Genomic DNA, 65995 nt, shown 5'->3' with positions numbered 1-65995 from the left:
TTCGCACTATAGCACCCCCTACAAATGTACATTTACAAAAATTACATCACTTCGGACATACAAACACCGATTTGGCTCAAATTTGACTCAGACATCTGTCTCCCAGGCCTACACCTATTTGTCAAAAGAAACTGAAATTTCATACTACAGCGCCCCCTTCAAGTTTTTTTTTTAATTTTTTTATTAAAATTGCTTCAGTTCAGACAGACGAACACCAATTTGGCTCAAATTTGACTCAGACGTCTATCTTTCAGGCCTACACCAATTTTTCAGAAAAATTTGAAATTTGGAGCTATAGTGCCCCCTACAATTTGACCTTCACGAAAATTACTTCACTTCAGACATACGAACACCAATTTGGCTCAAATTGTAATCATTTGTTAATCTCCCAGGCCTACACCCATTTATCAAAAGAAATTTCTATTTTGCTCATTAGCGCCCCCTACAAATCTACCTTCACAAAAATTGCATTACTTCGGACATACGACCACCGATTTGGCTCAAATTTGACTCAGTGGTACATCTTGCAGGCCTACACCCATTCGATTGAAGAAATTTAATTTTAGCTGCATAGCGCCCCCTACAGATTTACTTATACAAAAATTTCCTTACTTCAGACATACGAGCAATGATTTCCCTCAAATTTGAATCAGTTGTCAATCTCCCAGGCCTACACCCATTCATAGGAAGACACTGAAATTTAGTGCTAGAGCGCCACCTGCTGAACGATGGGCATACTTCCACTGGACGTGCCCTTGGCAAGGGCCTTTAGATGCCGCTTGCGGCTTTAATTTATTATTATTTTTATTTATTTTTCTTCTCCTGCTCTTTGAGCTCAAATTTGACCCCCTGAACATTTACGAAAAATCATCAAATTTTGCCCAAAATTCAGAAGTGCAAGAAATTTAATTTACATATAGGTTTCGTAGATGTCGGTAAAGAAATGTTGCCGCAGCGCCCCCTTGAAAAGTGGAAATGCATTACGCCAATAGGACCACGTCCGACGTAAAGTTTTTTGTAGAGCCACGAAAATTGGTAGTATCTAGAGAAGCAGGGCATCAAAAGTTAGCCGAGTTTTTTTGATAGGTGTCACCGCTTTTGTGTGACGACGTCGCAAACTTTGCAAAGTTTCTTCGTGAATTTACCATTACAGAAATTGCTTCAGCTCAGACATACGAACACCGATTTGGCTGAAATTTGACTCAGATGTCTATCTCCAAGGCCTACACCCATTTATTGAAAGAAATTGAAATTTCGCGCTATAGCGCCCCCTACAAATGTACATTTACAAAAATGAAATCAGTTCGGACATACGAGCACCAATTTGGCTCAAATTTGACTCAGACATCTGTCTCCCCGGCCTACACCTATTTGTCAAAAGAAACTGAAATTTTGCATTACACCGCCCCCTACAAAAATTTTTAATATTTTTTTATTAAAATTTCTTCAGTTCGGACATACGAACACTGATTTGGCTCAAATTTGACTCAGACGTCTATCTCCCAGGCTTACACCCATTTATCAGAAAAATTTGAAATTTGGTGCTATAGCGCCCCCTACAAATTTACCTTTACGAAAATTACTTCACTTCAGATATACGAACACCAATTTGGCTCAAATTTGAATCAGTTGTTAATCTCCCAGGCCTACATCCATTTATCAGAAGAAATTGCTATGTCGCTCAGTAGCGCCCCCTACAAATTTACATTCACGAAAATTGCATTAATTCGGACATACGAACACTGATTTAGCTCAAATTTGACTCAGTGGTACATCTCGCAAACCTACACCCATTCAATGGTAGAAATTTATTTTTAGCTGCATAGCGCCCCCTACAGATTTACTTATACAAAACTTTCTTTAGTTCGGACATATAAACAAAGATTTGCCTCAAATTTGAATCAGTTGTCGATCTCCCAGGCCTACACCCATTCATCAGAAGACATTGAAATTTGGTGCTAGAGTGCCACCTGCTGAACGATGGACATACTTCTACTGGACGTGCCCGTGGCGAGGGCCTTTAGATGCCGCTTGCGGCTTTAATTTGTCTTATTTTTCTTTCTCCTGTGCTTTGAGCTCAATTTTGACCCCCTGAACATTTACGAAAACTCACCAAATTTTGCACAAAATTCAGAAGTGCGAGAAATTGAATTTACATATAGGTTTCGTAGATGTCGGTAAAGAAATGTTGCGGCAGCGCCCCCTTGAAAAGTGGAAATGCATTACACCAATGGGAGCACATCCAACATAAAGTTGGTCGTAGAGCCACGAAAATCGGTACACAGATTCATCATGAGGAGACAAACAAAAAATATTATTATGGCCACGCCCCTAAAGCAACCCTTAGTCGGCCATATTGGATTGAAATTTCCAAAATGCTGAGTCAGCGTTTTCGCTGATGTCGTATTTTAACTATCTCCTACTAAGCCGTTTGGCCGAATGAGCTCAAAATCGGTGTACAGTATCTAGAGAAGTGGGACATCAAAAGTTGGCCGAATTTTTTGAATCGGTGTCACCGTTTTTGTGCGACGAGGTTGCAAACTTTGCAAAGTTTTTTCAAAAATTTACCATTAAAAATTGCTTCAGCTCAGACATACAAACACCGATTTGGCTGAAATTTGACTCAGACATCCATCTCCCAGGCCAACACCCATTTACTAAAAGAAATTGAAATTTCGCACTATAGCACCCCCTACAAATGTACATTTACAAAAATTACATCACTTCGGACATACAAACACCGATTTGGCTCAAATTTGACTCAGACATCTGTCTCCCAGGCCTACACCTATTTGTCAAAAGAAACTGAAATTTCATACTACAGCGCCCCCTTCAAGTTTTTTTTTAATTTTTTTATTAAAATTGCTTCAGTTCAGACAGACGAACACCAATTTGGCTCAAATTTGACTCAGACGTCTATCTTTCAGGCCTACACCAATTTTTCAGAAAAATTTGAAATTTGGAGCTATAGTGCCCCCTACAATTTGACCTTCACGAAAATTACTTCACTTCAGACATACGAACACCAATTTGGCTCAAATTGTAATCATTTGTTAATCTCCCAGGCCTACACCCATTTATCAAAAGAAATTTCTATTTTGCTCATTAGCGCCCCCTACAAATCTACCTTCACAAAAATTGCATTACTTCGGACATACGACCACCGATTTGGCTCAAATTTGACTCAGTGGTACATCTTGCAGGCCTACACCCATTCGATTGAAGAAATTTAATTTTAGCTGCATAGCGCCCCCTACAGATTTTCTTATACAAAAATTTCCTTACTTCGGACATACGAGCAATGATTTCCCTCAAATTTGAATCAGTTGTCAATCTCCCAGGCCTACACCCATTCATAGGAAGACACTGAAATTTAGTGCTAGAGCGCCACCTGCTGAACGATGGGCATACTTCCACTGGACGTGCCCTTGGCAAGGGCCTTTAGATGCCGCTTGCGGCTTTAATTTATTATTATTTTTATTTATTTTTCTTCTCCTGCTCTTTGAGCTCAAATTTGACCCCCTGAACATTTACGAAAAATCATCAAATTTTGCCCAAAATTCAGAAGTGCAAGAAATTTAATTTACATATAGGTTTCGTAGATGTCGGTAAAGAAATGTTGCCGCAGCACCCCCTTGAAAAGTGGAAATGCATTACGCCAATAGGACCACGTCCGACGTAAAGTTTTTTGTAGAGCCACGAAAATTGGTAGTATCTAGAGAAGCAGGGCATCAAAAGTTAGCCGAGTTTTTTTGATAGGTGTCACCGCTTTTGTGTGACGACGTCGCAAACTTTGCAAAGTTTCTTCGTGAATTTACCATTACAGAAATTGCTTCAGCTCAGACATACGAACACCGATTTGGCTGAAATTTGACTCAGATGTCTATCTCCAAGGCCTACACCCATTTATTGAAAGAAATTGAAATTTCACGCTATAGCGCCCCCTACAAATGTACATTTACAAAAATGAAATCAGTTCGGACATACGAGCACCAATTTGGCTCAAATTTGACTCAGACATCTGTCTCCCCGGCCTACACCTATTTGTCAAAAGAAACTGAAATTTTGCATTACACCGCCCCCTACAAAAATTTTTAATATTTTTTTATTAAAATTTCTTCAGTTCGGACATACGAACACTGATTTGGCTCAAATTTGACTCAGACGTCTATCTCCCAGGCTTACACCCATTTATCAGAAAAATTTGAAATTTGGTGCTATAGCGCCCCCTACAAATTTACCTTTACGAAAATTACTTCACTTCAGATATACGAACACCAATTTGGCTCAAATTTGAATCAGTTGTTAATCTCCCAGGCCTACATCCATTTATCAGAAGAAATTGCTATGTCGCTCAGTAGCGCCCCCTACAAATTTACCTTCATGAAAATTGCATTAATTCAGACATATGAACACCGATTTGGCTCAAATTTGACTCAGTGGTACATCTTGCAGGTCTACACCCATTCAACAGAAGAAATTTAATTTTAGCTGCATAGCGCCCCCTACAGATTTACTTATACAACAATTTCTCTAGTTTGGACATACGAACACTGATTTGTCTCAAATTTTAGTCAATTGTCAATCTCCCAGGCCTACGCCCATTCATCAGAATAAGTATCTAGAGAAGTGGGGCATCAAAAGTTATTTTTTGGATTGGTGTCACTGTTTTTGTGTGACGACGTCGCAAACTTTGCAAAGTTTCGTCGCGAATTTACCATTACAAAAATTGCTTCAGCTCAGACAACCAAACACCGATTTGGCTCAAATTTGACTCAGACGTCCATTTCCCAGGCCTACACCCATTTTATTAAAAAAATTGAAATTTCGCACTATAGCGCCCCCTACAAGTGTACATTTTAAAAAATGACATCAGTTCAGAGATACGAACACCAATTTGGCTCACATTTGACTCAGACATCTGTCTCCCAGGCCTACACCTATTTCTCAAAAGAAACTGAAATTTCACAATACAGCGCCCCCTACAAGTTTTTTTTTAAATTTTTTTTAGTAAAATTGCTTCAGTTTGGACATACGAACACCAATTTGGCTCAAATTTCACTCAGATGTCGATCTCTCAGGCCTACACCCATATATCAGAAAAAATTGCAATTTGGCGCTATAGCGCCCCCTACAATTTTACCTTTACGAAAATTACTTTACTTCAGACATACAAACACCAATTTGGCTCAAATTTGACTCAGTGGTACATCTCGCAGGCCTACACCCATTCAATGGAACAAATTGAATTTTGGCTCCATAACGCCCCCTACAGATTTATTTATACAAAAATTTGTTCAGTTCGGACTTACGAACACTGATTTTTCTCAAATTTGAGTCAATTGTCAATCTCCCAGGCCTACACCCATTCATTAGAAGACATTGAAATTTGGTGCTAGAGCGCCACCTGCTGAATGATGAGCATACTTCTACTGGACGTGCCCTTGACGAGGGCCTTTAGATGCCGCTTGCGGCTTTCATTAGGCCCGAGCCGAGTAAAGCCGGCGCAGGGCCTATTGAGTCTGCAGTGGGCGCATGGGGACAAAATCGCCAGTGACGCGGTCGCCTTTCGCCACTGTCGCCACTCTCACACATATTCACATTCACGGCACAGAGACCTTTCCGATGATGTACATGACATGTGCACAAGTCGCATATTTACACCTGCTCAGAATGAATGGGAGTCATGGGGACACGCCCAGTCGGGGTCAGTCACGTGGGTGTAAGTGCACGACACGTGACATCTGACCCCACAGACATGTGGGGGACCTCGAGAGCTTTCAAATAAGGCCAAATATGTGGTTACCATGGAAACAGCTATATTGTTCTTGCTCAGATTATTATTATTTTTAATTTTTTTTTATTTTTTTTTTTTTTTGTCTTATTTTTCTTTCTCCTGCGCTTTGAGCTCAATTTTGACCCCCTTAACATTTACGAAAACTCACCAAAATTTTGCCCAAAATTCAGAAATGTGCAAAATTGAATTTACATACAGGTTTCGTAGATGTCGGTAAAGAAATGTTGCTGCAGCGCCCCCTTGAAAAGTGGAAATGCATTACGTCAATGGGAGCACGTCCAAAATAAAGTTTGTCGTAGAGCCACGAAAATCGGTACACAGATTCATCATGAGGAGACAAACAAAAAATATTATTGTGGCCACGCCCCTTAACCAACCGGAAGTCAGCCATATTGGATTGAAATTTCCAAAATGCTGAGTCAGCGTTTTCGCTGATGTCATATTTTAACTATCTCCTCCTTGGCCGTTTGGCCAGATGAGCTCAAAATCAGTGTACAGTATCTAGAGAAGTGGGGCATCAAAAGTTAGCCGAATTTTTTGGATTGGTGTCACCATTTTTGTGTGACAACTTCGCAAACTTTGCAAAGTTTCTTTGCGAATTTACCATTACAAAAATTGCTTCAGCTCAGACATACGAACACCGATTTGGCTCAAATTTGACTCAGTGGTACATCTCGCCGGCCTACACCCATTCAATGAAACAAATTGAATTTTGGCTCCATAGCACCCCCTACAGATTTATTTATACAAAAATTTGTTCCGTTCGGACATACGAACACTGATTTGTCTCAAATTTGGGTCAATTTTCAATCTCCCATGCCTACACCCATTCATCAGAAGACACAAAATTTGGGGCTAGAGCACCACCTGCTGAACGATGGACATACTTCTACTGGACGTGCCCGTGGCGAGGGCCTTTAGATGCCGCTTGCGGCTTTAATTTTCTTCATTTTTTTTAATCTATTTTTCTTCTCCTGCTCTTTGAGCTCAAATTTGACCCCCTGAACATTTACGAAAACTCACCAAATTTTGCACAAAATTCAGAAGTGCGAGAAATTTAATTTACATATAGGTTTCGTAGATGTCGGGTAAGAAACGTTGTTACAGCGCCCCCTTGAAAAGTGGAAATACATAACGTCAATGGGAGCACGTCCAACATAAAGTTTGTCATAGAGCCACGAAAATTGGTACACAGATTCATCATGTGGAGACAAACAAAAAATGTTATTATTGCCACGCCCCTAAACCAACCGGAAGTCGGCCATATTGGATTGAAATTTCCAAAATGCTGATTCAGCGTTTTCGCTGACGTCGCATTTTAACTATCTCCTCCTAAGGCATTTGGCCAAATGAGCTCAATGAGCTTATTTTTTTTATTAGTTTTACAAAACTTTCTTTAGTTTGGACATATAAACAAAGATTTGCCTCAAATTTGAATCAGTTATCAATCTCCCAGGCCTACATCAATTCATCAGAAGGCATTGTATTTTGGTGCGAGAGCGCCACCTGCTGAACGATGGACATACTTCTACTGGACGTGCCCATGGCGAGGGCCTTTAGATGCCGCTTGCGGCTTTAATTTTCTTTATTTTTTTAAATTTGTTTTTCTTCTCCTGCTCTTTGAGCTCAAATTTGACCCCCTGAACATTTACGAAAACTCACCAAATTTTGCACAAAATTCAGAAGTGCGAGAAATTGAATTTACATATAGGTTTCGTAGATGTCGGTAAAGAAATGTTCCCGCAGCGCCCCCTTGAAAAGTGGAAATGCATCACGCCAATGGGAGCACGTCCAACGTAAAGTTTGTTGTAGAGCCACGAAAATCGGTACACAGATTCATCATGAGGAGACAAACAAAAAATATTCTTATGGCCAAACCCCAAAACCAATCCTTAGTCAGCCATATTGGATTGAAATTTCCAAAATGCTGAGTCAGCGTTTTCGCTGACGTTGTATTTTAACTATCTCCTACTAAGCCATTTAGCCAAATGAGCTCAAAATCGGTGTACAGTATCTAGAGAAGTGGGGTATCAAAAGTTAGCCAAATTTTTTTGAATCGGCATCACCGTTTTTGTGTGACGACATCGCAAACTTTGCAAAGTTTCTTCGGGAATTTACCATTACAAAAATTGCTTCAGCTCAGACATTCAAACACTGATTTTGTTCAAATTTGACTCAGACGTCTGTCTCCCAGGCCTACATCTATTTGTCAAAAGAAACTGAAATTTCGCACTACAGCGCCCCTTACAAGTTTTTAAAAAAAATTTTTTATTAATATTGCTTCAGTTTGGACATACAAACACCAATTTGGCTCAAATTTGACTCAGATGTCTATCTCTCAGGCCTACATCTATTTATCAGAAAAATTTGAAATTTGGAGCTATAGCGGCTCCTACAATTTTACCTTCACGAAAATGGCTTCACTTCAGACATACGAACACCAATTTGACTCAAATTTTAATCAGTTTTCAATCTCCCAGGCCTACACCCATTTATCAGAAGAAATTACCATTTCGCTCAATAGCACCCCCTACAAATTTACCTTCACGAAAATTGCATCAATTCGGACATACGAACACCGATTTGGCTCAAATTTGAATCAGTTGTCAATCTCCCAGGCCTATACCCATATATCAAAAGAAAATGCCATTTCACACAATAGCGCCCCCTACAAATTTACCTTCATGAAAATTGCATCAGTTCGGACATACGAACACCGATTTGGCTCAAATTTTACTCAGTGGTACATCTCGCAGGCCTACACCCATTCAATGGAACAAATTGAATTTTGGCTCCATAGTGCCCCCTACAAATTTTTTTATACAAAGATTTGCTCAGTTCGGACATACGAACACTGATGTGTCTCAAATTTGAGTCAATTGTCAATCTTCCAGGCCTACACCCATTCATCAGAAGACACAAAATTTGGTGCTAGAGCACCACCTCCTGAACGATGAGCATACTTCTACTGGACTTTAGATGCCGCTTGCGGCTTTAATTAGGCCCGATTCGAGTAAAGCCGGCGCAGGGCCTATTGAGTCTGCAGTGGGCGCATGGGGACGAAATCGCCAGTGACACAGTCGCCTTTCGCCACTGTCGCCACTCTCACACATATTCACATTCACGGCACTGAGACCTTTCCGACGATGTACATGACATGTGCACAAGTCACATATTTACACTTGCTCAGAATGAATGGGAGTCAATGGGACACGGCCACTCGGGGTCAGTCATGTGGGTGTAAGTGCACGACACGTGACCTCTGACCCCACAGACATGTGGGGGACCTCGAGAGCTTTAACATAAGGCCAAATATGTGGTTGCCATAGAAACGGCTATATTGTTCTTGCTCAGATTCTTATTATTTTTATTTATTTATTTATTTATTTATTTTTTCTTCTCCTGCTCTTTGAGCTCAAATTTGACCCCCTGAACATTTACGAAAACTCACCAAATTTAGCCCAAAATTCAGAAGTGCGAGAAATTTAATTTACATATAGATTTCGTAGATCTCGGTAAAGAAATGTTGCTGCAGCGCCCCCTTGAAAAGTGGAAATGCATTACGCCAATGGGAGCACGTCCAACGTAAAGTTTGTTGTAGAGCCACAAAAATTGGTACACAGATTCATCATGAGGAGACAAACAAAAAATATTATTATGGCCACGCCCCAAAACCAACCCTTAGTCGGCCAAAATTAAATGTTCAGGGGGTCAAAATTGAGCTCAAAGCGCAGGAGAAAGAAAAATTAAAGCCGCAAGCGGCATCTAAAGGCCCTCACCACGGGCATGTCCAGTACAAGTATGTCCATCGTTCAGCAGGTGGCACTCTACCACCAAATTTCAATGTCTTCTGATGAATGGGTGTAGGCCTGGGAGATTGACAACTGATTCAAATTTGAGGCAAATCTTTGTTTGTATGTCCGAACTAAAGAAAGTGTTTTATAAGTAAATCTGTAGGGGGCGCTATTCAGCTAAAATTAAATTTCTTCCATTGAATGGGTGTAGGTTTGCGAGATGTACCACTGAGTCAAATTTGAGCTAAATCAGTGTTCGTATGTCTGAATTGATGCAACTTTCGTGAAGGTAAATTTGTTGGGGCGCTACTGAGCGAAGTGGCAATTTCTTTTGATAAATGGGTGTAGGCCTCAGAGACTGACAACTGATTCAAATTTGAGCCAAATTGGTATTCGTATGTCTAACGTGAAGTAATTTTCGTAAAGGTAAAATTGTGGGGGGCGCTATGGCACCAAATTTCAAATTTTTCTGATAAATGGGTGTAGGCCTGGGAGATAGACGTCTGAGTCAAATTTGAGCAAAATTGGTGTTCGTATGTCCGAACTGAAGCAATTTTAATAAAAAATTAAAGCCACAAGCGGCATCTAAAGGCCCTCACCACGGGCACATCCAGTAGAAGTATGTCCATCGTTCAGCAGGTGGCGCTCTAGCACCAAATTTCAATGTCTTCTGATGAATGGGTGTAGACCTGCGAGATTGACAACTGATTCAAATTTTAGGAAAATCTTTGTTTGTATGTCCGAACTAAGGACATTTTTGTATAAGTAAATCTGTAGGGGGCGCTATGCAGCTAAAATTAAATTTCTTCCATTGAATGGGTGTAGGCCTGCAAGATGTACCACTGAGTCATATTTGAGCCAAATCGGTGTTCGTCCGTCCGAACTGATGCAATTTTTGTGAAGGTAAATTTGTAGGGGGTGCTATTGAGCGAAATGGCATTTTCTTTTGATAAATGGGTGTAGGCCTGGGAGATTGACAATTGATTCAAATTTGAGTCAAATTGGTGTTCGTATGTCTAACATGAAGTAATTTTCGTAAAGGTAAAATTGTAGGGGGCGCTATGGCACAGAATTTCAAATTTTTCATATAAATGGGTGTAGGCCTGGGAGATAGACGTCTGAGTCAAATTTGAGCGAAATCGGGGTTCGTATGTCCGAACTGAAGATATTTTAATAAACAAAAAATATTTAAAATTTTTGTAGGGGGCGCTGTAGTGCAAAATTTCAGTTTCTTTTGACAAATAGGTGTAGGCCTGGGAGACAGATGTCTGAGTCAAATTTGAGCCAAATCGGTGTTCGTATGTCCAAACTGAATTCATTTTTGGAAATGTACATTTGTAGGGGGCGCTATAGTGCAAAATTTCAATTTTTTTAATAAATGGATGTAGGCCTGAGAGATCGACATCTGATTGAAATTTAAGCCAAATCGGTGTTCGTATGTCTGAGCTGAAGCAATTTTTGTGATGGTAAATTCCCAAAAAAACTTTGCAAAGTTTGCAACGTCGTCGCACAAAAACGGTGGCACCAATTCAAAAAATCCGGCTAACTTTTGATGCCCCACTTCTCTAGAAACTGTACACCAATTTTGAGCTCATTCGGCCAAACGCCCAAGGAGGAGATAGTTAAAATACGACGTCAGCGAAAACGCTGACTCAGCATTTTGGAAATTTCAACCCAATATGGCCGACTAAGGGTTGGTTTTGGGGCATGGCCATAATAATATTTTTTTTGTCTCCTCATGATGAATCTGTGTACCGATTTTCGTGGCTCTACGACAAACTTTATGTTGGACGCACTTCCATTGGCGTAATGCATTTCCACTTTTCAAGGGGGCGCTGCCGCAACATTTCTTTACCGACATCTATGAAACCTATATGTAAATTCAATTTCTCGCACTGCGGAATTTTCAGCAAGATTTGGTGAGTTTTCATAAAGGTTCAAGGGGTCAAAATTGAGCTCAAAGAGCAGAAGAAGAAAAATAAAGAAAAAAAATAAAGAAAAATTAAAGCTGCAAGCGGCATCTAAAGGCCCTCGCCACGGGCACGTCCAGTAGAAGTATGCTCATCGTTCAGCAGGTGGCGCTCTAGCACCAAATTTTGTTTCTTCTGATGAATGGGTGTAGGCCTGGGAGATTGACAATTGACTCAAATTTGAGACAAATCAGTGTTCGTATGTCTGAACTGAACAAATCTTTGTATAAAAAAATCTGTAGGGGGCGCTATGGAGCCAAAATTCAATTTGTTCCATTGAATGGGTGTAGGCCTGCGAGATGTACTACTGAGTCAAATTTGAGCCAAATCGGTGTTCGTATGTCCGAATTGATGCAATTTTCGTGAAGGTAAATTTTTAGGGGAGTGCTATTGAGCAAAATAGCAATTTCTTTTGATGAATGGGTGTTTGCCTGGGAGATTGACAAGTGATTCAAATTTGAGCCAAATTGGTGTTCGTATGTCTGAAGTAAAGTAATTTTCGTAAAGGAAAAATTGTAGGGGGCGCTATAGCGCCGAATTTCAATTTTTTCTAATAAATGGGTGTAGGCCTTAGAGATAGATGTCCGAGTCAAATTTGAGCCAAATTGGTGTTTGTATGTCTGATCTGAAGCAATTTTAATAAAAAAAATTAAAAAAAAAAAACTTGTAGGGGGCACTGTAGCGCAAAATTTCAGTTTCTTTTGATAAATAGATGTAGGCCTGGGAGCCAGATGTCTGAGTCAAATTTGAGCCAAATCGGTGTTCGTATGTCCGAACTGATGTCATTTTTGTAAATGTACATTTGTAGGGGGCGCTATAATGCGAAATTTCAATTTCTTTTAATAAATGGGTGTCGGCCTGGGAGATGGACGTCTGAGTCAAATTTGAGCCAAATCAGTGTTCGTATGTCTGAGCTGAAGCAATTTTTGAAATGGTAAATTCCCGAAGAAACTTTGCAAAGTTTGCGATGTTGTCACACAAAAACGGTGACACCAATCCCAAGAATTTGGCTAACTTTTAATGCCCCACTTCTCTAGATACTGTACACCGATTTTGAGCTCATTTGGCCAAACGGCCAAGGAGGAGATAGTTGAAATACGACATCAGCGAAAACGCTGACTCAGCATTTTGGAAATTTCAATCCAATATGGCCGACTAAGGGTTGCTTTAGGGGCGTGGCCATAACAATATTTTTTGTTTGTTTCCTCATGATTAATCTGTGTACCGATTTTCGTGGCTCTACAACAAACTTCACATTGGGCCGTGCTCCCACTGACGTAATGCATTTACACTTTTCAAGGGGGTGCTGCAGCAACATTTCTTTTCCGACATCTACGAAACTTATATGTAAATTCAATTTCTTGCACTTCTGAATTTTTGGCAAAATTTGGTGAGTTTTCGTAAATGTTCAGGGGTTCAAAATTGAGCTCAAAGCGCAGGAGAAAGAAAAATTAAAGCCACAAGCGGCATCTAAAGGCCCTCGCCACGGGCATGTCCAGTAGAAGTATGTCCATCGTTCAGCAGGTGGCGCTCTAGCACCAAATTGCAGTTTCTTCTAATGAATGGGTTTAGGCCTGGGAGATTGACAACTGATTCAGATTTGAGGCAGATCTTTGTTCGTGTGTCCAAACTAAAGAAATATTTGTGTACGTAAATCTGTAGGGGGTGGTATGCAGGTAAAATTAAATTTCTTCCGTTGAATGGGTGTAGGCCTACAAGATGTACCACTGAGTAAAATTTGAGCCAAATCGGTGTTCGTATGTCCAAATTGATGCAATTTTCGTGAAAGTAAAATTGTAGGGGGCGCTATAGCTCCAAATTTCAATTTTTTCTGATAAATGGATGTAGGCCTGAGAGATAGATGTCTGAGTCAAATTTGAGCCAAATCGGTGTTCGTATGTCCGAACTGAAGCGATTTTAATAAAATAATTTTAAAAAAAACTTGTAGGGGGCGCTGTAGTGCGAAATTTCAATTTCTTTTGACAAATAGGTGTAGGCTTGGGAGATAGATGTCTGAGTTAAATTTGAGCCAAATCGGTGTTCGTATGTCCGAACTGATGTCATTTTTCTAAATGTACATTTGTAGGGGGCGCTATTGTGCGAAATTTCAATTTCTTTTAGTAAATGATATCATAGATTCAGTGACTGAACTCTGAAAACCAGACAGGATTATAGAATTACATCTTTACCGCATAACATCTTCAAATGAAAATGAACCTGTGTCACTGTCACAGCCCTCCAAGTACAAAAACTGATTTCAAAACACTGCTTTAGTTCCAGAAATAAGGAGTTCAAAGTCACAACTGAAAAAGAGCAGGTTATATCAAAAGTAGCAACATAACACCCTTCAAGGTATCAACTGAAAACTGTAAGAATGTAAACACACAAAGAATCTGACTAGAATAACACAACTTAATTGTAGAATCCAACTGAAGGATTAAAAACCAGGGAACACAAGTCTGGATACCATAACTAAACTAAACACCAAGACCAGGAATTGACAAGACCAGACAAAGACATGGGGGCTAGAGCAAACTTATATAAAGGGACAAACAGGTGAGGAGGGTTTGGACAATAAAAGGCAATCATATAAGGGGCAGGTGACACTGATTAATGGATATCAAGGACAGAGAGAAAGTTAACAAAAGACTTCAGACATTGAGGGGAGTGATTGTAAGGAGGCACAGGTGTGGAAAGACAAGGGTGTGGCCTGAAGCTGTAAGATCACTGGAGATCTAGACTAGAGTGGCTGAGCTGTGTTCAAGGCATGGCTTGAGTTATGAGGGAGAGAAGTTGGGTGCATATGTAACATCACATACCACTTGAAAACTATTTATATCATTTCTAGGCTACAGAAAATATGTTGTAATGTACATGTGGTGTTGGCCAAGTTCAAATAGTAAGCTTTTTCAGATCAACAAGTAAATGACCACTGGGTGACATCATGATCATAGTTGTCAGATTGCTTATTTCATCCAGACTCGATCGGCTCACCCATTGACTGTGAATAGCAGTCAACCACTAGTTTGTGCCATCCCATAGTATTAATTCATTACTTTTACTCCTGTCTCTTCGTTCTTTCAGAGTTCAATCCCTGAATCTGTGATATCACGGTCTACATATATCTGCTGTAGACGCACATTATCAACCTGCTATCGAAAGATGCTTGAAAAAGCTGCTTGCTTTAATCCTCATCTTTGCAATATCTCCAAGGGTGATCAGGACTATATTATTGTTATTAGAGTGAAGCCATACAGACATACAGCAACCCCTTCCATGAATTTCACTACTGACTACACCCAATTTAAATATCTGTCCACACACTTCATTTCTCTGTGCATTTTTCATATTTGAATTTAATTGAGGATATCTGAGGTATTCCATACCCTCTGCTTTGTATAAAAGCCAGCCTCCGGTCAGTTCCCTCATTTTGGGAAAAGCCTCTGAGAGTGCTCTGGAAATCTGAATTTAGAGTGAGAAGAAAATCATTACTTTCATGCTTAAAATTCCTGCTTTGATCACAACTGTGACCATACCTAATGCAGTTCCTGCATGGACTAAATCAGCTTATTGCTCCACAAAAAATGACAAAGGCAATGTATAATTGCCTTTATATATAATGTACTTTACTGTTGTCCCTCACTGTTTTGTCTACGCATGGGACAGTGAGAAACTTTATTTCGATTACTTTGTATGTCTAGTGCTTGTGAAGAATTGACAATAAAGCTGACTGTGATTTTTGATAATTCATTCATAAAGAAATTGGTTTGTGTAGAAAATAATTCATGTTATGATGCATTCTAGTAGTTCTTCCACTTTAGATAACTCACAGTATGTGTCTTTCCAAACACTTTTCTCTGAAGTCAAAATACAAGCATAGGACAACGTAACTAATCTGTATTTTAACTAAAACATAAAAATGTCATACCTCTGTGGTCAGCATTTTCTTGAATGTTAATTGTGCGCTTTCCTAGTCCCGCCCTTAGGAGTTTGGAGTCATCTCTGGGCGTTGTGCTCATCATTTCTGGCAAAAGGCAAAATATGAAGTTGAGCTGCTTCATTTCTACAACAGCCTTGCTTGGCAACCGTCTCTTTCCACTGCCCCTTCTCGAATTAAAGAATCCTGGAAATGATCTTTAGAAAAATCAAAATAATATATTTTTTAAATACTAAATCCCACACACACACACACACACACACACACACACACACACACACACACACACACACACACACTAATTTCACGTTTTATACAGCATTTGGTGTCAGAATGGCTTTCTATACCACTCTGGGGGCTAGGTGTAGTCAACATGGGGCAACTTGTAATGCTCACTGCTAAATGTACTCTATTACAATTGACTACATTTAACTTGAGTTGCACAGTATTTCAGCTTAGATTAGAAATATTTAAATAAGCATACATACAAATGGCTAATCTTAACATTGTTAAGGAACATGTCTCAAAGTGGATAAAATTAGAATTTCTTTAAGTGAATCAGCAATATTATCTGTATTGAAATGTTGTACACTCATATCACAAGTTTTGCCATAATGGTGCAGCCCTAAATAGTGTGATTGTCATACCTTTACATTTCACTTCCAACTGAGGCTGTTGGCGGTTGGCGTGGTGGCTGAAGGCTTAAACACATAGGGCAAAATGGGTTAAAATTACATTGAGTGCAAAGATATAATTGACTGAATCATACATTCAACCTTTGATGCCAAGTTAATAATGCCATACTTTTGCACTTCTCTTCCAATATTAGAAGTTGCAGGCGGTTGGTCTGCTGGCTGCATTTGGTTTGACAGTTGGACGCTGAAAAAAAAACATGACATTGGATGAAAATATATCTTTTATACACTTCTCCGTCAAGACCATTTTGTTTATTTATTTATTTACTTTTATTTCTGTAGTGCCTTTCCTAGGCTACAAATACATGTAAAGAATTGAACAAGCATATTTAGAAAGGATACAATGACCAGTTTGAAGGTTGAAGCTGTAATAGCTATGACACTCAATCAAGACACACCACTGCAACGTTACCTTTATTCTACAGCCAATATTCAAAATTAGTTTTTGAAGCTTGTTATGTTGCTTATTCTGCTGACATTAAAAAAGGATTTCCTGGCACACAGAAAAGTGCAGGATTTTGCTGACTTCCTTCTCTAAATCCTTTCAAAACAGTCTAGTAAATATATACTCTCATGACACATCTAATCATACCTTTGTGTGGCTCCTTGAACAGTGCAACTTGGGGCCTTGTACATGTTAGTACATTAACTAAGTTGCGGACTGCGGTCACCAATGTATTGCTTTGGTCCTGTGGAAGACATTGGGTTTTTATTATTTGTATCCATTAAACTTGTGTTGTCACTTTGCTGTGGGTATTAACCTGGCTAACTGATTCCCTTTTGTAAAATACTTTGAGCTATATTTCATGAATGAAAAGTGCAAAAAAAAAAAAAAAAAATTAATATTTTAATAACAATAACAGTATTATTATTCAAAATTTAAAAAATTAAAAATAGAAAACACACTTCATGGTGAGCTTATACAAGATAAAGATTAGATCAATACAGTTGAATGAAGCTTGAATCCGCTGATTCAGTGTGAGAGGAGGAGGATTTGTGTATCCTACAGCCTACACAGATGCCCAAAAGCATCAATGCTTTCTGATGAGGAAAAATGTAGGCTAACTGGCTGACATCTACACAAACTTATTTCGCACAAAGTTAAATTCATTAGTAGGGCCAACAAATTGAAGTAGTGCATGTTACCACTTAGTGGTAGACCAATAGGCTATATAACTATATGGCGATGAAAGTAAAATTTAGTAATAGGCTATATCCTTCGTTTTGTAATATCTTGTTGCAATTCTGCAATTTTGGTGACCAAGGAAGACTTAATTCCATGTTTTCATATTTTCCAAATCCCATAATGCCACACTGGTTTTTGCCAAGACTATGGTAAGAGTCCTGCACTCCTGCGGGTTGCGACGCAAAAGTAGTATGCAGTGCTGGCGGGACATGTTTTGAATTCTGCTTGCAATAGCAGGATATAGAATAGATCAGCGGGACTCCCGAGAATTACAAATAAAATCTAACTTTTACTAAATTAAACCAAGTGCTTGATTAAGAGTTTGACTTCAAAGCAAAGGTAGACTAAATAGGCCAACTAGTCTAAATAAATAAATAGCCTATAATGAAAAACTCCGGATGTTGATAGTAACACTCAGCGTGTGTTGTTGCTGAGTACAAATAATAGACTAAAGTTCAGTTTAAATACTGGATTAAACACATAACAGCAAGTGTACCGGCTTTTCTTCAGATGTTGATATTTATTTGCAAACGTACTTCAACTCAACTGGCGAATTCAAAATAAGCCCGCTGTTATGCTGATGTCTACGACAACCCAATGAAAGGGCTCTTAATTCAAACATAACCAACCACATAAAATAATAGGCTACTTGTCGTATACAGAACAGTTGCATTACAATAAATCAATGTTCAAAAGCAGGTTTTAACTTGTGCTTATTTTTCAGTAGTCCCATATAAAGGATAGCCTAGGCGTTGCATCTCATTGGACATACGTTGAATAGAGGCCATAATTCATCAACATAAAAACTGTGCATTGACCGTTGAGTTGCCTATTAAAGAAATAAATCTGCTTTTACAGGACTTTTGCGGGTGGGAAGGGGAGAGAATGTTGCGCTATACCGGGTGGCCACGGGACCAAAAATTCGGTCATGCGCAGACCTACATTGCACTATTTTGTAAAACTTGTCATGGCATGCATACAATAAAATACACATTTTGACATATATATAAAGACGAGGGTGACTTTAAACAGCAAGTTATTTTTTTATTCTGTCTGCATGACTTAGCCTACTGTAATCTATCTACAACGCTGGCAGTGGGTAGTAGGAGCAATAGGCTATACCCTTCCAGTGGGTTTAATTCAGGAAACTGTTTTATAAACTTCTATATCCACATACTCTAGTGCAGCCTATACGGTTTAAAATAATGCACGAAATAAATCATATATGTCCAAGTTTGACAGATGGTCATTCCATATCAAATTCATTTGAGGATAATCAGAAAAGAATTGCAAAATAACTCAACCGGTCTGATTAATTCCTAACCGAAGACTCCTTAGAACTGTACTACAATCCATTTTAAACGTAGCCTAGGTTTATTTTTCTTACCAACACAGTGCATGTCAAACTGCGTGGTATCCCATACACAAAGCTCCCCGCACAAGTTATCACTATTTTATAAGCACTTCACATCAATGGGCCACTTCTATAACGACGCGTTATAATGCAAGGTTTAATTACATTATATTGCAAAATTGCAGATAGGCCTACCTCCAGAAATCATCAAGCTGCTTAACTTACCTGGGTAGACTCTCTTGAATCCATCCTTTTCTCCATCCAACGTAGCCTACTTGTCGGATTGACTGACTGTCCCGTCCCGCTCAAAGGTTCTGTAGTAGTGCCGCCGAGTTTATATTTGATCTTCAACTTTGTGCGGGAAATTTGCTGCTACTATTTGATTGGGTGGAAATTTGCATATAGGTGGGGTAATGTTGATTGGCAGGTCAGTGAATAACACTCTGATTGGTTATTCGCTTGGACAAGGCCAAAATTCGTAATTCGTAACTTGTATTTCGTGATCCGTAGCTTCAGTTTTGTAACCCGTAACTTCAGTGTTGTACCTAGGGGTGGCAGAGTTGTGCCTCTGTCAGATTTAGTTATACATGTGAACAAAACATTCCCAATGATACAAAAATGGTCTACACTTGCACAAATTATTTTTACAACCTCTTTTTTATTTTTTTACGTGTGTTCAAAACTTTTCTTCAGCTACAAATCTTCTTTTATAATTTGAAATCTCATGACACAGATTTGCTTTCATACTGTTTTGGATTGGATAGATTATTCTGATTTGATTACAGAAGATAGTTATATTTTGTTTTTGGACACAGATAACTCTCTGACCAAACAGTGGTCTGCAGTGTTTACACGTCACATTTTGGTGTCTCTTCAGCCATTTTGGAACCCTGTCTGAGCAAGTACTAAAGAAAATATCGGGTACCAGATTCCTGGTTCTTTTACATAATGGAAATGCAAAATGGCCGAGTTGAGTAGAGTCAAGTCAAGCCAGTACCACGAGAGGGAAACGTGGTGAAAGTCTTATCACAGGGTCCAGAGCAGTGTTGTGAAGCAGAGGGTTTATTTTTTTATGCCGTTAAAGCAGCAGGGGTCGCTGTTGACTCACATATGACATGTTTGGTGGTTGTTAGTGTCTGCTGTGCTATTCAGTGCATGTTTGTAAATGACAATAATGCAAAGAGTGAACATGACAACAAAAAAGTTCATTAAAAACTGTGACTGAAAGCACTTTGAAAGTAAGCATTGTATAAACTCTGGGTAATAAAGATGCAATAAAATGAAAAGGAGGTGAAAGAGGAAACAAGACAATGACTTAAAATACTGTATGTAGCAATGCGAACATGGCACAAAATGGTACAAGACAAGGAATAATGGGACTGAATAAGGAAAACAACACAAGATAAAAAAAAAAGATGATTGAGAAGATGAGGAGAAAAGATGTTTCACACATTGGAGTGAAGTTAATATTCTTTTTTTATACTTTATTTTTAGCAGGTTTTACATTTTTTAACAAACAGATAATAAAACAGAAAATAAAGATATACGAAACAAGAGATGTCAACAAGCACAGACAGGGTAGTATCAAAAATTAAAGTACAGCGATAAATATGTGGGTCAGTGAGTCACAATGTTATCCCATCATAATAAGAAGGTTGAAATAGTTTGGGTATTGTCCTGTTTCAGTCCAAGTCAGATGATTCAGATATATTCTCATATTGCATCCAGTCATGTCCCGTAAACCTGCTGACATAGTTACATGCATCATTTTTCATAAACATTTGTGTACATTTTCCTGAAATGCATATTTACACATGTTGATAATAAAACACACAGATGTTGACATATATGTGTATTTCTCATGAAAAAAACAAGGTGCTGTCCTATTGGGGTGTCACATCTTCTGGGATGGATGTCCATTTTAGCCAATAATTAATAAATTTGTCCAAATTGTGGTTCAAGGAGAAAGTTAGTTTTTCCATATTATATATTTCTTTAATAATTCCAATCCATTCCTTCTTTGTTGGGGTTTCTTCGATCAGCCATTTTCTTGTTATGGCTTTTTTACAGGCTGCCAGCATTATATTAATCAGATATTTATCTCTAGAATTGACTGTGGGTGGTAGATTTCCAAGATAAACTGTGCAGAAATCATGTTTAATTTCAAACCCCATTATTGTGTTAATCATTTTCATCCTTTCAGTCCAGTAAGGTCTAATTTTTGGACAGTCCCAGAAAATGTGAAAATGGTCTGCAAGGGCATTTCCACATTTTCTCCAACAATCCCATAACTGGTAATGAAAAATCTGACAATATTTTTCCAACTGAATTCCTTCCAATGACCAGAATTTGACGTGCCTGATTCGGTTTTACAGATTTTCCACCAGTCCTCTTCTAAAATGATTATTTTGGCCTCTTTCTCCCATTTCTATTTATTATAAAGCGTAGAAACTCCTTTGTTTGATTGTAAACATGAGTAGATCTTTGAGATTAATTTGCAGGTGACTTTGGATTTATATGCAGCGATCATGATGTCAGTTAAGTCCGTGTTTCTGAGTTCCACTTTTTTTATACTGCTGTTAAAATAAGTTCTAATCTGAAGGTATCTAAAAAAAAATCTTCCCTTCCCAAGTAATATTTATCTTTGAGTTTTTGAAAGCTGTTTAGTCCTCCATTATCTGAGATTACACAGTACGCTGTAATGCCTCTAAAGGACCAAAGTTAAAATCAGCTATCCATCCGGGCCGGTTTGAAATCCTTGTCATATGCCACCCAACATAACAGCTTAAGGAGTGAAGTTAATATTCATTATTTTAGTTTGTTTTCAAATTGATTTTGATAGAATGGCTTAATCTTTTTACATTATATTAATATAACGTGAGGTTCAGTTCACTTTGCACACAAACAGATGCTAGAAATGTCTACAAAGGTTTGAATGATGACTAGGTTTGAGGTTTCAGAACCTGGATGTTTTCACTTTTACTGCATTAAATGCATTTAATTAGTTCTGTCAGTAAGAAGATAAGACTTTATTGATCCCACCATGGGGAAATTTCACAGGTTGACAGCAGCAACATACAACACACTAGTGCAAAGAAAAAGACAGGTAGAAAAAAAAATCCACAAGTGAGAAATGAAATCTGAAAGAAATTGAGAAATCTGTTATTGGGTACAGAGGAAACTATTCCACAGAACTGAAACTGAAGCACCACTGACATCTGAATCAGGAAGTGAAAGTGTTTGTGGAGATAAAAGGGTGTGGACATACTGATGAACATTCAGAAGACACATAGACGTTTCACTGTTCTGTGCTCAGCTGATGGACATGAAGATGAAGCCAATTTATGTTTCCATGGTGATGGTTGTGATGACAACACTGGTGGTCTCCAGCGTCGGACGACGCCAGACTTGGACAACAACAGGTAAACAAAGCCTTTTCATCTAAAATATATGGTCATGTAGGTCAAATGATCATGGTTGCTCTAAAGCTCCTGTTTCAAATTTAGAAACAGGCTGGTTTTGTTAGTTTGATTAGTTAGTTGTTTAGCAGGTTAGTGGGTAAAGAACTGCATTTTTGTTGTGGGATTGCATGTGGAATGGAGTAGAAAACACACGTTTTGTTTTTGTTTTTTGCCGCGTTTTCGCTACGTGGTATCGACTCGACTTGACTCGACTCGGCCTTTTTGCGTTTCCACTACGAAAAAGGACCTGGAATCTGGTACCCGGTACTACTTTTTTGGTATCACCTCCGCTGAGGTTCCAGGGCTGGGGAGCAGATAAAACGTGACGTATAAACACTGCAGACCACTGATTGGTCAGAGAGTCGTCTCTGTGACCCGCCGTTTTACAAAAACAGATGTGGAAGTTTACAGTAAATATAGCGGTAGGTTAATCGACATGATGACAGCCCGCAAAACTGCACCATGGTTTGTCGAGGAGGTTCAGACATAAAAATTCAGCATGAGCTTGACGACAGAACACGAAACGAGCGAGTTTATCAGCAACTCTCTGAGCAGACAACACGGAAGTAACGCGCTGCATCGCTATGACGTCCAGGTACTGTGAAGCGGGTAGTATCCTGTAATGGAAACGGTCTCCAGATATAGGACCTGGTACCCGAGTCGAGTCGAGCCAAGCCAAGCCGAGCCGGTTCCACGGTTGGTGTAGAGAATCGAGGTATTTTTATTTATTTTATTTTTAATTTTATTTCGAACATGCAAAGAAAATAAGACAAAACAAAGCAAATTAAGACGTAAAAAAAATTTAAATGGACAGAATCTATCTTCAAGCACGTACAAGTCTGAATTTTGCATGGTCGAAAAGGAGTAGGAAGAAGTATAAACTTATTTAATCCTACTCCTCAGTGCTTTTACACCTTTATCATTAACTTTATACAACAAGCAGCCTATACTATTTCCCTAATTTTAGCATCGAACCACAACAATCCATAATGCAGTAACTGAATTATCCACAACAGTATGTTCATGTCAGTACAGTCATACAAACAGACTTAACAAACATTTTCTTCAATAATTCCAGCAGATTTATCAGTACATCATTCATAAACAAACAAGCCTCATTGTCATTATTAAATACTGTACCTCTCAAGAATCAATTCTTTATATCTTTTTTTAAACTGAATTATGTTTGATATTTGTTTTATCTCCACACACAATTTGTTCCACAGTTTTACTCCACAAATGGTGATACAGAAACTTTTTAATGTAGTGCGTACTTTATGAATCTTTAAATTTAATTTTCCCTGTAAATCATAGACTCCCTCTCTTTCACAAAACATTTCTTGAATATTGCCCGGTAGTAAATTGTTCTTTGCTTTATATATTATTTGAATAGTTTTGAATTCCACAAGGTCAATGAGTTTTAAAGTTTTAGATTGTAAAAATAGTGGATTTGTGTGTTCCCGAAAACCAACATTGTGAACAATTCTTATTGCTTTTTTTTTGCAATATAAAAATTCTATGTAATGAACTTGTATATGTATTTCCCCATACCTCCAAACAGTAACTTAAATAAGGTAAGATCAATGAATTATACAGAATCTGAAGTGATTTCTGATCAAATATCCCCTTTGCTCTGGCCAGGAGTGAGATGCTTCTGGATAGTTTGTTTTATAGATATTTTATGTGAGGTTTCCAGCAAATTTTATCATCAATTATCACTCCAAGAAACTTGTTTTGAGTCACTCTTTCTATATCTACACTATCTATTTGTACCTTTATCTCGTTACTTGTTTTACATTTGCCAAAAATCATGAATTCTGTTTTACACAGATTTATTGACAATTTATTTTTGTCAAACCATAATTTTGTTTTATTTAGCTCAGAAGTGATTACGTCCAAAAGTTGCTGTAAATCCTCACCGGTTCCTAGAATATTTGTGTCATCAGCATATAATGTAAATTTCATTTGTTCAGACACTTTACATATATCATTAATATGCATTAGAAACAGTTTAGGTCCCAACACTGACCCCACACACAATACCCAAACCCTCAGAACAACAGTCTCCCATCATCACAAACTGTTTCCTGTTCTCCAAATAGCTTCTAACCCAATTCAGCACCACTCCCCTGATTCCATACTGTTCCAGTTTATTGATTAAAATGTCATGGTTTACGGTATCAAATGCTTTTTTTTTTTAAATCAATGAAAACTCCAGCTGTGAATTTTTTATTGTCAGTGGAATTTGTGATTTCTTCAATGAGTTCAGTTAATGCTAGTGATGTTGATCGGTTGGTTCTGAATCCATATTAACTGTCTGAAAGTAATTTGTATTTTTCTATGACTGTATCTAATCTATCATTGAAGAGTTTTTCCAGGATTTTGGAGAATTGTGGGAGAAGAGAAACAGGCCTGTAATTTGTGAAGTGGTGTCTGTCGCCATTCTTGTACAGTGGTATGACTTTAGCCATTTTCATTCGACTTGGAAATGTCCCAGTTTGGAATGATAAATTAAAGATGTAAGTTAACGGTTTGGAAATACCTAGAATGACCCTTTTCACAACTACTTTCACAACTGATATTTGGAAACAAATTACAACTGTACAGTGTATTTATAAATTCTTCTGTCATTTGATTTGGGTTGAGCAAATTGATGTTAAAGTCGCCACAAATAAACATAACTTTTTGATTTGCTTTTGAAAGATATTCCTCCATCCAATCTTTAAATAAGTCAATATTAGAGCTTGGTGCTCTGTATATGCAGCTCAGAATAACATTTTTCTTTTTCTTCATAAATATTTCTATAGTGACACATTCTAATACGTTATCCACCACTGTTGACATGTTTTCCACTACCTTAAAATCAAGATTCCTGTCTACAAACAAAGCAACACCACCCCCACTCTTGTTTTGTCTGTTAATGTAAACCATCTCATAACCTTCAATTCCAAAATCCATACCCCTACTCCTATTTAACCAGGTTTCTGATATAGCTATAATATTGAAAGGACATTTGAATTGACTTAAAAAGTATTCGATGTTGTGAAAGTTGGCATAAAGGCTTCTGCTGTTAAAATGGATAACTGATAAACCATTGTCCATGTTGATACTGCTGTTAAATTGTTCTTGGGTATAATAGTTACAGCTTTCGTTAATGTCAGAGAAAAAGTTGTTATACAGATCAATGTCATTTTCAGTATTATGTGAATGATGTTCAGTGTACTGGAAGTTTTTTAACTGCAGTTCATCACACTCTATGATGTTTTGTAGTGAATGATTGAGTCCAGTATGTGTATAAGTTGTTCCTGTTGCCATGAAGAAAAGTGAGTGTCTGCATACTTGCTTTATGATTGCATTTGTCTACGTCACTTATGTTACTTATGCGTGCTACTGCGTGGATGAATAACTAGTTTGTCATGTCGAAGGTAGGCAATGTCTCCTTTTTGTCTTGCAGCTCACAGTTCTGGCATCAGTTCTTTCCTTTTCCTTTTTACCACATCAGTAAAGTCCTCATTGAAGTACATTTTTGTTCCTTTTAGTCTTTTTGTGCATTGAAGAATGGCAGCTCTGTCCTTATATCTAAAAAATTTCACTACAATGGGCCTGGGTCTGTCCCCTCCAAGCTTGCCTATGCGGTGGGCCTGTTCCATCTCCATTCCCTGGTGCATCTGAAGGTTTTCAGCTAAAACCTTTTTCACCTTCTCTTCTGTCTCTACCCAAGTTTCTCCAGGTGACTCCACGATTCCCTCAAATACCAGGTTATTTTGCCTTGACTGCCCCTCAAGATATTCCATCTTGTCCATGACAGCTATCAGACTGTCACACACTCTGAAAACGTCTGACTGCAATGAATTGCCCCGTTCTGATAGCTTAGAGTTTTCAGATTTTAACTCATCAACTTCCTTTTGTGTGTATTCTAGACTTGTTTTTAACTCCTGAAGGTCCCTTGTCAGCCACTCCAGCCTGGTGTTTGTGGAGTCCATGATGATTTTCACAAACCCCTTAAAGTTCTCCTGTTGTTGATTTAACAGTGCTGTGAATAGTTCCTTTTGCTGTTGCAGTAGCTTGGATACCTGGGACAGTGAAACATACTCTTCATCCAGTCTAGCCTCTGCTTTTGACTTGGGTGGCGTTTTATGTTTGTTTGTTTTTTCTTTTTTTTTTTTAACAGCAGCAGTTGGACACAGTACCTTTAAGCCTGGTGGCTGGCTGCTGGTGGTGTTGGATCCGGCCTGGCCTGGTAGCTAGCTGCTGGTTGTGTTGGATCCTGGCCTGGTGGCTAGCTGCTGGTGGTCTAGGCCTGGCCTGGTGGCTGGCTGCTGGTGGTGTTGGATCCTGGCCTAGCCTGGTGGCTGGCTGCTGGTGGTGTCAGATCTGGGCCTGGCCTGGTGGCTGGCTGCTGGTGGTGTTGGATCCTGGCCTGGTGGCTAGCTGCTGGTGGTCTAGGCCTGGTCTGGTAGCTGGCTGCTGGTGGTGTCGGATCCTGGCCTGGCCTGGTGGCTAGCTGCTGGTGGTCTGGGCCTAGCCTGGTGGCTGGCCACTGGTAGTGTTGGATCCTGGCCTAGCCTGGTGGCTAGCTGCTGGTGGTCTAGGCCTAACCTGGTGGCTGGTTGCCGGTGGTGTCGGATCCTGGCCTGGCCTGGTGGCTGGCTGTCGGTGGTGTCGGATCCTGGCTTGGTGGCTAGCTGCTGGTGGTCTGGGCCTGGCCTTGTGGCTGGCTGCTGGTGGTGTTGGATCCTGGCCTGGCCTGGTGACTGGCTGCCGGTGGTGTCGGATCCTGGCCTGGCCTGGTGACTGGCTGCTGGTGGTCTGGGCCTGGCCTGGTGGCTGACTGGTGGAATCTGATTCCAGTCTGCTCAGTGCTGCTGTCGTTTCTCAGTGCTGCTGTTGCTGCTGCTCAGAGATATATTAGATTGTATATGAAACATTCATATGAATCCAAAATTAAATTAATATTGTTGTCTAAAATGCTTTTAATTTAGTAACTATATGACTAATTTGTTTTTAAGTGATATCTTTGATCATTTCATAGAAATTATGGTAAACTTATTTACTATTTTGTTAATACAGTTAATTATACAAAAATATAGTTAATACACAATTTTAAAAAAAAAGCTTCTAAAAACTCAAGGCTTTTTTCACAAAACTTGAAAAACCCAAACTAAAACCACAACTAAGATTCAACTAAAATCTGCACAGTTCACATTAAAACGATCCATTTCCTTAAAATGCTTCCTATTTCCAATTTTGACCCAAATCAAGACCCAAACTGGAATACTCATTACACAAAGAATCTTCAGAGCATTTTAAAAAATGTTTTTTAATTAACATTTAAAAAATATCAGTTAAAAATGAACTATAAACACATCAAACTGTGAAAATTGTTTTCACACATTACATATTTTACTGAATGAATCCAAATACCTTTTACCTTTTCAACTGTTTAACTTTAAACCTCTTCTGTTTTTTCAGGGAGTACTATACTCTGGGAGATTTGCTGAACTGAAAACTTAGAATCCAAACCAATATCTGTGTAGGAGGATCTTATCTTACATCAACAAAAAAGGCAGAACAGTATTTCCTTAAGTCAGCAGAAGGTTTAATATCTTTTGTAACCAAGGTGATGAATATGACAGAACTGTTGATTCAGAAACCTGATGGAGATTGACATTTTATTTGTAAAGTCCAAATAAAGAATGAATCATTATGACAATTAAAAATAATTTCAGCACAATTGTTAAGAGTCAAAGCAACAGTCATAAAATTTGATATTTTTGCTTATAATTCATACATGAAGGGTGAAAAAGTCAGTGTTTTTTTAGTTGTATTTCCACGGATGGAAGCACAGCCTTCTCTGTGTTGCTATGACAACCAGCCAAGTAGAGGGGGGCAGGCATCTACGCCTAGTGGATTCAATACCTGCAGTGGACCTACCTAAGCGAACTGGTTCGACACATGCAATTGAAACGAGTTGAGATGATACACTCTAAGAACTTTAACTGTGCTCTACTCAATTTAATCTCTATAACATTTTTACACTTAAAAAATACTGAGTAAATTTGAAAGCTATGAAATAATTAAGATGTACATTACAAATTAAGTATTAATTATAATTAAATCTGCAAAGGGAGCAGATTAAAGAAGATCCAGCTGCTTTTCTCAGTTCTCAGGGGAAACATTTTAACCAGGGAACGATTTAATTTCTGCTTAATTTAGTTATAACTCAAATTTTTGTTATAACTGGGCCTCAGCATTAACTCCTCACTTGAGAGCAGAAAGGTCTCTACACAGTTCGTCCACTTTTCCCCTCAGTCCCGCAATTTGCTGAAGCGCCTCCACGGTCTGTCCAGCGATGTAATCCAACTTCTTATGAGAGTTCCCAGCTCATCCGGCAAGATCTCGCACACTATCCCCTGACTGTGTTACCATCCGTTGTAATTCCTTCACATTCCTTCCTTCACTAACCGCTCCAAAGTGCTCCTTAATTTGAATCGACAGCAGCAGGGTTTCTTTGCATGCTGCTGTCTTTCCAACTTTGCGATAGACCAGGGCAACTCCAAGACCAAATAAAGCCGCAAGTGGCATTGAAAGGCCCTCGCCACAGGCACGTCCAGTACAAGTATGTTCATTGTTCAGAAGGTGGCGCTCTAGCAGCAAATTTTATATCTTCTGATGAATGGGTATAGGCCTGGGAGATTGACAACTGATTCAAATTTTTAGGCAAATTGGTGTTCATTTGTTTGAATGGAGACAATTTATGTAAAGATAAATTTGTAGGGGGTGCTATAGCAGCAAATTTCAATTTCTTCTGATGAATGGGTGTAGGCTTGGGAGATTGACAGTTGAACTGAACAAATTTTTGTATAAGTAAATCTGTAGCGGGTGCTATAGAGCCAAATTGAATTTATCCCATTTAATGGGTGTAGGCCTACGAGATGTACCACTGAGTCAAATTTGAGGCAAATCGGTGTTCGTATGTCCAAACTGATGCAATTTTCATAAAAATAAATTTGTAGGAGGCGCTATAGAGTGAAATGGCAATTTCTTTCGATAAATGGGTGTAGGCCCGGGAGATAGACGTCTGAGTCAAATTTGAGCCAAATTGGTGTTCGTATGTCTGAGCTGAAGCAATTTTTATAATGGTAAACTTTCAAAAAACGTCTCAAAGTTTACAACCTCGTCGCACAAAAAGGGTGTCACAGATCCCAAAAATTAGGCTAAATTTTGATGCCCCACTTCTCTAGATACTGTACACCGATTTTGAGCTCAATCGGCCAAACACCCAAGGAGGAGATAGTTAAAATACGATGTCAGCAAAAACGCTGAGTCAGCATTTTGGAAATGTCAGTCCAATATGGCTGACTAAGGGTTGGTTTAGGGGCGTGGCCACAATAATATTTTTTGTTTGTCTCCTCACGATTAATCTGTGTACCGATTTTCGTGGCTCTATAACAAACTTTACGTTGCATGTGGTCCCATCAATGTAATGTATTTCCACTTTTCAAGGGGGCGCTATCGCAGCATTTCTTTACCAACATCTACGAAACCTATAAGTAAATTAAATTTCTTGCACTTCTGAATTTTGGGCAAAATTTGTTGAGTTTTCGTAAATGTTCAGGGGGTCAAATTTGAGCTCAAAGCACAGGAGAGAAAAACAAACAAACAAACATATATATATATATATATATATATATATATATATGTACAGTCTGAGCAAGAACAATATAGCCATTTCTGGGGCAACCATGTATTTGGCTTAATTGGAAAGCTCTCTAGGTCCCCCACATATCCGTGGGGTCAGATGTCACGTGTCGTGCACTTACACTCACATGACTGACCCTGACTGGACGTGGCCCATTGACTCCTATTCGTTCTAGGCAGGTGTAAATATGCAGTTTGTGTCCATGTCATCATGTACATGTTCTTAAAGTTCTCACTGCTGTGAAAGTGAATATGTGTGAGAGTGGCGACAGGCGACCGCGTCACCGGCGATTTTGTCCCCATGCGCCCACTGCAGACTCAATAGGCCCTGCGCCGGCTTTACTTGGCTCGGGCCTAATTAGGAGATGTCCCGCTATCATGAATCCAAATAGGTAGATGTCTTCAATGTCCTCCACCGACAGAACCGACAGGCATACTACTCTCCACTTCTCCCAAGGGTCAATAGTATACCCGGCTGTGAAAGTTCCATCAGGTCAGGCAGGCTCCCCAGGGCCCATGTTTGTGGGTGAAAAAATCTTGTCAATTGCGCTGAGTGACCAATTGATCAATTCCATATTTGCTGTTCGAGAGCTCAGCGAGCAGGGGATCCAAAAGTCAAAAGTAAAGTCAGACGAGACACTGCAGAGGCAAATCAGGAGGAAGGCAGGACAGCTTAGAAACACGTCTGCTCTTGACGAAGGACAGTCAGGAAGCTTATCTTATCTTATCTTATCTTAAGTAAATATAATTAAAAAATTGAAGCAGATCTGAATAACTAAATTGAGAACCATGAAATATAAAATTGAGTTGATATAATTAAAATATTAAGTCTATGTAATAGTAACCTTAAGTTCAAACCACTCAAAAAAATGAGTAAATATAGTTAAAATGTTAGATTAATGCAACTGAAAATGAAATTATTATTTAACAAAACAAATCTGCTACATTTACTTAAAGTTTTTAACAGAAAGTAATTCATACATGATTATCAAATATCAGAATAAATATGTTACATTTTCTTATTTATTTATTTATTTATTTATTTATTTATTTTTAAAATGTATTTACTCTTTAATCTAGGAGTACTTCAGGTCAATATCTGGGTTAGGGTTATGGGTAAGGCTTTATTTTTCAGTAAGACTGTCTCAATGACCCCCTGTGCCTGATCTGACTGACCAGACAGTTTCAAGTAGGGAGCCAAAGGCAAAGCACTGGCCAGCACAAGGTCAATCTGCAACTCCTGGTTAGGATTAGGGTTAGGGTTATAATCTACTCTCTTTGCACGTGAATGGCACACATCATAAAGTTCTGCATAACAAAACTTACTCACGTTCTTAAGTTGTTGTTAGAGATAAAAAAAATATTGAGTTAGAATGAGTAATAATTAAAGTTCTTGAAACTGATTGGATTGTTTCATACTCACATATTCTCACTGGCATTTACAGAAAATATTGTTGACAGCTTAAAAATGTAATTTGTTTCTCAAATACTCATTTCTTTTTGTGAAATAAACTTAAATAATAGATGTAAATATGAGACAAAATTACAGGTGGATTTTTAAGCATTTATTTTGGTACGTCTAACTCCAATAAGCACTTAAGTGATTTTCAGACATTTTATTAAGGTAGTATATCTTTTTATTATTGTGATATTTACTAAGGCCCTGAATGATTTTTTTTAGAGTGTAGTACCTATTAAAAAAAGCACCAAATTTCTGAAGTACATTACAGGCCAAAAGTTTGGACACACCTTCTCATTCTTTGCATTTTCTTTATTTTCATGACTATTTACATTGTAGATTCTCACCGAAGGCATCAAAACTATGAATGAACACATGTGGAATTATGTACTTAACAAAAAAGTGTGAAATAACTGAAAACATCTCTTATATTCTAGTTTCTTCAAAGTAGCCACCCTTAACTCTGATGACTGCCTTGCACACCCTTGGCATTCTCTTGATGAGCATCAAGAGGTAGTCACCTGAAATGGTTTTCACTTCATAGCTGTGCCTTGTCAGGGTTACTTAGTGGAATTTCTTGCCTTATTGATGGGGTTGGGACCATCAGTTGTGTTGTGCAGAAGTCAGGTTGATGCACAGCTGACAGCCCTATTGGACAACTGTTAGAATGCATATTATGGCGAGAACCAATCAGCTAAGTAAAGACAAACGAGTGGCCATCATTACTTTAAGAAATGAAGGTCAGTCAGTCTAGAAAATTTCAAAAACTTTGAATGTGTCCCCAAGTGCAGTCGCAAAAACCATCAAGCGCTCCAACGAAACTGGCTCACATGAGGACCGCCCCAGGAAAGGAAGACCACGAGTCACCTCTGATGCTGAAGATAAGTTCATCAGAGTCACCAGCCTCAGAAATCGCAAATTAACAGCAGCTCAGATTAGAGACCAGATGAATACCACACAGAGCTCTAGCAGCAGACACATCTCTACAACAACTGTTTTAGAGGAGACTGTGTGAATCAGGCCTTCATGGTCAAATACCTGCTAGGAAACCACTGCTAAAGGCGGCCTTACACTGTGCGAGTTTAGAGACGATTTCTCACTCGTGCGACTCTTTCTGAGATCGGGCCAGATGTGCCTCTAATCATGTGTCGTGCTTCGTGCAGTGTACATGGGGTAAAGAGAAGTGATTAGCACCACACGACCACCTCACGACCAGCAATCGTGTGTTCGCAAGGAAAACGGAGCTGTTTGAAATCCTGCTCGCTCCTCGTGAGTGTATCGTACTGTCAAAGCAGTGCCACGAACCGATGTGCCTCAAATTCTCACACTGTGGATGCGTGAACACAGACGTGTACAGTAGCGTACAAGCTAACAGTAGCTGGCTATTGTCCTAGTGCAGTTTGGTTGTTGCAGCTTACCTCTAGTTCTGCTGTAGGTTTTGCTGTAGGATAACAGCCCATACTGTCCACGTCTGGCCAACCAATTCCTGCACCGAACACATCGTTGTCTTTTCTTCTTTTTTGATTCCCCGCAAATAATGGCACATATTGCCAAAGCAGCTCGTTGGTTTCTGTTTAGCACTACCATTTCGTGGCTCACGCCAATACACAATCGTCTATGCACTTTTACTGATTCCTTGGTATTTTAACGTTGTATTTCCGGATACAACACTCGAATGTGTGGTGCGTCCTGTGGTGTATGGTCCTACAGTGTGAGCAGTCAGGTCGCATACGAGCATCGGTCCATGCAGTGTGAGAACATGAATCGTGAGCCTGACTTTACGACTGATTCGCACAGTTTGAGATGGAGCTGCGTGCAACGATCGAAATAATCGCACAGTGTATGGCCGCCTTAAGGAGAGGCAACAAACAGAAGAGATTTATTTGGGCCAAGAAACCCAAGGAATGGACATTAGACCACTGGAAATCTGTGCTTTGGTCTGATGAGTCCAAATTTGAGATCTTTGGATCCAACCGCCGTGTCTTTGTGCGACGCAGAAAAGGTGAACGGATGGATGCTACATGCCTGGTTCCCACCGTGAAGCATGGAGGGGGAGGTGTGATGGTGTGGGGGTGCTTTGCTGGTGACGCTGTTGGGAATTTATTCAAGATTGAAGGCAACCTGAATCAGCATGGCTACCACAGCATCCTGAAGTGACATGCCATTCCATCCGGTTTGCGTTTAGTTGGACCATCATTTATGTTTCAACAGGACAATGACCCCAAACACACCTCCAGGCTGTGTGAGGGATATTTGACCAAGAAGGAGAGTGATGGAGTGCTGCGCCAGATGACCTGGCCTCCACAGTCACCGGACCTGAACCCAATCGAGATGGTTTGGGGTGAGCTGGACCGCAGAGTGAAGGCAAAAGGGCCAACAAGTTCTAAGCATCTCTGGGAACTTCTTCAAGACTGTTAGGAAACCATTTCAGGTGACTACCTCTTGAAGCTCATCAAGAGAATGCCAAGAGTGTGCAAGGCAGTCATCAGAGCTAAGGGTGGCTACTTTGAAGAAACTAGAATATAAGATATGTTTTCAGTTATTTCACACTTTTTTGTTAAGTACATAATTCCACATGTGTTCATTCATAGTTTTGATGCCTTCAGTGAGAATCTACAATGTAAATAGTCATGAAAATAAAGAAAATGCAAAGAATGAGAAGGTGTGTCCAAACTTTTGGCCTGTACTGTATATGTGCATCTGCAGTGAGGGCGAAGAGCTGAACTTTTGGAATCAAGGATAAAATGAAAGGCTATTCATTTGGTGCCTAAAAATTACATGTTGAAGTTGCTCATTAAATAATATTGAAGGTGTTTAATTTTAGAGTTGGTTGATGATTTTTAGAAGCCAAAAAAACAGGACTGATTATTAAATCAGCATTTACAATTTCAGAATTTTTTTTTCTGTGTTACTGTTCATTCTTATTGCATTTTATTTTGTGCATCATGAATCATTGTTTTTAATTCAGGGGTGATTCAGCACAGTGGAAAAAGACCCACAAACTTTTATGTTCTTAAAATTGTACAATAAAACCAAACTGTCACTACATTCACAAGCTTCTTAAAACATTAAAACAAACATTAAATTCACCAAAAATCATGTCTACTACATCTCAGAGGCAAATATTTGATTTTTTACAGATCACCTGTAGTGTTTTAAGAGCTGCACAGTTTTCTTCTGTTTGAACACTGATATTGTTCCTGTTATGGTTAAGGATAAGGTTAACTCATTTGATTATCCCTGTAGGGAAGTAGGATCTCTGCATTTTACCCATTCTACACACACAATGTATAACAATAGCATCAGCATTAATACACACACACTAGTAGCAGTGAGCTGCCATTGGGATCCTCATATCCTACTCCATACTATTGCCATACTGCCTATGTAAACCTCTCTCGATTCACCACTGTTTTGCCTGATGTTCTGTTTTGTTTTAGCTCAGTTGTTTTTGTTTTTCTATTATTTTATTAATTTTTTTTTTTAGGGCTGGGCAAGTTAACGTGTTATTACCGCGTTAACGCATTCATTAAATAACGCCGACAATTTTTTTAATCTCCCGTTAATGCTGTTCTGCCTTTCAAGCAAGTCTTAGTTCATTTATACATACAGACTCTTATTTTGAAACTCATGCTTTTATTTTGGCACTTCACACGCAATGTTGAGCCAAGCGCCGGTCTGTGTGAACTGTGCACGTAGCTGAGAGAGGTGAAAACCTTTCCAAGTAATGCTGAATCAAACTTTGTGTAACCCCTGCAGAAGCAACGCCTGTATGTATTAATCATTCTGTTGTTTTTGCTAAATAATTTCAAATGCAAACGTGCCGTTAGAAACATGTTTATGACATTATTTTGGATGTTTATTACAATGTGTTATTAACATGTTTAAGCTAAGTCATTTATGCTAGCAGTCGTAGATGGGTTGCTAATTCTTTATGCAGGCTCATGCTAAGTTTATGTAAATTCATTGGTTGTGTTTATCTATAATATGCCAGCCTTTGAACTAACCTTTACCTATTTACGATGTGATTGTTGTATTAGCAGTCAATTTAAGTTTATAATAATTACATCTATGCCTTCTCCGTGAATATGCATATCATTACTAGACATAACTAATTGAATTATGTTGTCTTTATTTTATAGTTTAACTCTGTCAATATGCATGATGTCAAGTATGTACATTAAAGCTGCAAACTTCATAGAGGACATATCTTTCATCGTCAGTTCAGAGTTTAGCTCGCTGTCTAGCTCAGACTAAGTACAGACGTCTAAGTGAGGACAGTACACTCCTATTCTTCTGCCTCTGCTTGTGTGCGTGTAGCAATTAGCTCGGCAGATAGACAACAGGTTTCCCAAGAACAGCCATACTCTCAAAACTTCTCACCAAATCTTTTACTTGAGACTCACTGTAAAACTGCAACATACATAGAAAATATGTCTCAGTTCTGTTCATTGCCTTAATACATTTACATGTCATTATACATTTAAATGAATGGGAAAAAGACCACTAGCTCAACGCTAACTTGGATGGGAAAATCCATAGACACGCTAATGATTAGCATTTACAGATTAATTTAAGATTTACATCTTTTTATCCAGCAACAAAGGTTCACATCAGAGATATTTTATACTATTCATTCTTACAACAACTGAACATAAAATACTCACAGCAAACGTTAGTCGATTCATACAAAATCCATGTGAAATATCACTTAAAGGCAATACACGCTGTTGATACCGTCAACGCCCCCCCTCCCCACATAACTATGCGATTAATCACGATTAATCACAGAAATCCATGTGATAAATTGCGATTAAAAAATTTAATCGCTGCCCGGCACTAGTTTTTTTTTTTTTTTTTTCCTGCTACTTTTGGTTTTAGTCAGGGGAATCAAACTGGAGAGTCCAACACCCTGGCCCAAACCAGGTTCAGATCAGCAACAAACTACAAAAGTTCCTCATACAATTACACTCCGAAGTGCTGAAACAGGCTGTGCCTTCACTTTCTTGAAAAACAAAATGACATATTATCATTTCATTTTTTTTTTTTTTTTTGACTTAAACATGTACTGGTTTTTCAACAAACAAACAAACAAAAAAGAGGCCAATATTTTGAGTTACATCTTGATATAGATACCTGCACAAAGTGCATAGGAAAATTACAACGTTGTAAATTGTAATTTGTAATGTGTAATGTTGTAATTTTCAAAATTTGTTTCTTGAGTTTGGACCAGGTTTCTTCACCAGTATAATTCAAGAGGCACAGTACTGGATCACAACAAACAGTCCATCTAAAAATCTTTCCCAGGGCTTGTGTAACATTTTCCCAAAAAGTTTTAACCTTAGTACAAGCCCATACCATGTGATAAAAAGTACCTTTCTCTTTTTTACAATGCTAACAAAGATCGGAATTAGATACCCTCATCCTATGCAATCGCACAGAAGTGAAATAAATTCTATGTACAAAATTATAGTTGATAATCTTGTTTTTTACCGATTTAGATTTACTTTATGAAGTGTTTTCCAGATATGGTCCTATGCTTCAGATCCCAAAGGTTTCCCAGAGTCAGTCTCCCACTTTCTTTGGACTGCATTCCAGTTTTCGCCTACTGTTTTGTGAATCAATTTGTACAATTTCAATGCAGTTTTGACCTTCTACCCAACCACTGATTCTAGTCTAAACTCAGTTTCTGTCAATTTGGGTATAACTACAGCCTCCCCTAAATATTTAGGTAATTGTGATCTTATTTGGGTATATGTTTTTTTTTTGTTTTTTTTTTTAAATCCTTATTTTCAATACTGAATTCAGCTTTGAGCTGAGCAAAACTCTTCAATTTTCTGTCATGGGGGTTCTTCAAATCAGTGTAAGTAAGTAAGTAAAGCTTTATTTATGTGAAAGAGTAGGGAACTCTGGATTGCCAGTTCAGATCAGATAGGATGTCACTGAAGAGAAACTCCGGTCAGAGAGTTGGTTCAGGAGTCATTTATTCCAAAAGGTTTATCTGTTTACATGCGTGTGTGTGTGTGTGGTTCTATAAAAATACAAAAAGAAGATTAAACAATATATTAATAAAGAAAATCAAAGTACATGTGCTTCAATCAACATCTCACACATTGAAATACAAAGAAAGTACAATAGAGATGCACACAAGCTATACAAAATTATTCAGCGGTCTCTGGCGCCCTCTTGTGGGCAACATGCGTGGTACGGACGCAACATGTGTGTGAATTGAACACGCGGAGCTCCCGTGCCAAATTACAAGTAGTGTGAATAACAGGAGTCAAAATGTAAAAGTAAACGGTACACATAGATGGTCTGGAGTTGGGTAGCAAGTATAACTCAAGGCTTATCACAAGTAAGTGCACGGAAAATAAACAAGCTAAGCTAACACTCACTAATGTCCATTTAACAGCTTCGTGAAATTAGTTAACAGATTCTCCATAACGTTAATACACTTGAGTAATGCTAACCAGCATCGGAAACATTGGAAACATTCACAAACAACTGAGCAATGCCATAACAGATAGATATAAACAAATTAAGGCATAATTACTCACACTGCGTCATGCACGCACACGGACCATTTCTCCATTACTCACGCACATCTGCTGACAGCGGAAAAGACAGTGCTATGGCAAAGTGCACGTCAATTTCAAAATAAAAGTCCCAGAAATTAAATAGACCTTCTGACATAGCCGCCCCCAAATTTAGCTATAAATTTGAATTCAAAAGAAAGTCTCATTCATATGTCCACTTCATCCTCCCAGGCTGGCAGCCGCACAAGGTGCACGACTGGTCGCAGGTAGGTCTGGCCTTGTATTTTCACTTCTGCTGCCCTGACTCGACCATCCGAGCCTGGACAGGTCTTCATCCCCGTACCGATGGGCCACTGGGCTCTGGGTAATTGTGAGTCAATGACCATAACCACCTGGCCAGTGGTTAGGTTGGCAGTGTCTTTGTGCCATTTCTGGCACTTCTGAAGGTCAGGAAGGTGATAGCGGATGAAGTTAGTCCAGAAGTGGTCAACCAAGATCTGACTATGTCGCCATCTTCTTCGACTCAGGAGATTGCTGGAGGCATAGACAGAGCCATCGGGATGACATAGGCAAAGTAGGCAGCTGCCTAGGGCCCCCTTGCTGAAGAGGGTCCCGATGGCTGCATGGTCACTTATCTGTACAACTTATTCAAAACCATCCATTGTAAACAAACCACCACAGTGAGGCAGCGCTAACCCTCTCCTTTACTGTTTTGTGACTGGGGCCCCCAAATTAGAGGGATTCCCCCTATGCAATGACAAACGCTATGAGGGTCATGTAGAAGTGACATCTGCCCTCGCGCACCCCCTATCACATCCCCCACTTGCTGTCTGTGGAGGAACAAACGGTCTGTCCACACTGAGCATGGCGGCAGCCATTTTAAAAGAACATCAATGATGAAGTGCTCCTACCTTTCAGGGTTTGCAAAAAGACAAAAAAGAAAGAAGAGGAAAAACGGCAACGACACAGTGGTAAATATTAAGTAAACCATTGTTTTCTCCAAATAGGCTAAAACTGTGTGATATGTTTGAAAATGTGTGAACAAAAGCCCTCACATTAGTGACCAAACACACAGATAGATGTTAGCATGAGAGGGTGAGGATTCAGTTCAAGAACTAATCATATACACACAACACAACTGTGTTCTGTTGGAAGAATTTAAGGAGAGAATAAACACAACTTCTCCATCGCCCTTTTCTAATGTTGTACAGCGTTCCAAAACTTCTTTTGAGCTAAATAATTTGGATGTGGAGGACCGAAGTATGACAGTATTAAAAGTATTTAGTCATGAAAAGCCAAAGCTAAGCCTACTGAGGTGTTTTCACTTACTCTGGACGGTTGTCGGCCGCCTGCTGCGGTCACCCACACAGCTTTATTCCAAACAAAATCGTTTGGTCCTATGAATCCCATCCAGTTTGGCCAAAGAATCCATCAAGTTCAATGGACATTTTCGGTTAGCTAGCAATTTCCGTTGGTGATCTCTCCATCCCATTAGGAGAAAAATGTCCCTTTTCCATTGTGTTTGTCCGTCTCATCATTTGTCCTTGTGTTGCAGCTGGTTTAGGCACAGAAGAGGACTAGAGTAGGACTGCAGCAAAAGTTTGTATTTGTTCGAGTCCCTCACATCAGCTCTGTGCCCTCACCGCGGAACTGAGTTCTCCTCACGTCCAAGGCAGGCACACATAAACAATACATGAGGCATTCAGGAACAATTAAAATAATTAGGAAATTACAACACTTTTCAAAATCGTCAAATATTCAGAATATTCAAATACAACACCAAAAAAAAAAAAAAAAAAAAAAAAAAAAATGAATGGCGGTGTCTGTGAACCATGTAATCATGATCCTACATTTTAAACTCTGTAATTATCTATATTTCCCACACTTGCCCATCAACACATCACATCACTTTGCATCATGTGCTCAGGTAGTTTTGCCGATGAGGTCTGATGTTACATTTTGGTGCATTATGGGAAGTGAAGTTCTTCTCCTGCAAAGTTACTATCAAATCCTCCACAGTTTAATCATATACTTCTAGAATAAGTACAAAAGTAAGCCTACTCACCAAATGCCTTTGTTTTTTTTTTGCTTTTTTAGGTGCTTTGCTTAAATTTCTGTCAGCGCCAATTGATAGTGACAATGCCACCTCCTCACAAGCTGAAAGTATTTATCAGGCTACATGGAATTAGTAACATCACAGTTTAGAAAATAAAAATCTTATCATTATTAAATCTATCACAATCAGTACTAATTGCATATTAATATATAATAAATAGGCCTAAAAATAATAATGATAATAATTTAAATAATTTTATTTGTTTATCCTTTTATCATCAGTAGTACTAGTACTAAATGCACCAGAAAACAGGAAATCGCATCTGGATTTTATTTTTCTTCTTCGGTAATTCGACCACCACATCTTTGCGTATGAGGGGCCTCACTTCACTTTCTTGCCTAGGGCCCCCAGATATCTTGAAATGGCCCTGGGCATAGATGGCTTGTGGGAGCGATGCGTCTTGACGTCCCATGAGTAGTAGATTTGGTGTGACCAGGTCTGGGTCACCGGCGTCGGAGATGTACCCCAGTGGTTTTGAGTTGATTATTCCCTCCACCTCGATCAACACAGTCTGAAGTACAGGTTCAGCAACAATGTGGTCTTGGAGTATGACTTGGAGAGCTGCCTTGACTGACTTAATCTCTTGTTCCCATGTTCCGCCAAAGTGTGGAGAACTAGGGGGATTAAAACGTAACTCTGTCTTTTGTCTGGTGAGCTGTTCTTGAAGAGGGGCTTCTAGAGCAGCAAAACTGGCTTGTAGCTCTGCAGCTCCACCTCGAAAGTTAGTCCCTCTGTCTGCCAGGATCTCAAATGGCTTACCCCGTCGAGCGATGAATCGACGTAAGGCCATCAAAAAGGCATCTGTGTCGAGGCTCTCAAGCAGATCGAGATGTACACAACTTGTTGTCATGCACTTAAAAATCAGCCCCCACTGCTTCTCAGTCCGTCTACCCACTTTGATGTGGTACGGCCCAAAGCAGTCAACTCCAGTAGACCAGAAAGGTGGCTTGTATAGATGGAGTCTTGCAGGGGGTAGATCTGCTATTTGAGGTACCACTGGACTCGCACGCCATTTTTGACATTCGTGTCGAATGTCAAAAATGGCGTGCTGTGTCAGCTGTGCTGATGGCGTTTGATTGATTCTCTTCCCCGTAAGATTCAATATCTTTGCCTCAACTCTGCAAAAACTCGCTCTAGACCTGGATGCATAAGGTCATGGTCATACTTCTTAATGAGCAGCTTGGTGACAGTGTGTTTTGGATCGAGAATGATGGGATGCATGGTATCTGGGTCGAGATTCTCTGCTCTACGGAGCCTGCCTCCCACCTTCATCAGACCGACAGCTGCATCATACTCTGGAGAGAGCATAACCAAATGACTCTGTGTTGAAATGGGCTTACCAGCAATCAGCGTTTCAACTTCTTCTGGGAAGCTCTCCCTTTGTGATTGCCTCAGAAGGTGTAGTTCAGCAGCTAATGCTTCAGCTGCTGTCATCGCAGAACCACTTTGGTCACTAGCCGCCCCGTGAAGGCTCTCGGGAGTAGCTGTGATAAGACTGTCCCAGTTGTCATTGATTAGATCAGACGTTATACTTTGAGGACAGGCTGTTGCTCCACAGAACACGGTTTTGCATAATTCATCCTCATCTTCTGCTGGCGCTACCTCACCATGCATCACTGGCCAGGAGTCTGGAGGTTGTTGGAGAAATGGTGGACCTTGACTCCACCTGCTTGGCTGGCAGAGCTTGTGCAGGGTTTTACCACGGGTAAGGTCATCAGCAGGGTTGTCTATGGTGCTGACATACCTCCAGTTTGCACCTTCAGTGAGTTCCTGGATCTCTGAGACTCTTGTGCCCACAAAAACCATGAGTCTGATTTGAGCCAGTTCAGGACTGTTGTAGAGTCGGACCAGAGTGTGATGTGATGGGGAGCGAGTGACAGTTCTGTCATGATGAGTTTGGCCAAATGCGCACCAGTCAAAGCAGCACACAGTTCAAGGCGTGGAATAGACAACTGTTTACGGGGACTAACTCGTGATCAAGCCATCACAAATGCTATGTGGACCTCACCTTTGCGGCCTTGTGTACGCATATATGCCACAGCTCCATATACTCTCTCGGAAGCATCACAGAAGATGTGTGCTTCTCGTATTGGCGTTTCCATATCTGCTTCGTGTGGAACGTAACACCTGGGTATTTCAACTTGTGAAAGACAGACTAGTTCACTCTCCCGTCGTGTCCATTGATCCAGCAGAGCTTCCGGACGAATCTTCTCATCCCAACCAACTTTTACTTTCCACAGGTCTTGGATGAGGATCTTTGCTCGAGTTGTGTAAGGGATAAGATATCCAACTGGGTGGTATTGTGTTGCCATCACCTTGTACACATTCCTCAGAGTGGGCTGTGAGTACTCTACTGGTCTATGACGGTACCCCAAGCGATCAGTGAGACAGTTCCAGCGAAGACCCAGTGCTGGTTCTTCGGGGTCTTGAGTGTGCTGGGAAAGCCACAGTTCAGTGCTAGCTGCTTTAGCTTCAACTGGGAGGTGTTCAACGACTGAGGGAATGTTGCTGGACCACTGCCTTATGTCAAAGCCTCCAGCAGACAGCAGTGTTCTCATTCGGTCTATGAGGGTCTTAGCTTGGTCCACACTTGTGAGACTAGTCAAACAGTTGTCTACATAAAAGGCAGTTTCCACTATGTGTAAAATGTCCTCCTGTCCCTTACTGTTGTCCCTCACATGTCTCTGGAGGGCATATGTAGCGCAGCATGGGCTGCATGTAGTCCCAAATGGTAAAACCTGCCATTCATACACAGTTGGTTCCTCCTCCTTTCTCATACCTCTCCATAGGAATCGGAGTAGCGGCTTGTCCTCTGGTAGTAGACGCACTTGATGAAACATCGCTTTGATGTCACCACTTATGGCTACATGGTGTTCTCTAAACCGGAGAAGGACGCCTAGGAGAGAAGGACCCAAAGTTGGACCAGGCAGGAGTTGGCTGTTGAGACTATGTCCATTGTGCTGGTAAGAACAGTTGTATACAATCCTTGCCTTGCCATTGTGATGGACTATATGGTGAGGCAGATACCAAGACTCTTTTGAATCGTCTACTGAGTCAGGAGGCATGGACGAAGCATTGCCCAACTGTTCTAGCTTCTGTATCTCTTGGCAGTATGTGTCTGCCAAGGCGGTGTCTTTAGCTAGACGACGCTCTGTGCTTCGCAGCTGTGGGAGCAGAGTGGTCTTTGGTGTCCAGAGCGAAGGGCTCCCTTTGCGTCGGAGAAGTGGAGTCGCATACCTTGTCACTCCATCTACATCTACTTTAACAGTACGTTGTTCTAGTAGATCAAGGGCCTGCTTATCTTCCTTAGATCGTGTGGCAGTTTTAGTATTAGCATAAGCGAGTATGTCAACTTCCCAAAGACGCTCTACATGTCGCTGTAGCTCTGAAGTGGGAGATGTAACGAAGTAGCAGTGTGAGTGATCATCAGGGAATTGACTGAGATTGGCTGGGCCTTGCAATGCCCATCCGAGAGCGGTGCACACTGCTAAGGGACTCCCAGGGGGGCCAGATTGGACTGGTTGTTTAGGAATGAGTAGATGTGGATAATCCGATCCAATGAGGAGTAAGGGTTGAACTTTGTCCACCAATGGGAGAGGAGGTTCTTGCAGATGAGGGTATCTGCGCATGAGTGACTTAACAGGATAGCTATGTTCAGACAGACTCAGCTCGTCAGCTGTGAATGCATGGTCGATGTTATATCTGGTCTTAGGCGAATGAGCTGGGGAGATGCTGAAAGAAACTGCAGCTCCCTGTAGGTGGACCACCTCTTGGCGGACCGTACACAAAGTTTCTGGTTCTCTAGCTAAGTGAAGGCGTTGGACTGCTGAGGGAAGAATGAGTGTTCTTTCTGATCCATTATCCAGAATAGCAAACATTCTATAGAGTGTTCAGCATTGCATAAACGTACTTTCACCAACTTGAGCATAACCTTATGCGGCCGATTTGGACGATCAACATAGACAGTTGTAGGAGCAGAGCTGACCATCAACACCTTTCTGGCTCCTTGCTGACACACTTCATGAAGCACAGTTAGATGTTGCTGCTTACAGACTTTACATGGCTTCTTTAGAGTGCATGCTTCTGGAGTATGATTCCTTCCACATCTCCAACAGCCTCTGTCTTTGATCCAGGCAGTAATTTCTACTACGGAGAGTGTTTTAAACTGAGGACACAGACTGAGGTAGTGTTCTCTGGAATCGCAGTATGGGCAGTAAGGTTTGAGACCTGGTTTTGCCTTAGGAGGCTTGGTACTGCTATCTGGATCTGAAATAGTGACTTTAACTTGGCTTTTTGTGTTATAGTACACATTAGATGGATGGCCCAAAGATTTCTTCTGGGCTTTGACCACTTGGCCCTTTGACTGCTCTTGGAACATAGTGGCTGCTCTTGATGAAATGCGCTTTGCTTGGGACTTCAATTTAAGCCAAGTGGAGAAATCCACAAGCGTATATGTCTTATCTGTTCCAGTCCTCAGGATGCCTTGGTTCAAGCTGTACTCGACAAACCCATCCCGATAACCGGCAGGCAGTTTGCTGAGTAGTCTATCTACATGAGAACCACATAGCAGTTCATAGCCATTCTCACCCTCTAAGGAGCATAACATGCCCACCAAAGCCTAGACTGATAGGGCAAAGTTGTCGAATGCCTCTGGATCTCCTGCTTTTATTGGGGGTGAGTTTAAGCTGGCCCCTAACTCACTCTGCACCAGCTGCCAGGGTTGTCCATATTTATCCTGGAGCGCCTGGAGCACTGAGGTATACGGCTTTGGATCGTGCCAATATGCTTGGGCTAACTTGTATGCACTTGGCAGCTTTTGGTGATCCAGGAGAATTTGGTATTTGAAGTGTTCTGTGAGGTGCGTATGTGACTCGAGCAGATTGTCTAAAGCCATTTTAAGTAGGGCGAAGTCTGACTCTTTACCAGATGCAAATTGGGGTAATGTAGGTCTAGGCAATCCATACGATGTGGCAACTAATAGCTCCATAAGTTCAGGATTGGGTGGTACTCTAGACCCCATATGAGGCGTTGGCACCTGTTGTAGTAAAGGTGGAACAGCGGCGTAAGGATAAGGCAGCATACCTGCATATGGTAGCATTGGCTGTTGCTGTGGATAATGTAAAGGAACAGGCGGGACTTGTACTTGGCTGAAGCCCGTCGGTTGCTGGCTAAGCGGAGCCGTATTGGGAGCTAGAGAGGGTGGTTGAGCCTGAGGTCTGGTGGCATCCATGGTGGATACAGGATGTAGTGGAGGAGCTTGGTTGGTGGTTGCTGGCGTAGAGGGAGGTAAGGTGGTATATGTAGGTGGTAGCATGGTTGGCCTAGTTATAGTAGCATTGGCTTGGTCTAGTGGAGCAGGCTGAGTCTGAGTCACTGGGGGGCTAGTGGAGACAGGAGGATTTGCTCTTGGAATAAAGGCTGGTGGTGGAATGTTAGTTGATGGTGTAGAGTGGAGTTGTTCAGGTTGACCCTGTGAGTGTGGTGGTAATGTCTGGGAACTGGCTAGAAGCCGGGGGTTGTATTCACATTCACTGATAGGTCTGGAGTGAACAGGGCTCTGGGGTGCTTCCTCCTGTAGGAAAGTTATCATAGCAGCTTTCTCTACTTCCATCTCCTTCTCCTTTAGTCGCCTTTGCAGCATCAAATGTTTGGTTATTGTCTCCTTAGCCTTGTAAGCAATCTCTGCTTTTTCCTCTAATTCACACCTCTGCCGCTCTTGTTCTCTGAGGAGAGTCTCCTTTTCATTGAGTGCATCTCGAGCTTGTTTTTCCAGAAGACTGCAATGTTCATTGACCAGAGTCTCCTCCATTATCTGCCTCTGCACCTCGGCTAATTCCATGCGTTTAACCCTTTCCTCCAACATTTCCACCTGCAGGTTTGACAGTGTGTCTGTAACTGACCTCTTGGAAACTGAGCTCTTGGTGCTTGAGCCAACACTGCTTTGGGACTTGGGTCTACTGCTATGAGAAGCTGCTGCAGTGTGGTAAAAATGTGCTTCTCTGGCACCTACTGCTCTAGCTTCCTCATGGATGTTGGATGCAGATGGTCCCATCACTGTAGGATTGTATCCAACTTCATAATCAGCAAGATATGCTGGTTGCCATATCTCTCGCTGGGGTCTGAGATGCTCTGCTGAGTCCGGAGGGGTTTGTAGTGATTCCATATTGTCTTCAGTAAACTATCTGATCCAGCTCGAAGGACCATGTGAAAGAGTATGGAACTCTGGATTGCCAGTTCAGATCAGATAGGATGTCACTGAAGAGAAACTCCGGTCAGAGAGTTGGTTCAGGAGTCACTTATTCCAAAAGGTTTATCTGTTTACGTGTGTGTGTGTGTGTGTGTGTGTGTGTGTGTGTGTGTGTGTGTGTGGTTCTCTAAAAATACAAAAAGAAGATTAAACAATATATTAATAAAGAAAATCAAAGTACATGTGCTTCAATCAACATCTCACACATTGAAATACAAAGAAAGTACAATAGAGATGCACACAAGCTATACAAAATTATTCAGCGGTCTCTGGCGCCCTCTTGTGGGCAACATGCGCACACAACATGTGTGTGAATTGAACACGCGGAGCTCCCGTGCCAAATTACAAGTAGTGTGAATAACAGGAGTCAAAATGTAAAAGTAAACGGTACACATAGATGGTCTGGAGTTGGGTAGCGAGTATAACTCAAGGCTTATCACAAGTAAGTGCACGGAAAATAAACAAGCTAAGCTAACACTCACTAATGTCCATTTAACAGCTTCGTGAAATTAGTTAACAGATTCTCCATAACGTTAATACACTTGAGTAACGCTAACCAGCATCGGAAACACTGGAAACATTCACAAACAACTGAGCAATGCTATAACAGATAGATATAAACAAATTAAGGCATAATTACTCACACTGCGTCATGTACGCACACGGACCATTTCTCCATTACTCACGCACATCTGCCGACAGCGGAAAAGACGGCGCTACGGCAAAGTGCATGTCAACTTCAAAATAAAAGTCCCAGAAATTAAATAGACTTTCTGACAATTTATATAACACTTTTTAAAACAACATATTACAAAGTGCTTCACATGAAAGAGAGACAGATCAAATCAAATCAAATTTTATTTATCTAGCGCCAAATCATAATAAAAGTTATCTCATGACACTTTACATATAGAGTTGGTCAGAACCAGACTCTAAGCCAATTTACAGAAACCCAACAGAATCCTCCAGGAGCAAACACTTGTGACTGGTGACAGTGGCGAGGAAAAACTTCCCTTTAACAGGCAGAAACCTCGAGCAGACCCAGACTCCTGAAGGATGGCCGTCTCCCTTGACCAGTTGGGGTTAAAGAGAGAGAGTAAAGAAGGAGAAAAGAGAGAGCGATAGAGATAGAGAGAGACTGGGGGAGAGGGGGGAGGTGAGGGAGACGCATGGATGCAGCTGATGCACAGATAACTGAACTAGAACATCTATGAAACTGCATAATAAACACTAGCATAACTAGATGGATAAGTGAGTGATGACGAGGAAGGTGGAGAGAGGCAGGACCACAGTAGCAGGTCCAGAGGTGATCCTGGGAAAACCTGTGATGATCCAGGGAAAACCTGTGATGATCCTGGGAAAACCTGTGAGGCGATAAAGCACAGAGACTCCAGGGAAGAAGTCAAGTCAGTAACATGTATTCACTGGGGCGTAAACAGAAAAGAGAATTAGGAGAGAAAAAGTCAGGGAGAAAGAGGAGCAGAGAGGAGGTCATAGAGGAGAAAAGACAAGAATAAGAAAACAGTTTCAACATGCAGATACAGACTTTCTGGCACAAGCAACACACACTGAACGAACACCATGGCCACGTATGTCACAAACAACACCTAAGACAGACCCATAACCAACACTTAATACACCAATACACAGACACAATATAAATGTTAACAAACCTCCATACACAAATATATGCATACGCACACACACACACACACACACACACACACACACACACACACACACACACACACACTACACTGTCCTGATTTGATGAAATGCTTGTTTATAAAAGTGAGTTTTTAAGAGTCGCTTGAATGTGTCTATAGAATCTGATGATCTGATGTAATGGGGAAGACTATTCCAGAGGGTTGGGGCCAGAATTGCAAAAGCACAGTCACCTTTTGTTGAGAAGTTGGAGCGGGGGATGGATAGGACGTTAAGGTTTGATGAACAGAGTGGTCGTGAGGGTGACTAGGAAACTAGGAGGTCAGAAATGTATCTGGGGGCGAGGTTGTGCAGGGCTTTAAAAGTAATTAGGAGTATTTTGAAGTGGATGCGGAATTTTATTGGAAGCCAATGTAGGGATGCAAGTACTGGAGTGATGTGGGACCGACGACTGGTGCGTGTTAACAACCTGGCGGCTGAATTTTGAACTAACTATAGATGATTAAGGGAGGACTGGCTGAGGCAGGTGAAGAGTGAATTGCAATAGTCTAGATGGGAGAAAATGAAGGTGTGGATTAGGAGCTCGCGGTCAGAAGGGGAGAGGATGTGTCTGATTTTGGCAATATTTCTGAGTTGGAGGAAACAGGACCGGACAAGCTAAAGTTTTGATACCTTTGGAATCCCAGTCCTCATTTCTGAGTGGCCTGCTATTCAACATAAACCTGTAATTGTTCCATAGTGGAACACTGGGAGAGTTGCTAACTTTAAAATTTATCAGGTTCTGGAAAATTTTTACCACAGAGCAAGAGCACTGAATCAATATTCTTACATATTGGACCATACCACAGCCCTTGCAATGAGACCTTATCCTTTAACTTATCTAATACTTCTTGTTTTATGCTTTCCCATCTTGTGTCTCTTGATTTAAAGCCATAACCCCATTTCAGGGGATATCTAGAGTTAAAAGCAATATAATACTTGTACACATTTGGAAGGCCAAGGCCCCCCTTTTCCCTTTCTACATATACGTTATTATGGCTAACTCTGGGATGTTTGTTGTTCCATATGAATTCTAGGTAGGATATTCATCTTTAAAGTATCTATTCTGATAGCTAGAGGGAAGGATTTCCACCAATCAATGTTGTATTTGATATTGTTCTTAAGTTTTTTCAAATTAAATGAGGCAGTATCATATATGTTGGACTTCAAAGTTACTCCATCGGGTGCCCACTTAAAAGGCAAGTCAGTGATGTGCAGTTTATGGCAATGAGCATTTAAAGGTAACGCCTATGATTTATCCAAATTAATCTTATACCTTGAAATAGGTTTGAATTCCTTAACAGTGTCTAAAACATGTCTAAGGGATGTAGGGGGGTCTGACAATGTTAACAGGATATCATGGGCCAAAAGACTTATTTTCATCTTGGTTACAGGGGCCACAATTCTTCTGATACCCTGATTTTCTTTTATGAGGATGGCTAAAGGTTCTAGTGACAAACAAAAAGCACAGGACTCAAAGGACAGCTTTGTGGCGTCCCTGGTCTAAGTTAAAATGATTTCGACAGTAAACTGTTTGTGATTATTCTGGCTTTGGGATTTGAATACATCTGTGAAATATAATTTATGAAATTTGGACTGAACCCAAATTTGTTCAATGTTTTGAAAAGATAAGGTCATTCAATGCAGTCAAATGCTTTTGCGACATCCAAGGACACCGCAGTTGATGGTTCATCTTTCAAGCTGGCATAATGGATTATGTGAAACAGTTTTCTCATATTCTCTGCAATTTTTCTGGATCTTACAAAACCAATTTGGTCAATATGAATGAGTTTAGGTAGAATTTCATCCAATCTTCTCTCCAAAATTTTTGCATATATTTTTATGTCTGAGTTAAGAAGTGAAATGGGGGGATATCCTTCGCATTGTAAGGGGTCTTTATCGGATTTAAGTAGGACCGTAATAAGGGATGTGTGCATTGAGTCGGGTAGGTGTCCACTGTCTCTGGCCTCCTTGAAAACCCTTTGTAGTTTATCAACTAACAAAGATGAGACGGTTTTATAAAAATGTATACTAAACTCATCGTCACCTGGGGCCTTACCACTGGCCATGCTGTTGATGGCAGCTAAAATCTCTGCCTGAGAAATTGGCCTTTCAAGATGTTCTGTATCTTCAGTGGGCAAAGTAGGCAATTTTAATTTACTGAAAGACATCTCCAAGTCTAATGGGTTAACTTGAGAAGAGTATAGTGTTTTGTAGTACTCTTTGAATCTTTAATTGATGTCTTGAGAGGACTTTAATATTTCACCATTTTTCAGATTTAATTGCAGGTATAAGGCGAGAAGTCCTAGCTTTCTGAAGTCTGTATGCCAGTAGTCTTTCGGCCTTATCTCCATTCTCAAAATATTTCAATTTTTAGTAATACAAATCCAACTCAGTCTTTTTATTTAGTAAGTTTTCGACTTCTAATTTAGTTTTCATCATATCAGTATATAACTGATCATTCCTTGGATCTGCTTTATGGGCTTTTTCCAATGTAGATAGTTTTTTTGAATAATCGTTTAATTTCTTGGCTCTCATTTTTTTCTGATTAGTTGCGAACCTGCGAATCCACCCCCTACACATAGCTTTGAATGCATCTCAGACTGATGCAAAGGTCTTAACTGATTCACTGTTTGTTTTGAAAAAGTTTTGTGTTTCAGTACTTATCATTTCCCTCAATTTATGATTCAAGAATAGTGAATTATTTAATTTCCACATGGAGGGTTTAATATGATGGATGGATGGTGAGAAGGCCAGTGTTATAGGGTAGTGGTCACTATATATCATGTTATGAATTTTGGAGCCCCAGACATTTGAGGGTGCTTCTGGAGTGGCACAAAAAGCATCTATTCTTGAGTATGTTTTGTGCAAATTAGAGTTAAAAGCCTCTGGATTTAGTAATCTCCACACATCAGAAAATCTGGCATTTTTGCATAAATTTACAAGAGCGCCTGAAACATTTCAGTCAGATGGAAGGGGCTTACTACTTCTATCCAATTTAGGGTCAGGAACAGCATTAAAGTCAGCTGCCATTATAATGGGTTTACCTGCATATTGTGAAAAAATAGTATTAAAATCACTGAAAAAAGGGACTGACTTTATATTTGGACTGTATAAATTTATGATAACTATAGGCTCATTGTAAAGTAAACCATCTATAATAACGTACCTTCCTTTAGAATCAACACTAGAGCCCTGTAATACAAAAGGTGTCTTTCTGTGTACCAATATCGCTACTCCCCTGCTTTTGCTGTTAAATCCTGAGTGAAAAAACCTGTCCCAGCTATTTCTGATTTAAGTTTTGCCAAATAACACAAAATCCTACTGTGCTTCATTGGATTATTCAGTCCGCCTACATTTCAACTTTACTGTCACACTGTTTAAGATTTGACTGTCTGTCTGCTTTGCCATTTGTAACTAAGAAAAATAGACAACAGTAATAATAGCAATGATAATGCAAGTATGGCCGACATAATTATCTTATCTCTAACACCTATCTCGCAATCGTTACACCTCAGCTCACATTTGAATGTTATGAATTTTAGACCTGCTGGACTTAAAAAAGAAGTGTCACAAATGAAAAAGAAAAGTAAGAAATAGCAAATGGCTATTACAAAAGGAGCCCACCAGCTCCCATAGAAAAAGGCAAATGTCCAACAGTGTTCTGCCAATGCCACCGTGTGAACAAGTCAGCCTGTGTGCCTCACCAGCATCATATAAAATAAATAGAAAATTATAATATTACATTTACATTACAGGGCCCTTATAATTGTATCACCATACTACTGTTAGAAGTCTATTGTCGTGCTAAGGGGCTAAGAGTAGTAAATCACCATCATTCAGGTTCAGGGCCCCATTCCACTGAGGAAGAAATATGCAAATTTAGTTACTGACTCCAGGTATGTTGGCAATTAAATCCTTTCAGAAGCAGACAGCAGGCAACTGACATGAAAGTTCCTATTTGGCTGTAGCCGATGTATCGTAGCTGTGCATCTCCGTCCTTATTTACATATTGTCATTTTAAACTAATGCAAAACCCCCACCAAATTTCCATTTCATACTAGATGTAAGTAAGTACAAAAATCAGTGTTCAGAACAGTCATCACTGTACTAGTAAAAACAGGACAACATAAAGTCACGACTACCTACAAATATTACAGACCTACATCTTCAACCTCATTCAGTGGGTGTGAAGGGAAGCATATACACCAAAATGCTGTGGCAGTTGGCCAAAGGAACATCATAAAACTGGTTATTCAACAAATTGTGTGGGAGGAAGTACCTTGATCATTGGCCTTATGACGTGAAGTTTTACATGTTAAAGTTTTTTCCTGATAAAGAAGCAGATGTTTAATCACCAAATGTACAAACAAAAAAAAGCTTCTGTTACAAAAAGAAGTATGAAATGCATGGACATTCAGATTACTGTGTAAACTGAAGATAGACTAAATATTCTCTTAATAATTCACTCATTACTTGTAATTTTCCTTTTCTTTCCATTTCTTTATCAGAAGGACAAATGCCTTGAGTTTGGAGGAATTAATAGGAAAACTAGGGATGTTTTTTGCTCCTGATAACAGTCTTAAAGTCTGGCCTTACAAAAGACAAAGCTACTCCAGGGTCATGCTCAGTGTCTGCCTCTGTTTTGTCAGCTGCACCAGAGCTGCGGAGCCACATTCAAAGAAACAGGTAGAGCTGAATGGGTGGAGTGTTTTTACAGCTACTCGCGCATCACAGAGCTGCACCAGAACTGGGAGAGGCTTACCTCCCTCAATGTCCTTTTCAGCAGGTGGTCACATGGCAGCTCCACCAGCTGACTGTCTTTGTTGCTTGGCAACAGGAACGTGCAAAGGATTATAGAGGGGCAGGGGCTTAAAGTCAGAAAAGGGCAGTATGTGTGCATCACATTTTTTCAAGCCTTGATAACATGCGATGTGGCTTAATGTAAAATTAACAAAGTAGCCATAGATAGCTAACAACACAGCTGTGTATCCTGTGTAGCTGTGAGTGATAAACAATTGCTGTTTCTTTTGTGTCAACAAATTATTGTCAAAAACCTACCCCTAGCTGCTTCCTGGTGCTCCTTTTCCTTCCTTTTCCAGCAGGGATACTTAACATGAATCCAGTTTAATTACAGATGGTAATATTTAAAAGTCATATAACCTACATTTTATGTAACAAATACAGACGACGGTAACAGTACTGTTTGTGATGCTCTCTCTCGTTCTCTCTCTCTCACCCCTATGCAGAACAGGAATTTATTTATTAAAAACAAAAAAACAGGGCACTTTTTTCTACAAGGCAAAAAGGGCAGGGCATCAGAAGGACATATGACCTGAACTGAGTTTCAAGCACCCTTTAGGCCTTATTTGTGCTTTCAGTGTTGATTCTGAAGGGGTCACATATCCAGTCATTGTCCCTCTGTTTCTCAGGAAAGTTGTCATTACACAGGTCCAGAAGTTTATTCAGATGCTCTGTGATCATTTTCTTCATTCCATTTTTTCCTACCACGTCCAGTTGTTATCCTTGGTGACAGGTACTGGGGAACATGTCAAGTCAGTTATTAGAAGCATGACTTGCCCACATGGATCTTTTTTGAAAGGGAGTTTGTCAAGTTACTCAAAAATGTTCACAGACTGTTGCTTAACAAGTCTTGCAAGAGGGGAAAGAAAAGCTGCCATTTCAACTTGTGGTTCATAATAGACAGTACCCAGACAGTACCCAGTACCCAATAGACAGCCCCTTGGCCTGGTATAACACCTGTATATGCTCACTACCAAGATCTTGGCACAGTTTTTTAAAATGTTGGGTGTTGTTTGCACTCAGTTTAATGTAGTTTACCACTTGGATGACATCCTTTACTGTTCCATGAAGCACTGTACCATATCCTTTGCTGCAGTTGCTCCAGATGCAAAAAACAATAGTTCCAAGTTGCATTTGGAGGTTTCTCAAGAATTCTCCTCACGGTGCCAGAGTTTTTTCCTGTCATGTCATTCCTGATAAGTGTGCTGCAAGCAGTATCACTTTCAATTTATTGTCACTGCCATAAAAGACAACAAGATGTCGTCGGACCACCCAACAGTTGGCATCACACCCCAGTGCCCGGCCTGTGCAAAAGCTTATCCATAAAGTGCATAATGTGACCCCCACCCCATCGCCATATTTACAGCACGATCCCCGCATATTTAAAGTACATCAAACTTCATACAACAGTGTAAGTCCAGTCCATGTTTGTTGCAGTCTACTGACACATGGGAAGTGTTGTTGAGACCGGATTAGAGGAGTGTGTCTGTGTTTGTGTGTGTGTTGAGGTCCTCATTCAGCAGCATAACTGCTTGGGGGTGTAAGCTGTGGGCGAGCCTGGATGGTCTGGCTCGAATGGATCTGTACACATGTATTTTATACTTCCATTTTGTGTTTTGTCGTGGCTGTGGGGACTAATACAGCTGTAATGATAATGGGTGTGTTTTTGATTACAGGCTACCCTGGAGAGAACCTGACAAGGAAGATGTTCACTCTGTCTAGAAATGGAGGGAGAATACATTTCTTCCCTCCATCTTTCTCAGTGAGCCCCCCATCGTCGACTTCCATCACTTCTGCCTGGGGGAAAAACTTTACAACACCCCACCCCACCATCAACACCACCACCACCACCACCACCACCCCCCCCACCCATCCCTGGACCACACCAACACCTTCCTCTAGAGGTAACTGATCTGCAACCACTGTAGCATAATTACCCAGTCGTCCATTCATTCAGTTGTCCAGCTGTTCGATCATTCAACCTTTATTTAATCTGGCGTAATTATGCTGAGGTCCACATTTACAGAATGGTCTTTATAGTGCAGACTGAGGGACAAAGTGAAGTGGAACTCTTCTCAGCTCTGTCTGGGAAAACACTTCCAGACTCATCGGTGGTTTTCAGGTGTGTGCAGGCTGCTGTCTTACCAGATACTTTGGGGAATGTTAGTATGCAGCACAACAAGTCTACCAGGTTTATTTTGGCTTTATTCAGCCACAAAGGTCACATACAACATCCTCTTCCATGGAGATTTGGCCATAATATTAGATCAAACTCTCAGCTGGTTTGTCTCCACTCTGTATCTCTGATTCAGTTCAATTCAACACATTTATTTGTCCATGAGGGGCAATTGTTTCTGCTGCAGTAGCAATAAAAACAACAGCAAACAACAATAACAATAACAGAGTGAAACACAAGAAAAACAGTCACATGAAATAGCACATACTTAAATAAAATGATGCATTTTGTAAACTGTGTCTGTACAGTAGAGTTACCCCCTCCTGTGGACAGCCAGCCTTTTATTGTATTTCAGTGGTGGATTTACCTGCCAATGCCCTTGGTGCTTGGTTGCCAGTTCCCACTGAGCTGCAGCTGGAACATTTCTGATCATAAATTTCTGACATTACTAAACCTAAAAGGCCTCTTATTATTCCCAAATATGTTGTGACAAAGTGAGAAACAAAACAAGGATATGTATAGGAGATGCTTTTAAACATGGAGACGACTGAAAGCAGAGAAGAATTTGAAAACCGACGCCGGCTGTCCTGTGGTCTCCCCCGGTTCTCAGAGGCTCTTACTGGGTGGTGAGACTGTGGGCCCGGGCCGCGGTATCTTCTTCCGGGTCGAGCCACGGCGGTCTGGCCCCAGGAGAAAACACCGTGGCCCGGTCCTGGGAGAAGACACAGTGGCCTGGGTGAAGAGACTGGCCCAGTATAAGTACCGGTGTGGGGCTTGTCATTTCCCATGGTAGCTCCTTGTAGTAGACGCTCATGCAGGAATCTGGCAACCCCTTGACTGGGGGGAGGGAAGGGGATATCTCACTCTACAGTATTTTGAATGTGATTGCAGTACCAGTTTTGGCCACAATCCTACAGACGACTCCTTTAAATAACAAGGCAGGTTTGATCTTAGCAATATTTCTTAAAAAAACAAACAAAAAAGTCTGGTAGAGCTGCAGCTATCGCTTATTTTTGTAACTGATTAATCTTTTGATTTTTTTTCTGCTTGATTCAATCAGATTAAATGATTATTAGAATAGGCAAAAAAAGAAAATAGTACAAATGTGAAAAAGCATGTCTATAAATGACAAACAACATCTCCTGTATTCCAGAACCAGCTGAAATAACCATAAAAACTACAAATTAAAAGGATATATTTTTTATAAATCTATATAGAAATAACAATAACAACAGTGTAAAAGTGTATATATAAAAATATTATTAGATATAAACAACAACAACAAATAAGTTAAATGGCATTTACAAATAATATGTGCACTGCAGTCTTCAACACATTTGGATCCAACTTACTAACTAAAACCCCCTTTACATAGGGATGGCGATCATTGAGAGACCATTGAGCAATGAAAAAATGGCCAGATCTCTCAATGATCTTTCAATGAGCCCCCAGCGATTACCAAGATCCTCACTGATTTCTCAGGGACCTTCCAGTGATCTCCATGGTCACCATGGTCTCCTCAAAGTTTTGACTCGGTCCAAAACAATATCTCAACAATCGCCAAGAGAAGTAATCTCTCAATGGACACTCAAAGTGCACTCAAGGAGCCCTCAATGATCTCATCAATCTCCCAATGTTCTCTCAGCAATCTTACAATGAACGCCAAATTTTTCCACCCCGAAGGCAGAGATGGTTGAGAGATCAATGAGGGAATGGGTATGACTATCTCGATGACCCCCCCTGCCTGATCTGACTGACCAGACAGTTTAAAGCAGGGGGCCAAAGGCACAACGAGCGCACAAGAATCTCCCAAACATTTACACAGAAACAGCTTTTTCAAGGCTTAGGAGTTCGTTGAGACATCAGGCCAGTTTTTGATTGCTCAATGGTCCCCCAACGATTTCTGTGCTGTGTAAAGGGGCCCACTATCAACATAAGATGGAACTAACATACAACTTAAAAAAAATAGATCCAAAGATATTTATATTTAATGTTTATGTGAAAGCATAAAAGTTTAAAGGAGTAAGTGATGGTTCCAATGAAGAAAAGTGAGCATATAGACATTTTCTGCCTTTTTGTCCCCATTGCTTCTGAGCTAAGCTCTATGTTGTTTATGTTGATCCTGGCATCATGTACGACACAATAAGCACACAACAGTGGAACCAATGTTTAGCAGCAGCAAAATTAAGGAAACAAAGCTTTGATTGAGGAAAATTGTAATCAAATCATTTTTTCAGCTCTAGATTCTGGTGACCTCCAATGGTTAACATTACAGTTCCTCTCTCCACTACTTATATACATTCAGGGTGCAATTTGTCAAAAAAACAGAGAGGGAGATGTTTGGGTTTTTTTTTCAACCCTGGTCTGTTGTGCGTACCTCGTGCTTACTGAGTCTCATTTGAGAGACAAAGAGAGAGAGAGGCACTGAGATAGGTAAGGTATACAACGTATTTATGTTCATGGGGAGGTTCATGGGTGAAAGTTAGTGCCAGCAATGTAGGCTATACGTGTAAGAAAACTCAGTCACTACCTGCTTGTTATTTCAATTGGTTTTTATTCATTGACGGATTTGAGGATGAAATTCATTGAGCAGAAGTAGGGACGTAAAAACCAGAGGGGGGGTTGATACCCCCCCCCAGCAAATTGCACCCTGTATACATTCTATAGAGACAGGGCTGTTTGAAACAACCATTAAGTGGTCATCAGTAGTGTTACACTTGAAGATTCCACTGCATTGGTCTCACTTTGTCATTGTTGCTTTTTGTGCCAAACTCAGAGTTATCAGGTGACGTTACAGTCGCAACATCCAGTTGTGTAGTGTTATGGCCATTTGACTGTTTAAGGCAGTTCCTTCATGTATAACACTGATGTCACCCATCCATGTGACTTTTACCTTCAACCGGTGTGCTGTGTTTCTCTGTGCTGCCCCCTGCAGGTGTGTCGGTGTGTCTGCGTTTCCTGACAGACTCTTACCTGTCAGACAACTTCCCCCTCTTCACCCTTAGTCCGTCCAGGTCTCCTCTGCAGGTGGACGTGGGCATCTCTGGTATGTTCAGGCTGTCCTTTGACTCCTGGGGTCACAACACCATCTTCTTGAAACCCAACGTGAGGTTCTGGTCGAATATGTGGCCGAACATGTGGACCAGCGTCTGCGTCACCGTGGATCCACTGAAGAATGTAGCTCAGCTGTTCAGTGGCTCATTCATGAGCATCAGGAAACTGATACCTGGTCAGGTGAGAACACTTACGATGGGTTTTTTTTTTCAGAATATTCTTAAGATATCAGGTAAAAATTAAAACCATTATACTTAAAGGATAAAAACATAATTTTTGAGGAAAATGGTGGTCATTTTTAACATTTAATATGTTGATTGAGCATGAGCACTATTTGCTCTCTGAAATTAGTAAAAGGTTGTGACATTCTAGTCCTGAGAATAATGTTTTTTTATTGTTTCATTGCTTAAAAACACTGAAAGTAATGAATAAGTTGCAATTTTTAGATGGGCCTATTGCATATATATTAGGATTACAAGTAAACAGTAATACATGATCTTTCAAAAGGCTTAGGAGGTAGAGTGGGTCATCCAATAACTGAAGGGTTGGTGGTTCGAATCCTGCTCTGTCCCAGTCATGTGCCCTTGTGTTCACCCACCTTGCCTCCAGTGTCACTCACACTGAATGAATGTGTATGAATGTTTGGTGGTGGTCAGAGGGGCCGTTTGGCGCGAATTGGGAGAATGTGAGAGCACATGAATAATGGATCAATAATGTAAAGCATTTTGGGTGCCTTGAAAACTGCTATAGAAGTCTAATCCATTCAATCCATCCAATAATTATTATTATAAGGATAAATGAGTGACTTACAGAGTTTTTAATGGTACTTGTATGTGTGTTTGTCTGTGTTGGTTCAGTACTTGTGGTCTGGTGAGCCTGTGGTGTATTTCTTAGGTTTTGATGGTCAGGTGACAGATCTTCAGGTGTGGGATTATCCTCTTCACTACAGAGAAATCTACAGCTACATGCAGTTGTATGGGTATGAACCTGTGTGTCCATTTACTGTCTGTACAGACTAGAAATGAATTCAGTCTACCCATTTCCCAAAATACCACTAGATGGAATTCAATATATATCATTTTAGGTTTTACTAGTCATGAAATAAGAGTCACGAGTACTTTGACCTATGGCCACTGAATTCTCACCAGGGGCCTCATGTACAAAGGTAGCGTACGCACAAAAACATGGCGTAGACCCTTTTCCACGCTCACGTTCAGATGTACAAAGAGTGAAATGACCGTGGAAATGTGCCGCCCTCCACAGCAAATTCATAGCTGGCGTACGCACATTTCTAGTGCTTCTGAACCATCGGCGACACTTGGAGGTGATACTGGTAACTGTTAATAATGTGGAAAAGGTCATTCCTCTGAGTGATGTGCACATCAGAGATACACAGATGAACAATTAACACACTAGCAAGCAATTATACTGCCAGAGCAGCACATCCCCCCACCAGAACCTGACCCTGGACCCATCAATGCCAATCCTGCCATCCGAACAGGATGTGATTTCAACCATATAAAGAGACATGGGCACATAATTCACTTGTTGATAAATCCATTTAATGTTCCCACAGACATTAATTGTCTGTGGGAACATTTATAAGTCGGTCCAGGTGCCCCCAACTGCCCTCACGATGTCCTCCTGTGACTAGGGTGAGAAGACGGCTGAGGATGGGCATCAGTAGCTGGTTGTTGGACTGGAGGAATCCCATGGTCTGTGACACGAGGCTGGGACTGCGTCTCACTGTCTTCTGTCTCATTGCCTTTTGGGAAATAATAAATAGAGTAATTAAACATGACTCAAAGTCTTTGATTTCCTCTTTGATATACTGGCATGATTATGCATGAACCTTTGTCTCGTTTGGCTGTGATCAGACTATTGTATGACTCACAGAATGAACAAATGTGTGAGTTACACAAATATAAAATACATATTTACCTTGGGGGTGATCCGAGTCACCCCTGTGAGACCAGTGTCATTCACAGTAGCGGTGACTCTCTCCTCAAATGGGCTGAGTTCATCCTCTTCTCTCCTGCCTGTTTTGGCCTCCACTTTGCATCCACCTTGACATCATGTGATCATGCAGAGAGGGGAATCCCACCTGCAGACCCTGTTTGTACCAGTTTGCATATTTAAATATGGGAGTGGAGAGGGAGGAGTCTGGTACTCCCAATGTATGCGGTCAATTCCACACTGACTGGGATGTACAAAGCAAATGTACTTGGATTCGGGTGTACGCTCAGTTTTGTTCATCTGGATTTTTTTGTGCATACTGGCTTTTCTGGATTTGGGCGTACGCCAGGTTTCAGTATGATATTCATGCAAGTCTTTATACATGAGGCCCCAGGTTATTTGGTCCTTGTGAACATTTGTGCCAAATTAAAAAAAAAAAAAAAAACAGTGTTTCATTTCATTTATTAAGAGCCCCATTAGCAACTGAAACATCAGTTGCTATTCTTCCTCTACATTGCAATTTTAATTATTTACATTAATCTTACACCATTCACACCCACACACGCAAATGGGACATATAATATAACGACTAAATGCAATTAAAATAAATAAACAAAATAAGTGCTATACATTTATATTCATTCACCAAACAATAGCTGTCATAAGACATCTTTCAATATTATCAATACTCTTTCTATATCATGTCCATTGTGTAAACAAGAAAAGTTTTAATTTCTTTTGAAAACATTTTCTATTATTTTCCAACATCAGAAACCCTGGCAATCCATTCCAATGCAACCATGGCCCGATAAAAAACAGTCTGCTATACCTGATTTATTCTGCCTAAAGGCAGAACACACCGTGTTTCACTGGTTTGCCTTGTACAATAATGGGCTCTATGCACAGCCCAACTACTTCCTGAACTTCAGGTGGGTCCTTTATTTCTGTCTTTCATTATTGAACACACTGATTAATCCAGGTGTGCCCAATTAATCGGTAGTCACAACAAGAAGTAGCAGGCCCACCTGGATTAATCAGTGTGTCCAATAATGAAAGACAGGAAATAAAGGACCCACCTGAAGTTCAGGAAGTAGTGGGGCTGTGCATAGAGCCCATTGTGTTGATCTGCAAAAAATGATAGTTTTTCTGGAAATAATTTCTGGAGTTTTGGTTGCTATAATGTTACATATAAATGATAATAAAAAATATTTCAATCTAGGTTTTACAGTTAACCATGCCAAACTGTTGTGCATTGGGGTTTTGTTAGTTCCGTATGGGCAAACCAAAACAATTTGTGCCTCTTTGTTCTGTGCGACTTGCAATTAGTGTAAGTTATTTCCATTAGCATTTGACCAAGCAACTGAGGCATAATCCATATGAGATAATACCAATGATTGAACTAATCAGTTGGTCAGCCTTTGGGGAATAAATTTCTTACAGTGTCTAATTATTCCTATACTCCGACCCATTTTTTGCAATATATTATTTATTTGGCCATTCCAAGACAGTGTGCCATCCACGATTACACCCAATAAATTAGTTTCTTCTACTTGAATCACGTTTTCTCCTACAGTTAAGTGTAATGTTGGTGACATCTTAAGAAAATATCTTGACCCAACAACCATACATTTTGTTTTGCCTGCATTAATGACTAATTTATCAAGAGATATTAGGTTTTTTTTTTTCTTGAAATCCCTGAAACGTGCATAAATTGTATTGTTGCACATGCAAAGAACATATTATGGTTTCATCTTTTCAAGCTGTTTCATGAGGAATGAAGATAAAATATTACTTTACCAATTCCACCATAGGGGAACTGCAGTGTTTACAGAAGCAAAAATACAGAAAACATGAATATAAAATATGAATATTTTTACCAAAAAGAGACAATAGAGAAAAGTGTTGATGGCAAAGGGAGTGATTTATATTTAGTGCAGCAATCTGTTTTAGACCAAGAATGATACATGCTTTCACATCAGAGTCTCCAAAAGTCTCCAGTAACACCATAAAAAGTTTTTATATAATAAATATACCAACAGAGTGACAAAGTTGAAAACACTGACTTTTACAGCTAGTCAGACAGACCATGTGTTTTTCTGATTTTGACAGAGAAAATCATTCAGTCTCATCTAGAGGGAAAATGTGTCTGTTAGCATTTGAGTCAATAAAAAAGTTCAAAAGTTGCTAAAAGTTTATAAAAGTACCTAAATTTGTTGGTAAGTTTTTTTCTTTCCTTTTTTCTTTTTTTTTAAGTTGCTAGGGTAGTCGCTAAATCTAGCAACAGAAGTTGGCATCAATGCTTGTGAAATGCCTTGAGATATACGTTACGATAGGTATAATTTTAATAAAACAGATTTGAACTGAAATCAACTAAAACATCATTTGTTGTTTTTGTTGGATTTAGGTACCAAGGTTCTGTCCTCACCTGGTCCAGGATTGGCTATGCTCTCCAAGGAAATGCCCTATTGGAAGACACCTTTGAGCTGCAGAGAAAGCAACCAATCAGCAGAAAGGGGCGGGGCCAAAGAAACAGAATAAGATTCTCTTCAAGGGCAGAAAGAAAAAGACAGCAGCTGTAAAACATAAACACAGACAGGGATATGTGTATCGGTCCTCATACTCAGGAATTAATATTCACACAATGAATAATTAATCACATCAAATTCAAGTGTTGCTGATTTATCTGTTTATCTTTACTAATTTTCTACTTAAATAATAAACAGTAATGAACAGAGCACACTAGTCTTTGTGGTAAATCTTTTTTAAAATCCTAAAAATGATGTGAAGGGAGGCCAAACATCTAAATAAATCTGGACATGTTAATGAAAATTTCACAAAACCACATTTTTAAAAATCACTTGTGCTCAAAAAATACGTACTTTTTGAATGTTGGTGAATTTTTCCACTTCAATATTACAATGCCATTTTTTCATGCTAATTTTTAATAGTTCAGTTTCATTATCAACAGAAATACTAAATGACTTGTGATTAAGCAAAATGTAATTTATTTTTATTTCCTCTAATTGTTTAGGACACAGCTGACAACTAATTTTCTCATCCATAACATTTTGTGATACACTCCTTTGAATTATTCCATATTGCAGATTTTTAACAACTGAGAGAAACTTCACAATGGTAAATCAGATTAACATTACAGCTGACTCGCATATTAGTCTTAATCATATTTATCTTACAAATGCAGCCCAACCTTGAGGTCATCAATCACAAACACCAGATGTTATTTTACCTTTGGATCAGTGAAAAAACAGCATAACAACCTATAAATAATGAAAACTCCAAATTTGTCTCTGTTTTAGTGCAAAAACAGTAAAATTACATTATGAAAATAAATTCAGTTAAACTCTAGCATTTTAGCTCAATAGCTTCCAGGTCATGTGACCTATTGACTCAAAATCACTGCAGGATCATAGTACGGCACTGGCTGAACGAGTTACGGTCATTTTTGTGACGTTTTAACACTGTTGCTATTTTTAAGAAATTTTTTAATATAAATATTAGCATTTTAGCTCAATAGCTTCCAGGTCATGTGATCTATTGACCCAAAAATCACTGCAAGATTGTAGTACGGCATTTGCTGAACGAGTTATGGTAATTTTTGCGATGTTTTAACACTGTTGCTATTTTTAATGATTTTTTAAATGTAATTATTAGCATTTTAGCTCAATAGCTTCCAGGTCATGTGACCTATTGACCCAAAATCACTGCAGGATTGTAGTACGGCATTTGCTGAACGAGTTATGGTAATTTTTGTGATGTTTTAACACTGTTGCTATTTTTAATGATTTTTTAAATATAAATATTAGCATTTTAGCTCAATAGCTTCCAGGTCATGTGACCTATTGACCCAAAATCACTGCAAGATTGTAGTACGGTACTGGCTGAATGAGTTACGGTCATTTTTGTGATGTTTTAACACTGTTGCTATTTGTAATGAGTTTTTTTAATATAAATATTAGCATTTTAGCTCAATAGCTTCCAGGTCATGTGACCTATTGACCCAAAATCACTGCAGGATTGTAGTGCGGTACTGGCTGAATGAGTTACGGTCATTTTTGTGATGTTTTAACACTGTTGCTATTCTTAATGATTTTTTTAATATAAATATTAGCATTTTAGCTCAATGGCTTCCAGGTCATGTGACCTATTGACCCAAAATCACTGCAAGATTATAGTATGGAGAGCACAGACCTCCACCAAGGCAAATCAGTCCCTCTGATTGGCTTATCAGTCCTCATGCCTAAAGTTAACCAATCTAATCAGTGAAGGCACTGAGTACTAACCAATTAGAGGTAGAGTAAGGCGCGTCATGGCTTCACCATCTAAGGGGAAGAAATGGGAATTTTGGCTAGCAGATACTACTGAATGGTGCGCATCAGGGGGATTTACAAGTGGATATATGCATTGCTGACTGAAAAATAAGAAGGTATACGCCATATACCCTGGACTACACCACTGCATGTAACACTGCACCACCACTGTACAACTACCATACCTACTGTCCTTCATAACACTCCAACCTGAGTGCATGGTCTTGAGTAAGTGTTACCTTGAAGTGTCCTTACATCACCCTGTGTTGATGAGTTAACTGTGTCAAGGACAGAAAAACCTGTAATTTGTAGAACCTGTGTGACCTTGACTCGAGAAAACAATACACCAGACTCACACACTCAGGCACACAGCTGCTTCCTCTAACACCAAACTCTTTAGTGTTCCAATATTGACAGCCATGGAGGACCAACTGTATGACCAGTTTTTGAGATTCTACATTGCAACACAACAGATGTACCTCTAGTGGATCTACAATCTACTTCCAGAGAACAATGTAAATGCAAAGTCCCAGTTCAGACAAACAGCTAAGCCACATTGAGCAGACCCACGGGGAAAAGGAGGTTCTCACTTAAAGCAGACAGCCAAATATCCTGAATGCCTCTCATAATCTAATTTCTAGTGACCATTTGGCAGAGATAAAACAGCCAAAATCTCTGACTGTTCTTACTGGAAAAGAATGAAGAATGACATTTAACATTGTCAAAGCCTGTCAAAAATTTTTTTGTCATAAATCTCAAAAGACTTAAAACTTCCCAAAGACCTGGGGCCTCATGTATAAAGACTTGCGTGGATTTCATACTGAAACCTGGCGTACACCCAAATCCAGAAAAGTCCGAACGCACAAAAAAATCCAGATGTATAAAACTGAGCGTACGCCCGAATCCAAGAATGCAACACTCCTCCCACTCCACGCCCACATTTAAATATGCAAATTAGTGTAAACGGGGTCTGCAGGGGGGATTCCCTCTGGGATTCCCCTCTCTGCGTGATCAGATGATGACGTCAGGTGGACGCGAAGCGGAGGCCGAAACAGGCGGAAGAAGAAAAGAGACGAAGTTAAGCTGTTTGAGCAGAAAGTTGACGATATTGTGGGTGACACTTTTCTCACATGGCTGACGCGGACCACCCCCAAGGTAAATATATATTTAGTATTTGTGTAAGTCACATATTAGTTTATTCTACGGGTCATACAACAGTCTGATCACAGCCAAAGAAGATAATGGTTCATGCGTAATCATGTCAGGATATCAAAGAAGAATTCAAAGACTGTGACTCATGTTGAATTACTCATATTATTATTTTCCAACTATGAGACAGAAGACGGTCAGACGCAGTATCATCCTCCTGTCACAGAGGCTTCTGTTGCCTCCCCAGTGTTAGCCGGTCCTCTGGTCCACCACAGCCCACTGCTGATGCCCATCCGACCGGTGTCCAGAACACCGGCATGGGTCTATGCTGACCCGAGTCACATTTGGACATCGTGAGGACAATTGGCGGTGTCTATGAGCGACTGGACTGACTAATAAATGTTCTCACAGACATGAACACTACATTAAATGCATTTATCAACCAGTGAATTTTGAGTCCTTGCCTCCTTATATCAGTGACGTGCAGTCAGGGGAGGCAGAGCCTCCCTTGTCAATCTTGAAAAGAAAAAAAAAGTTAACTATAAAATATAATAAATGTTGATAGTTGTCAG

General features: G+C 40.0%; 1 protein-coding gene across 2 annotated transcripts; it reads left to right on the top strand.

The window, feature by feature from the left end:
* The first annotated feature begins 21998 nt into the window (after positions 1-21998).
* LOC115420122 (uncharacterized) lies at positions 21999-62695 on the top strand. 2 transcript variants are annotated; one of them, XM_030135361.1, is made up of 5 exons: positions 22003-22155; positions 54437-54664; positions 57872-58170; positions 58848-58969; positions 62351-62695. In XM_030135361.1, the coding sequence occupies exons 1-5, from the start codon at positions 22053-22055 to the stop codon at positions 62523-62525; spliced, it is 927 nt and encodes a 308-aa protein (XP_029991221.1). In that variant the 5' UTR covers positions 22003-22052; the 3' UTR covers positions 62526-62695. The 2 variants fall into 2 exon arrangements, with proteins under 2 accessions (XP_029991223.1, XP_029991221.1); XM_030135363.1 differs by lacking the exon at positions 58848-58969 and having other exon boundaries at positions 21999-22155; positions 62351-62487.
* The last annotated feature ends 3300 nt before the right edge of the window (positions 62696-65995 follow it).

This window comes from Sphaeramia orbicularis, chromosome 5, assembly GCF_902148855.1.
Source record: "Sphaeramia orbicularis chromosome 5, fSphaOr1.1, whole genome shotgun sequence".
NCBI lineage: Eukaryota > Metazoa > Chordata > Actinopteri > Kurtiformes > Apogonidae > Sphaeramia > Sphaeramia orbicularis.
This window is presented reverse-complemented; position numbering and strand designations above follow the sequence as displayed.

Excerpts from the sequence above, each read along its gene's own strand:
- LOC115420122 (XM_030135361.1), top strand. The coding sequence starts at position 22,053 with ATGGACATGAAGATGAAGCCAATTTATGTTTCCATGGTGATGGTTGTG. Across the intron at positions 54,665-57,871 it reads ACCAACACCTTCCTCTAGAG|GTGTGTCGGTGTGTCTGCGT; the intron begins GTAACTGATCTG and ends TGCCCCCTGCAG. Across the intron at positions 58,970-62,350 it reads AGCTACATGCAGTTGTATGG|GTACCAAGGTTCTGTCCTCA; the intron begins GTATGAACCTGT and ends TGTTGGATTTAG.